A 66249-nucleotide genomic window follows, 5' to 3' on the forward strand; every position below is an offset into this window, starting at 1 on the left:
AATTCAAACCATAATAGCACATATTTTACTATGCTTTCATTGAACTAGTTCGCAGTTCTACTTGCCTCATAATTTAACAAGCTGATCAGTCACTATCAACTTTTAACTGCCTAATATATGTCTTTTATCGTGTGTATCTTCTGTGTTTTTGTTTATATATAGATTACTGATCGACTGGATGTAGTTGCTTGTTTCCCTGTAATAAATTTATAACTTACTCTGATACATCATGCAACTCCAATTCAGCATTTTTGCTTTGCTATTCAGTGACTCAACCTATTTGCATGACTAAGTTGAGATGATGGTGAATAAATGAAAGTATCGGAGGTATTAGTGTTTTTTTTGTTGCTAGACAAGAGTACTTCTAACATATCAATAAATGTTTTTTTGAATTTTATGTCTTGAAAAAACAAATAAATCAAAATTTGAAAATTCTTCGTTTTCTATTCGTATTTCTTTTTGTTTCAAGCTCTAAATTGTCAGTATTGCATGCAAGATTGTACTGGACTATTTTTAGGTAAAATGTACATCCTGTACACACTTTCATGTTTCAAGTTAAAAAAGAACAAAAGATTTATTGACAAAATGAATTGAGTTTTTCAGTGTTTAGTGTGTGTTGTTTTCTTAAGTATTCGTTTAATTGGAAACAATCCTAATGAGAATTTAATGAGTGAACGACGTTTCTGTTAGTTTTTTTAAAAAAAGAACCAAATTACAGGGTGGTTTTTAATAATCAATCAGCAAAATACTCTTTCTTTCAATTCATTTTAAAAGCATAGTTCTTTAGTCAATATCAATGTGCAAATGAAGAACTCGTAAACTATATGATAAATTTGATGATATATAGCGGATAACTTTAAGAACTTTATTCAAGTCAACTTGATGACCTGTGTTCACCAAGCAAGCAAGAATAGAACTCTTAATCATTCTCATTTGTCCTTTTCTTAACCAGGACGGATGGTGTTTTGTTATTCGATGACGGACTTGCCGAATTGTACGCCCTATATAACTGGCTCCACGGGAGCAGCTGAATTGGTAAATACATGGTAGATTTGTGGAAAAACCAATGAAATTAAAGGTTTTGGCGTGAAATTCACTTATCAATATAGTTAAATAGCATTTTAACAATATAGCTTATCTTAGTACGTGATGAAGGCCCTTACTCTAACCCATAACCCTAAATCTAAATTTTAAACCTAATTTCTAATATGGTTTTGTAACCATTTTTGGCACTAGTACGTAGATAAAATATCTTAAGGTCACTTTGGCATCTGTCGAAGGTTGTCCATAGATTGTATTTTCATAGAGTTGTATTCGTACTCTGGTGAGAAGGCTTAAATCAGAACGAAACAACTGACAAGTGTTCGCTGGCTTTTTAATGGTTTTCCAAATGGTATTGTAGTGGTAAATAAATCCCCAAAATAAATAGCTCTGTAAGTTTTCGACATTAGATGCTCACCACATTAGTTTTAATGGACTCACCTAGCTGAAGGCGCTCGGTCATACATCCGCACCAGATCATGAGTGGGGACACCGTGCTCAACAACCCATGCAATCGCTAGCCAGTCTAGATCAGTCGATCCTCGATATACTGATAGCCTACCAAATATATCTTCGAACCTCCTCAGCTCTGTCTTTTGATTTCACTTGGTGGGTACGATTCATAGTAGAAGGTTTTACTGGTTAGAGGGTCGTCAAACTCCAAATACATGTGGCATCTTCAGTATAAAACTGTGGTGAAAATAATTTTATTTAGAAGTTGTTTACTAGCAAGCAAATACAAGTAGTATGAAAATTTCAATGATATTTTAGCCAACCCCTTAAATAATAATTATTAACATAGGGTTGAAAATATTGTTGGGCTCTCTTTTATCGATATCATGGACTAACCAATGTTAGATAACCAGTGAAAGCCTGGAAGTACTGGACGGCTGTTTCGTCCTAGTATGGGATTCCTAAGCAGTGCGCGTTCAAGGTCCCGCACTCAGGAGTCGAACTGGGGGCCTTTGATCTCACGTGAACACTTGAATCCCATGCTACTGAGCCGGCATTCGACGATGTTGATGTTTAACTTCATCCAATCCCTGATGACGCGCGAACATCTTCCATTGTCTTCAGTGTGCAATTGCCTCATATGTGGCACGGTTGAACTCCACTGGTCACGGCTTCTCACAATAACTCCGAGAATAACCCCTAGAAGCTAGTCACTAGTGAATATATGATTGGATTGGTTGAAGTTAGACATTAACATTGTCAGATGCCGGTTCATTAGCCTAGAGCTTAAGCGTTCATGCGCGAGACCGAATTTCGAATTCCGCGTGAGGGATCGTGAATGTGAGTTGTTGAGGAGTTCCATACTAGGATGAAACGAACGTCCAGTGCTACCAGGGTTTCATTTGTATTCGGTCAATGGACATTGAGTATCTTGCGTAGACAACTATTTATAAACGCTTCTACTTCTTTGAAGATGGTTGTGATAGTTCTCCACGTTTCAGCTCCACACATAAATATTGTCTCGACGTTCGTATTGAAGATTTTGATGTTTGTTGTTTTGAGTTCCATATGTTCTTCAATTGTAGGAATGCTGCCCTTGTTTTGCCAATCCTTTCCTTTACGTCTGCATCAGATCTTCCCTATTGATCGATGGTGCTGTTCAGATGCGTGAAAGATTCCACTTCTTGCAGAGAAGTAAAGTATCTTACCTCCACTCAATTTAGTTTGGAACCAAATCTTATACTTTTATTTTCACCTAATTTTACTTCTGTTAGGTAATGAAACCATTTCAATCATAATATTCTCTAAATGTCAAAATAAGAGAAGAAATAGAGGTTTCCGACAACAGAATTTTTTATCCCTACTAATCTCTAAGTGTTCTCAGACTATACTTTTGAGGATTATTTTTCCTTTCAGGAATAGTTTTTGAGACAGGCTGGAAATGTTGTAGGACCGTTTCTCACAATCAATTATAAAATAATGATACATTTTTGATATTTCAATGAATAGATATTTGAATTAATGACATATCGTAACTAAGTTTAAGTTACTTGTTTAGAGTAAATAAACAAATAAACCAAAATCCGAATTAAGTTAACACAAGTTTAAATAATAAAGACGAACAAGGTAGAATATTTAGCATAATCAACATCAAAATAGATCTGATTATATTAATGTCATGTGAATATTTTGACCAAGCTAATTCTGTGTGGGACATCACCAGCATGTATACACAAATACACACAATGATGTTTCACATAGATTCACCTTGACCGGTGTTGTTTACGAAATTGAGAGGACGAAAAGCGAATGTTTGGCGCTTTAACCGGCTTGGTGGGCACGGAGGACCCACCTAGAGGAGTTGGAAAACTCTGATTCCAAATCATGGACTCCAGGATCCTGAGGGAACAAATGGCGTATGAACCAATTATCGGTCACCGAGTACCATGGGACTGCATCTCCTTACATTGCTCCATTGCCTTGTGGATCAGACCTTTAGGTCGAAGGCTCCGGGCGTGAACCCCTATGAAAACCACCTGCTTTGATCTGGTAACCTAGGCAATATTACAGCCCACACACAAATCAAGTGACTTGTGTGGCGCATATGTATTCAGTGCACATTTGTACCAATATTTATATTTTCAAATAAATAATCAATAAATAAATTATCCACATGACATTAACGTAATCAGATCTGTTTTTATTTTTATTATACTAAGTATTGTACCTTGTTCCTCTCTACTATTTAAACTTGTGTCGATCTAATTCAGTTATTTATTTGTTTACTTATTCACTAAAGAACTAATTTAAGTTAAATTGCGATATGTCAGAAGATAAGATTTTCTACTCATTAGAATAACACCATTATATCATTGACATTCTATTTAAAACTAAATTCATTTGATATTATCAAGTCAAACCTTAGTATTGATAGTAACCTTTTCATACATCCTTCTTATATTACATCCTCCCATAAGTATATACAAATAGTAATAATCTTAGTATAAATAAATAAACAAAATCAATTATATCCCTTTTAAAATAGAAACTAACTGACATAGAACTTCTTGAAGCATCAGTCACTCTCTAATTTACTTACAGATAAGCTAAAATAAGATACTCCATAGATAAACACATTTCATACTTTATATATTTGAAGAGTTCATCTAATTGTCTTACTTAAATTAACTGATAATGTGAATAATTTTCATTTTAATAATCCTATTTTATAGTTTAGTCAACTTGAAATTTATTCTGAATGTATTATGACACATAAGATGTTAAATAAACAAGCATATGAAACTGGTTATAGACACTTACATTCAGTAAAATTGATTCTTTGAATAAAATAAATAATTACCGTTCGATTCCTGGATGCGGGGCCGTAGAAACACATTGTTGAAGAGTCTTATACTAAGACGAAATAATCGTTCAGTGCTTGCAGGTTTTCAGTGGTAATGTAATTAACATTAGTTTGTTACTTAAACTATGAAAATTACTAGTGTGTTTGTAATGAAAGAATACTCAGATACAGTAAACCATATTATATCTATCCACATACGAGGCACACACTACATGTTTATTTTCATATTTTTTTAATTATAAGTAAAATGATGATAAATAATAGATAAGTTTGTTACATAAAAAATAAATGAAGTTGTCAAACATGTAAATGTCAAATGTCAAATATGGTTCCATTAAAAATGATAAATGTATTAACAATAAGGACTATATGTAAGTGTGTTAAACCATAACTTATAGAGTAACTGTCTGCATTCACAAGCAAATTTACATTACAGACTAATGTTAAAATGAGCATTTTCGACAGAAGATATTGTGTCAGAATATAAAGCTTAATGATGTATCGAATTATAGAATAATGGAACAACTTATATCTGTATCCCTTAGAGCAATCAATCAGAGATAAGATGTCTTCAGATGCCGATAATATCAGTTCAAATGGATAAAAGTATGGTATGTGGGGGACGAGTTTAAGGGACTCTTAAAATGATCTCAACCAATGTAAACTCTATATTAGCCAATATGAGATGTTACTGTAAATGAATATGTTATGGAAATGAGCAATAATATTAGAAAGAGTACATAGATTTTATATGATCAATGAATTTTGCCAAATTCCTTATAGGTTTACTTGTCTTTAAATAGTAAAAAAAAATACAGTATATAAATCCGTTAAAATGGCAAGACAGCATCAGTCTTCTCAAATTCTTATACAAAGTCAAATAGTTTTTTTTGAGCCCTCACATTGTTCCTGGTTTGAGTGTAGGCTTAAGAATGAAGGTGATTAGTCTGTTATTTGAAGTTCACATAAAAAGAAGTGAGTATTAGATACGTGTAATGGCTGGTGTTATGCCAAGCCCATATGGACTATTCTAGCTTCTGAACGGACCAATTTATTCGTTCCCCTCAAGCTACAATTTGACCTTGTCCCTTATTCACTTGTTAACACAGATTGTTTTTATATGGTCGTGTGTGCGTGTATTGCTTACACTATTCATCACGTATCTGTAACTTATATTTGTCTGAATATAAATAGAGATTAACACTTGATTAAATTGAGTTGGCTCACTCTCTTTCTCCACTGCGCTTCATTCCGTTTCGCTTCATTCTCTCCTTTTCATTTTCTTCTCTTCGTTTCCCTGATTGTCGGCCCAGATCACTGAGTGTATGAAATGTACATATTCAAACTCCATTCTCGTATTTAACTTATTTGATTCCCTTAATTACTAACACGATTTAAGTCAATAATAATATACGAGGGTTGCCGAAATGTATATTTTAATAGAAATCAGCATACGATCGACCTGGAGTCAGATCTCGGGTCACTAAATACGTTTAACACTGTTATTTTTACTTTACGATGATTAAAATTAAACTTTTTGCAATAAATTTAAACATTGTGATCAATTTACAAAAATATTTTTGCTACATGTCTATTACAATACAAGAGAAAACTTGTTCATTTTTGAACTTGGCGTAAAACTTTAAAAGTCATTTTCTCGATTCTGATTGATTAATCCTTAAACTTTGTGTTTTACCTTTAAATGCTTAATTAATATATTTAAAACAGACTAGTTGTATTGCTCATGAAATTTACAAGATGTAATAGACTGTCTAAATTATGAGACAGAGAGTAAGACTTAATTTATGGTCTATTTGTTGTACTGTGCAATTATAGCAATGAAATGAATGAACTGATGATAAACATGGCAGAGTTATGATTGTTCACAAAAGAAAGACATACTACTAACTTAATGGCTCACTCAAATGAACACAACAATTAACTAGTAAAAGCAAGTTTATTTCTAGATTAGATGGTGGTTGGAGGTAGTCAACAAGAAACCCTGGACCCGGGTTTCGTGCTACTTGGCACTCGTCAGCAAGGTGTACCTGCAATCTTGAGGGAACTGGTGCTCCTGGCGGATTCGATCTCGTGTCACCCAGCTTCACTGTCAGCGACGTTACCACTGAGCTATCCGAGCCGTGACTAACCTGCTGTAGGACTGATATGTAATCACAATTGATTGATCACTGGGTGGTGATCAATCTCATGCTTATCTAGTCCCTATTAGTGCAGATCGAATGCTATCGATCATGTTGCAATGTGGCCACCAGCCTAGGTGACTCGACATTGCGTGCACTATTGTGAGATTAGTTTATTTCTATTCAGCAAAAGAACAAATTTTTATATGAGATATAATGTAAGAAAAATATAATAACCAGTGAGTATTGTATAACTGTTTCACACTAGTCTACAACTTCTTAACAATTCGTATCAATAACTCCAATAAGGATCAAACTTAAAACGGTCAGTTCAAACAGAAAGAATAATATCATTTAGAGTAGTGAGTCAGAGAATAGTTGATCGTGAATATGCAGTGGTCATCATCCTCTTTGATGACAAACTTAACAAGTAATTTCAATAAAAGCTCTTTTCTCCAAATAAAGTTAGTTCTTGTCATTAAATATTGATTTTAGAATCATATTAGTAAATTATAGAGTTCTATATTAATAAAAAAACAACACAATACACTCAATATCAAAGTAGCAGAAGTAGTAGTAATTATCTGTGATGAGAAAACATTTTGATGGTACAGAATATGATTTGTGGGGAATGAATAAATCTGAAGAATCAAGAATCTCTAAGATGTGTCGCTCAATTTCGTGGATTAGTTGAAGTTAGACATTAACACCGTTGAACGCCGGCTCAGTGGTATAGTGGTTAAGTGCTCGCGCGCGGAACCGGTAGGTCTTGGGTTCGAATCTCACAGGGGGCGAGGTCGTGGATGCGCACTGCCGAGGAGTCGCACAATAGGAAGAAACGGCCGTTCAGTGCTTCCAGATTTTCTATGGTGGTATAGCTTCAAATGACTAATGATCTTAACCATTGAAATTAGTATAATATCCACAAAACCCAGCTGATATTAATTTTAATTTATTTGATTTTTAGCAAGTTAGATGAATGTGTTAAAGTTCAGTTTATATGTTTACTGAATAGTTTAAGAGACTTTTAACAATTTATTTTAACACTATTTTCGATTAAGTGATAAATGAGTATAGTTGAAAACATGTATGACATTGAATAGTAAGTTTCTACTCTGTGAAATTTACGTGAATTTTAGCAGAGAGAAATGAGAGTAACATGTCAGGAGGATTTTCACCATTATTACAGAAGTGTCTGTTTGAAATGAAGTCTTTATGTACGATAAGTAATAATAGTAGTTGTAGTAGTAGTTATAGTGTAGTGAACAATAACACCAGTGGGGAAAACAGAAAATATTTGAATATACAATTACAGAATGTATTAGTAAAATCTGTGAACCGTGCGGTAAATGTTTCATTTCAGTTGTCTTAGACCTGATTGTTCATTTGTTTCCACACCAGTCACTCTCTGTTCTCTTTCTCTTCTATTCGATCTTATTAACCTTCTACCGCTGGGCATTTCACTTTCGCTTGGTGATATATACTACTTCTATCTATCTGCATCATTAGCACACACCATAATAGTATTCTAGTTGATATGCTAATTAGTAATTCCCAGAATCGTTTAATTTTTACTCCGGTAGTCACGAATAGACCAGTATTTGAATCAGAGAGAAATCAAGGGACGCGCTTGTGAAAGTATTGTGTTCTCAATTCAAATCAGGCTCAAAACCATGTATAAAGAAATTATCATGACATATAAATACCATATTCGTTACGAAGTTGGATAGGCCCTGTTTACTGTAACAACTGTATTCTATTGGTATAATAAACGAAAACCCATGTATGATCAATCAATTTTTTTTGTTCTATCCAATATTACACAATGCCTTTGTAAAACATGAAAACCATTCATTGAATTCATCATTTGCACATCTACTTTGAGTTGTCCTTTACATATCCCATCATTCTTCCGATTCTGTTGCTATTCCGATTTCTCACTGTTTTCTTTCCTGTTCTATTTATTTCAGTCTTTTGCTGGTAAACATTTCACTTCCTATTCCTGCTACATACTACATATATCTGTCTATAAAAGTAGCGCATATCACATTAATTTGTATTTTCCCATAAAATAAAATCTATAAGCGATCCCGTAGACTGATTTTACATTCGACTGTTTAGTTTAACTAATATTCACGTTTTTAACGCCTCATCTACCCAACTAGGCGAAGAGAATATAAAGAATAATTAGGAAATTGCATTTCAAAACGTTAAATGATAATACATACAACTTATCCATTTATTTACACGTGGGCGGGATGACACAAACAAGAAAATGTGGGCAATAATTCTAGTTAGCTCTTACGCATACCTACATCAGACTTACCATACGGTCTTCAAACCAATGTGTTATTTGTCTGGTTCATCAAATGAGACTAATTACAAATCGTGAAATATCAACAACTGATTGTTTATGATTACTGTCTTCAAGATTAATTAATCATAAACTAAAATCGGATAACAAACCACTGAACACATTAAAACAACGAGTAAAGTGTTCTATTTTGCATTTATGTTCTTAGCACTATCCGGCATCAAACATGAGATGTTTCAGTTATTATGTTTAACAGTTTACTAGTGACTTGTAAGTAGTAAAAATTTATTGATTAATGGTATATCGCGATACTGAGTCACTGAGTCTAGTAAGTACACTGCGATTTGATCGGTATGATTCGATTAGAGTCAAGGGATTAGACAACATATCACAAGTTACGAATCAGTTATTAGTTACGATACATATTTTTATTCATTCCTGGCCGTGATACCTGAGTTCCGACTCTGGATGATTCTGGTTAATACTTTCTTGAAAGTAAGTGGAATGTGGAATATCATCTAGCCTGAGACCTAGGTCCTGCTGACTTTCTCTAATAACTGACTAACCTGAGTGATTTCAAAGTTTCTTCAGGTTACTTTTTCATTCGGAATATATATATTACACTAACATTTTCTAAGTTCATGAATTTCGTCATTGTAAGTGTTTCGAATATATTTTGCATCCAACATATTTTGGTTAGTAGTCACATCTATTCTACTGAAGTGTATTGCTAAAAATATGGATAATAATGGTATTATTTACGGTAATAGGGTTATGGAAATTGTTGAGTTTCGATTGAGATCATGAACCGATCAATGTTAGACCACCACTGAAAGGCTAGAAGCACTGGACGACCGTGACCAATGGAGTTCAATTGTGACGCGTGTGAGACAGTTGCTTACTGAAGACAATGGAAGGTGGTCATGCAATTTCGTGGATTGATTAAAGTTAGAATTTAACACCATTTAATGCTAGCTCGGTAGCCTAGAGGTTAAGCGTTCGCACGAGATCGAAGACCCTTTATTCGAGTCCTGTGTACGGGGTCCCGAATGCACACTTCTGAGGAGTCCTGTACTGGTGTGAAATGGCCGTTCAGTACTTCTAGGTTCTTAATGGTGGTCCAACATTGATCGGTTCATAACCTCAATGAAATATTGTGATTATTATCAGTCACCAAATAACGTCATCTTAATCGAAGATAAACTTAAATCCATTTCGTTTACAGAATAGACAAGTTTAATCAAAATATTTCTATTTTTAGTATAAATACAAATATTTGGAAAACATATTTTGTTGGAAAAAAAATGCTTGAAATGACCTTACTTGACCTGAATGTACTTTTTGGTAATATTGATTAGTCATAAGTTAGTCATATTATAAATGCATTGTTATAAAACGGTTATTTTCTTCAAGATTTTTTTTGTTCCAGTAGAGAAATAGGCAATTGTCTTTCTCAGTAGAACAAGAAACAACTGTATTGGACGCTAGATAATGAAGGATAATATAATTTCTGAATTTCTAGTAACCAGACTAAGAGAGACTATCGATAAAAGTTTTCATGCCACATCGTGCTATTTCTTCCACCCGTTGTATACTGATGATGTAAGTTCACGATTGACCGTCCACCTTGATGTGCATTTAGAAATTTAATTTGGTATATGTTGATAGTCGGCTCCAATGAATCCAGTGGACATAGAACCAACACACACAGATCTTCCTATAGATGTCAACCCACCAACGAAGGAAGAAATCAGAATGGCCATCAGACAAATCAAGAACGGGGAAGCAGCAGGACCCGACAACATACCAGCAGAAGCACTGAAATCAGACGTCGAAGTAACCACAAGCATGCTTTACCTTCTATTCAAAAAGATTTAGGAGGAGGAACAAGTGCCGATGGACTGGGAGGAAGGACACCTCATCAAGATTCCAAAGAAAGGAGATCTGAGCAAATGTGAAAACTACAGAGGTATTACACGACTGTCAATACCAGGGAAAGTCTTTAACAGAGTGTTGTTGAACCGGATGAAGGATGCAGTAGACGCCCAACCTCGAGATCAACAAGCTGGATTCCATAAGGATCGATCGTGCACAGACCAAATTGCAACACTACGGATCATCGTCGAACAATCAGTTGAGTGGAACTCGTCACTATACATCAACTTCATTGATTATGAAAAGGCATTCGACAGTGTAGATAGGAGGACATTATGGGAACTTCTTCGGCACTACGGAGTTCCTGAGAAGATTATCAATATTATCCGGAACTCATACGACGGACTACAGTGCAAGGTCGTGCATGGAGGTTAGTGGTCTCGAGTGCTGTTAGAGGTATGAGGGCGGTTATCACTTCCCGGTTGCCCACACCGAGGAAGGGTTCTTCTGGAGGTACCTGAAAAGGAAATTGGATTAGAGGTGGTCTCAGTGACCTGAGAGCGTGACCGCAGTGCCCAAGGGATAACTGCTTGAGGCCGGTCGCGCACGGCCTTTTCGTGGGAGGTTTTTGACGTGTTAGCTCCGTTCTTCAAAAGGCCTTACCGCCGGAGACGGAAATCCGTGAGGTAAGGTGAGGTGTGCATTTTTAGGGTCGACCTTTTCTAACCCCATCCCTCCTTGTGGGAAGGCAGCATCGCTGTCATGCTGGTTGTCTGAAGGAAACACCTTACTGCTGTCACACCTCTGTACAGTCAGCAGTACGACTTCGCCTTCGGACCTTAGGTTTGTTGCTTTTAGTCTTACCACTCTTCAACCGACCTGTCTGACATGGTAGGACCTTGAGGAACGGTTGTTCCAGCCAGTATAGCTCGGTTGCTTCATCACGATAGGCAAGCCCAACCACCACGTCAAGGTAGCAACAACGGTCGAGCGTGCATGGAGGACAGCTGACAGATGCATTCTAAGTAAAGACCGGAGTCAGACAAGGCTGTTTACAATGGACAGCTCAGAATCAATTAGACGATTTGGACTTCGTAGATGACCTAGCCATCCTATCGCGTACACACGAACAGATGCAGATGAAGACAGCCAATGTAGCAGCAGTCTCTGCATCAGTAGGCCTCAGTATACACAAAGGGAAAACCAAGGTCCTCAAATTCATAGCGGAGAACAGTAATCCAATCACTCTTGATGGCGAAACTTTGGAAGATGTAGAATCCTTCACATACCTGGGAAGCATCATCGATGAACAAGGAGGTTCAGGTGCAGACGTAAATGCAAGGATTTGTAAAGCAAGGGTCGCATTCCTACAATTGAAGAACATATGGAACTCAAAACAACTTTCAACCAATATCAAAGTGAGAATCTTCAATACGAACGTCAAGGCAGTTCTACTGTATGGAGCTGAAACTTGGAGAACTACAACAACCACAATCAAGAAAGTACAAGTATTTATAAATAGCTGTCTACGCAAGATACTCAACATCCATTGGCCGGACACCATCAGCAATAGCCTTCTGTGGGAGAGAACAAACCAACTTCCAGCTGAAGAAGAAATTAGGAAAAGACGATGGAAATGGATAGGACATACATTACGCAAATCGTCAAACTGCATCACGAGGCAAGCCCTAACTTGGAATCCTGAAGGGAAGCGGAAAAGAGGAAGGCCAAAGAACACGTTACGTCGGATAATAGAAGCAGATATGAAAAGGATGAATTACAACTGGAAGGAGCTGGAAAGGATTGCCCAGGATAGGGTTGGATGGAGAATGCTGGTGAGCGGCCTATGCTCCTTCACGAGGAGTAACAGGCGTAAGTAGAGAAGTAAGAAGCAAGCAAGCAAGTGAGCAAGCAAGGCAAGCAAGGAGGAAGGCAAGCAAGGGCAAGTAAGCGGCAAGCGGGGCAAGGCAAGCAAGGCAAGCGAGCAAGCAAGGCAAGGGCAAGCAAGAGTGAGCAAGGCAGGCAAGCAAGGCAAGGCAAGCAAGCAAGCAAGCAAGGCAAGGCAAGTAAGTAAGTAAGTAAGTAAGTAAGTAAGTAAGTAAGTAAATAATATGTTGATAGTTTTATATACAAACGATAAGGAAAGCTCATCATAGCTTTCTGGAGCATTGTCTAACATATCTAGGTAAAGAAGTGACCAATTTCATAAAAGATTGAGAAGTGAAAGTGGAAACAAAGCATAAAGTTGGCGGAAGCTCAACACCCACTGTTGTGTACAGGGTGAACGAGAATTTCGAAATTAATGGGACTCCATTTATTAAAAGTCAGAAAATATAAAAAGATACCAGTACTCTCTAGATAAAATTATTGTTAATTCTAACAGTTGAATTCATGAATTGGTCTGAGCTAGACCACCACTGAAAGCCTGAAAGTACTGGATGGCCGCTTCGTCCTAGTATGGGACTCCCAAGCAGTGTGCATCCACAATCCTGTACGCAGGACTCGAACTCTAGACCCTCGGTCTCGTGCTTGAACACTTAACCTTCAAACCATTGGGTCGAATAAATGTCTCCAACCGACACAGACTGTACTCTGCTGGTTACGGACAGTTATCCACTTCAGACAATGGATGAAAGGTTGCGCAAGATCATGGATCGGTTGAAGTTAGAAATTAACACTATTGGATGTCGGCTCAGTGGTTTAGAGGTTAAGTGTTCTAGCGCGAGACCGAAGGTCTAGAGTTCGAGTCCTGCGTGCGGGATTGTGGATGCGCACTGCCTGGACGAAACGGCCATCCAGTATTTCCAGGCTTTCAATGGTGGTCTAGCTTACATCGACTCATGAATTCAACTGTTAAGATTACTACAATCTCCACAAACTCACATTATGATATTGCTAATTCTTTTCTAGTTAGTATCCACCATGACAGGCTATACTATATAATTTCTAGCTATGAGATGTCAGTTATATTGATCTCAAATAACATGAATAGGAGATGTTTCCTGTTTTAACCCGAAGAGTCTAATTTTGGTAAGCAATATTCTAAATGAGAGTATTGGTGGCAAGAATATAATTTATGGACGAACCAATCGAATACAAGATAGCAGATCTTGGATTTTGGTGCGAAATTCGTTCATCCATTTGGCTAAATAGCGTTTTGGCATTTTAGCTGATGCTATTTCGCGATGAAAACCCTAAATCTAATTCCTAACCCTAACCATCGACTGTAAATCATAACTCTAGTTCCTCGCACTGGTTATAACCCTCATTTAGTCCTAGTTAGTTGGTGGACATTCTCATGGTCACTTCAGCGTCACTCAAAGTCGTTCATAAATTACTGCTTACCTGTGCCTGTTACCCTTCATGAAGGAGTATAGCCACTCGCCAGCAGTCTCCATGCAACTCTGTAACGGACAATCCTTTCCAGGTGCTGTTCGCCATTTTCATGTCTGCTTCCGATTCCCTGAGCAGTGTGTTCTTTGGCTTTCCACTTTTCTATTTCCCTTCAGGATTCCGAGTTGGTGCTTGCCTCGTGATGCCGTTTGGTGATTTTTACAATGTGTGTCCTATCCACTTCCATCGTCTTTCCCTAATTCCCTCGTCAGCTGGAAGCTGATTTGTTCTCTCTCACAGTAGGCTGTTGCTAATGTTATCCGACCGATGAACATCGAGTATCTTCAGTACACCATTGTTTAGAAATACTTGCACATATTTCTTGATCATTGTAGTAGTTCTCAACATTTCAGCTCCGTGCAGTAGAACTATCTTAACTTTCGTATTACAAATTCTAACCTTGATATTGGCTTACAGACAACTGTTTTGAGTTCTATATGTTCTTCAGTTGTAGGCGTGCTGTCCTTACTTTGCCGATCCTAGCCTTTCCTCTGCATCAGCTCCTCCCTATTCATCGACGATGTTGTCCAGGTACGCGAATATTTCCACCTGTTCTAGAGTTTCTCCATCAAGTGTGATAGGGCTGGTTGATGTTCTCTGTGTTGTATTTGAGGATCTTGGTTTTTCCCTTGTGTATGTATGTGGAGGTTTTTGTAATCCAGTCAATCACCCGAAGAAAGGGAAAGGGTTATGTTATATTCGAGCGAAGATTAGATCACGAGTAACTTCTGAGACATATTAATTGACTAATATTATCTATACATTCTTATGGTATAACTATTCAATAATTAGATTATGTATATTTATATTCCTCTTATTATAAGCTTTATTTTGACCTATAATTTGTTATTGTACGATTTTCTGTTCTTAAGCTATGTTCAGTTTATTGACTACTGCCTCCCACGTTCACAGTCACTTTTTGGCTTTATTGCGTACAAATGTTATTTCCTATTTTATGGTGCGTTGCAGTCTGTTTGTTTGATATATAAACACAGTATGTTCGAAATATATGATTCGCATAGTGGAAGCTGGTATTGGTGTTCTGGACTCAAGTGGACGGGCTAGGCGGACATAGGACCAATGAGGACGCTAGGCTGTTCATACCGGTCGAACGTCATTGGTTTGGCATAGTGCTAAAATTGCATAAGTCGTATTTTGATTGGTGGATAAATCACGTGATAGAAAGCCGGATATAGAGTCATAACAGGTTAGAGGATAGGCATCCTTGTATGACTCCGGTCCTCACTTCGAATGAGTCTGTTAGCTGTCCTGTCCTCCATGCACCACTTTGCAGTGCAGTCGTATGAAATCCAGATAATGTTGACGATTTTCTCATGTACTCTATAGTGTCGAAGATGGTTCCATAAGGTTCTCCTATCCATATTATCGAATGCCTTCTTATAGTCAATGAAGGTGATGTAAAGTGACTAGTTCCATTCAATTGATTGTTCAACGATAATTCGTAATTTCGCGATATGGTCTGTGCACGATCGATCAACACGAAATCCGACCTGCTGATCTCGAAACTGGACGTCTACTGAGTCCTTCATCAGGTTCAGCAACACTCTGTTGAAAACGTTTCCTGGTATCGATGGTAGTGTGATGCCTGTTTAATTCTGATATTTTCTCAGATCTCCTTTTTCAGCATCATGATGAGGTATCCTTCGTTCCATTCTGTCGATGGCACGTGTTCGTCGTCCCAAATATTCCTCAATAAAACGTGGAGCATAATTGCAGTTACTTCTATATCTGACTTGAGTGTTTCAGCTTGTACGTTATCTGGTCCTACTGCTTTCCCATTGTTCATTTGTCTGATCGTTGGTGATCGTTGGTGAGAATATTTTTGTGTGCTGCTTCGGTGTCCAGTGGGTTTAGTGTTGCTGGTCTATTCAAGAGTTCCTCGAAGTGTTCTACCCATCTGTTCCTTTGTCCTTGAATTTCAGTGATTGGCTTGTCTTTTTTGTTGTTGGCCGGTTTCTCTGGTTTACCATATTTCTGAACATTGTATAAGTCGTGTTTTGATTGGCAAGTAAACCACCCGATAAATTAACCGGGCAAAATTCACAACAGTGGCAAGTATGCTGAATAATTATTATAACTAGTGAATAACAGAGGATATTTCTACTCGTCTAATTAGTCATAAGTGATGTATACAAGTATTTTAATTAAGAACATTTTGGTATTTTGTGTACCCAGCTGACGTACTATCTGTGATCTCGTTTCCCTTTATTGAGAAATCTGTCCACATTTTCATTAAATCAATATCATTAACAATGCTCGCGACAGAAGTCTGACCAACTAAGGAAAGAAGATATGACTTGACAAGTCATTTGGTGTACATACGTTAATTAGGACAGATGGATGAGTGAGCCATGTTAAGTAGACTATTCCCCCTTTTAATATTACCTCACCGATGTCAATGTCGCTGTCAGTCTTTCGTTCTGTGAATATACATGAACTGCAATTATGTTCACTTGACATTCAGCAACACATTTTCCGATATAATCGTATCTACTTCTACTGTCTAGTGGGATTGATTAAGTGTTAGGAAAGTACATGGTAGTTGAATTAGCTAACATAACATGGTAGTATCAAAAGCTATAAAGAGTTGAATCTTTGAATGATATAAGAATTGACACAGAAATTTATTTTAGTATTAACCTACTGGTAACAGTAGTATTGGGAATATGTCTAAGTTTCACTCGTAATTAAGATCAGTTTAGCATTTGTTATTCTTTGACTCTAAGGTTTTACTGACTGTGAGGATGTCCTAGTTACGTTACTATAGTTTCTTTAAAGGACGGATAGCATGGGGTTGAAATTAAGAGCATACAATATCAAGATTGTTTTCAGGGTTCTAATCTCATGAAGTAATTTAGTTGCAAATGTTCATTAAGATCATGGGCGCATTGATCAAGTGTTCACTCTCCATCAAATATTAGAATGTTAGTAGACTTTTCAGAGGCCAATAATCGTTGTGTTTTTGATATCAAATCCGTCTTCGCTTAGTTAAACAGAAATGTCCTCTTGAATTGTTTGCTGAAGGGTATGACTGAGAAGTTTACTGATATATTGAAGTTTCTATACACAAATCTTTCAGGGAGAATGAAAACATACAGACACCTCCCTCCATTGTTTGTCCCGGTGATGGGGTTAGATGGGGTTGGCTGGTATAACTATTCCTCTTCATCTGTGCTGTTGATGACACTCTAGAAACAGCTCTGATGGAAGTCGGTAATAGTGTTATAGGTCTGCTATCTGAAGAAAAACTTTTCCACCATGAGCATGATGATGATGTTGTTTTACTGTGAGATACAAGCAATACAAGCTAGGTGAATCGCACTTAATCGAAAAGCCTGTTACGCTCGTATGGATTTGAGATGATAGAGAATATTTATACCTCGCAATGAACAAGTTGGGGGATTGTTTGATTGTAATCCCTCATTGTTCTTCTAAATGACATCATGAACATACACTTCAGAGAGAAATGAGCTATTAGAATTTATATACAACTGACAAACAAATCGTTCTTTTGACCTGGAATTTGGTTGGTTGTTTTCCACAATTGTATGGTTATTCCCTCTCTTAACCTGAACTCTGACCTTGTAGTTAATAATCTTTTTTCCTATTGATCGATTACGATGTGACTATTAATCGATGCTTGATTGAAGTGCCAGGTTTCCTAAAATTCTCACGCTTTCTTTATGTTCCCATCGTTCGTTATTTCGACGTTTCTCCAATAGAACTCGTGTCCACAGTTACTCAAATACATTGATACGCGAGAGGCTATGTCACCTCTCTTAAGAGCTAGATGGTGTTCATGTAGACGTAGACAAAGAGTTATTACTTTATTTGTCCTATGTAGTGTTTGTCGCAGTCGTTGCACTTTGTCTTGTAGATGATGTTTGGTTTGTCTTTGTTTGTCGTTGTGTTCTTTTGTTTACATAATATTGTTTGCTACGATTTCGTCGGCTTATGGGCTACGCCTATTCCTAGCGATCTTATTAACTAGTTCGTGATCCCAACATATTTTATGTAAAGTGGAACTCTTCGTTTTCTGGCTTTCGCTACTGATTTTGCATTTGATGGACGTTTTAATAAGTAATTTTTAGATGAATTTATTTGGGTAACCATTTCTTAGGATTAAATCTACTAAGTATTTTATTTCATTTCTCTTTGTTATGAGGGTTCTGCAATATGTCTTTAATGTTTTGAATAATGTCTTTCTACAGCTTATTTTGTGGGCCATTACATTGTTGCTGTTGTAACTGAGTATTTAGTCCGTATGGTCTGGTTTACGTCATACCTAAGTCTCCAGTTTTCCGGCATTGGTTCTGTTGATTAGTATGTTCAAAGGGGTAGTTTTTTGTCTAGTTCTAGTTTGATGAGATTGAATAAGATTGTAACATTTAAAGATATTATCAGTTCGTGGTTGGCGACTCTAATATCTTCGGTTTTATCTAGGAATTAAGTTGGGCATTTTATCGAGTGATCACATCAGTCTTTCATGATATTTTAACGTCTCTTATATTTCTATTGAAAAATTGTATGTGGGGGTCTCTACGATTGAGATGACTGGTCACAAAGGGATATTTGGCTTCATGGAGAGAAGTGTGTTTGGGGGGTCTCGAAAATATCCTTCGTTACGGTCCCTTGGGGTTCAGAAACGTCAGGAAACGTTTTATCTAGTCAGGGTTTGATAAAAGCTTCACAGAAACATGGTTTTGATGGAATATTTACCTATACTGCTATTATGTTAAGTATGGTTCTGAAAGTTGCCGAAAGCACATACTCGTATGTAACTCTGTAGATATTCCCTTTTTTTCTGTACATAGGCTAACCTTAGAGTAAAGAGTTCGTTCGTCACTTTCCGCCCTTTATTTTATGTTCAATTCGCCATATAACTTAAATTTGGTGTTAGTAGAAGCGACTAGGAAATTGGATAGAGTATTCACTTAACAGACTGATCGCCATTGAAGTAGCTGAAGATTTCACTTACTTAAGTAGTTGTGTTAGTACTGGTTTTGATCTGGTAGATGAAACCACTCTATGAATAATGAGAGCAAGAGCGGCTTATGCCAATCTGAGATATCTTTGATATCCTCATAATATTAATCTGACTACTACGTATCATCAAAAGTAGTCCTGGTTTATGTTGTGAATTTGACCCTTGCGATATGAAGTTGTTCTGCAATTCCCTGTATCTGATTACTGTTGCCTATAAAGGATCGATCAGATCCACCGGGAACACCATGTTAGTAATACTGAAGTCCAACAATGTAGGTTCAGGAACAGTGATTATAAATCTCATTTATTATCACCAGATTGAAACATCATATTTGGTGGCTTAGTCTCATTTTACAAAGTATTTTGAGCTTTTTATATTTAATATTTATTTTTTCTCCACTTAGATATTCCTGTTAGTGAATGTTTTACCCTTTCTCATTTATATTTTTTGTGTTGTTGAAAGTGGAACAACTTAGATTGTTTTATGATCTACATTACTATTTGTCCCTGTCTGTTAGAAATCTTCAGACTAAGTCGAAGTAAAAAAAACTCCTATTGAAAAATACCGCACTCCAGTTGATTTTTAAAAAACTCTCGTCAAAAACATTTTACAGTTATCAACTTCTTTTACATGTCACTTGTTTTATCATTGCTGATGTTAAATTACATATTCGAATAACCACAACTAATAGACAACTTAGTATAGAATTTTGATTTCAGAAATGTTGGGTACATTGTTCTGAATCGTTTAATCGTGAAACTTTCAGCGTCTTTCTAGACAGCATTATAATCATATCCTTCAGAAAACAAATGACTACTTAAAATATCTTCACGAAGGATTAACAGACTGCTCTATTTTCATGGGGTCTGATTAGTTGTTGTCTATAAATGGGCTGTCATTGTTTGCACATATATTTGATTAACATCTCCCTCAACTTGTCCACTGGTTCAATCAACACCTCTAAAATTCGAACAACAAGTCTTTTCCGCCATCTTAATGACTGGATTTTCTTATAATCAAAAAAAGAATCAATGAAATGGGGTATAAATCACTGCTAGACTGACAAAGTATTACGAATAAACTTAAAGGGAAGGTTTTAAGAAAATATTAAGCAACTAATTCCAGGTTCAATAAATAAAAATACTTAAAGGTTTTATCATTATAAATGCTCCTGCAAACTAATTTAAATGTGACTTTTTTTTAAAAAAAAACTGACTTATTTATCTACAAACTTCTCGCTGCCTTCTGAAAATAAGATTATTTTAGGACGTTTATTTCACCCTTCAAGGTTTGGTAAATAAATCATGAGTAATTAACTGTATTATCAGAAGGGGTTTTGTGGAGACTAGAAATTTCACTGATTGAAATCATGAATCAATTGAAGCTAGAACACCATGGGAAACCTGGAAGCACTGGACGCCCGTTTCGTCCTATCGTGGCACCCCTCAGCAGTTCACATCCACGGTCCCGCCCCCGAGAGATTCGAACCCAGGACCTACCAGTCTCGCGCGTGAGCGCCTAACCATCAGACCACTGAGCCAGCGCCCAACGGTGTTAATGTCTAACTTCAGCCAATTGATAGGTCCTGGGTTCGACTCTCGCGGGGGGTGGGATGGTGGATGTGCACTGCTGAGGAGTCCCACAATAGGACGAAACGGGCGTCCACTGCTTCCGTGTTTTCCACTGTGGTCTAGCTTCAATTGACTCATGATTTCAACTATTGAAATTAACTGTATTATCAAAAAATATCAACTGTAAACAACCAATGAGAATAATTTATATTCTAACTAAAAGTATATTTATCTTGCAAATGATAATAATGATGATATTAATAATTGCTCTATTCACTGCCGTTAGTTTAGCACATGGAAGATAGAAAACATAACGTTGGATTGACAGATAATTCCTATTTAAGCGTGAAAAAACACGAAGTTCAGAGAAGGAATCTCTTTTCAACGAACTTATTATCTACCACTTCACCTCCTCTTGCGGAATAAGGTACTTGGCCGTTTTATTTCATTCTATTCTGGAATCTTTATTTGAACCTAAATGTCATATCTTAATATTGATGTTCACATTTGTAATCGAACCAAGTTCCTTTCGCTGGTACTAACATCATATTTATAGCATTATTAGGAATGATTTGAATCATCCCATTGTTATTATTCAAGACCGAATTTCAATCAGTCATTGTTAGCGTACATGCATCCTATATAAATTGCCTTCATAGTTAAAAAGATCAATGGCTACTTGGACTCGGTAACTCGGTTGATAACGAGTTGCGATTTGAAACTGAGGTTATATTTAAACAGTGTTTCATTCATAGAATCTGTTATGACTTATGCTTTTGCCAATTATAACGTGACAAAATCGCCGATCAGAATATCAACTTGTATCCGTGTCGCCGTGTCAAATCAGTGTTGCGCCAATTAGCACGGGTAGCCTTGAGTCAACTCTAAGTCGTTAATGATCCTCTGTATTGTAACTTCTCGCCTAGCCCACCCCAGCCCAACACGTTCAGTCCAGAACACAAACATCATCCTCATCTGTATGAATCGTATATTGCAGACATATGTATTTTATTTACAAGCTGACCAGACCTCATCAAACGATGAAATAAAAATTGACAATTACACAAGATCATTCCGAAAGTATCTGTGAGTGCATGAGACTGTGACTAATAGACTGGGAATAAGTTAAGAATGGTAGATTGCATAACAGTAGCCAATAAGTCAAATGAAACTTATGATCAAGGGAATATATATATATAGTCAAGCTACTCACGAATTGTCCAATAAGAATATATGTAACATTAGTCCATAAAAAACTCCTATCATTCAGCACTCATTTATCATTCGCTCGGATATAACAATAATGATGATAATAATATTTCTATTCAGCATGATAGATCTTCAACATTAAGTAATGCTCAGAATCAGTTGTGTAATTTTGCGACCAATTTCCATCTGATGATAAGAATGTGAAATTTAGACCCATAGCAATAACTTCACATTTTCGCTAAACAATGGAAAAATTATTGATAATCCCACTTCAACCTGCAATAAAACAATACACTGATCCGTATAAGTTTGCTTACAAATGCAAAAGAGGCACCTTGGATGCTGCTGTTGTTTAGCATCATAATATAATGTTCAGTTTGGAAAAGGGTGAAAACTATGTTCGTTGAACTTTTCTGGACTATACTTATGCCTTTTATTTCATCCCAAGACAACTTCTGCTTAACAAGTTAACCAGCACCAACACTGACAGCTGAATAATCAATTGGCTTTTTTTCCTCTCTGGAAGTGGACCGAAGACAATTAGCAAGGTATGTGGTGAATCTTTTGAAGTCATTATTAATATGATTGTAGATAAACTTCTAAAGTCTTGCAAACTCCTGTCAGGTGTTATCCTATCAGATCCTAACCATCCACTTCATTCATATCTTTCTCCTTGTTTATCTTCAGGTTGAACGAGACGTTAATACACTAGGATCCATGCACGCAAACAAAAGAATAAAAGTTCTATAATACCTTATCTAGCAAATACATCATGTGATGAACAGGTTGTTAAAGTTGATCTGGTCAGTAACTTGTATTCCTTAACATGTTTCTAACTGAAAAAGTTGTACGGATTCAGATCCTTTTAATTCCGGGTGGCTTATTTATCGAATTTATGCATATATGTATTCAGTTATCAGTTTCTTTCAATGTTTTTTTCTGTTTGTAAAAAAGTTTGGTGAAATATCTCGTGTTGAGAATTCGATATTGTACCAAAAATATAATATTGAATACAGCCTATACAAATAATAATAATAATAATAATAATAATAATAATAATAATAATATGCATCCAAATTGTAATTATTGCAGAAGAACACATTTTAGAAAAGCTTTTAACAGTTGGTTTCACACACCCATCTACAATAATGAGAGTTTTCTATGAATTAGCCGTTACAATTACTATTTGCATTCATCATAAATGAGTTGAATGAATTCCATTGTATATATATATATATATATATATATATATATATATATATATATTCGTCCTTCGTTTTTTTCCAAAGAATATACAAGGAGAAACATATACAGACAACTACAGTGCTTCCATTTGTTTCCTGGTAGTTAGTATTGAAGTAAGCCCCCTGTGACAGCATATAAGTACTTTTAGGTGTTTGAACAAATTTAAAATTTCATGTATCTGTAGTAATGAAATACTCTTGTATACTGCTTAGAACGTCGAAAATGATGATGAGGAAGTACTTTTTGCCACCTTAGGGTAAAAATAATAGTCTTAAACTTATCAAATGCACGATTCTGTCTCTGAAGCTTGTATATAAACAGACAAATGGACACTAAACCCTTATTTCTGAAAAAAAAAAACACTATCATGATGGCACTATAATTTATAAACGAACTAACCAGATGATGCCTATTGTACTTTTGCGGAAAATTCATTCATCCATACGGCTACAAGACACTTTTGAATTGCAGATGACGCCAGTTCGTGATACGAACTCTAACCACCTGCGCATAGCCTTAACCTTAAATACCTAATCTAACAAGGAATGATGAAGTAACTATTAAGGATCTACTTAGATCCCTATCAAGGTTCGAGAAGACAGCCGATATACACTTATGAGGACAAGTTTATTCATTGTTATTTTCTAAGTTTACAAGTAGAGTAACCGATAGAAGACTTTATAGATTTCCTAAATATGTAAGAGCTGTTTACATTTAATATTATTGTTTTCTTTTTCATAAGGTATTTACACAAGTTGTTTTTTGATTGCCTGGTGGCTTGCTGAAAAATTTTCGCGGTTGTTTTAACCACTTCCCTATACTATATATATTCTTGCCATGAACTACGAAGTTTGAAAAACCTGAATAACACCCCTATAATGATTAATCACTCTCTTTCTAGTGACTAAATTTGTGAGGTGATTCCGGAATTCTAGTGAGAGATTGTAACCAGTGGATTTCAACCATGTCGGATGTAATGGAGTTTCCAACCAAGTATGTTGGAAGATGCTAACACCGTATTATGAATTGACTGGAGTTAAACAGATGAAACATCAGATTCTGACTCACTGGTGATGGCTTCTGTGGATTCTCATACTATCCAGTGTGTTATATCCTAGCTAAGATTAAATAATGGATAACTTCTTAAAACTGTTTATGGACTAATATCGTACATATATTCTTATTGTATAACTGTTAAGAAACTAAACTGTATATATTTATATTCCTCTTATTATAAGCTTTTATTTATCTATTGGTTATTGTTATATGATTTATTATCAATCCGTTGGTCAGCCTCTCATAATCACACTCACTGTTGGCTTGATCTTGTACAAATGTAATTTCTTATTTTATGGTGTGATGTGGTCTGATTTTGCTAGTATATAAACCAAGTATGTTTGAAATATATGATTTGTATCGCGGAGACTGTGATTGGCGTTCTGGACTAAACAGAGAGGGCTAAGCGGAAAAAGGACCAGTTGGGACTCTAGACTGATATATACGTCATTTGTTGGTCGTATAAGTCAGTGTATTTGAATTGGCAATCATATTTCATGATAATCGTATAGCTAGGGACATAACATAATGCTTGGTGGTTTTCAGTGATTGCTTAACCACATGATTTTTATCTATGAAAATAAGAGAATATCTCTATAAACTTCCATAATAACATTTTACATGTATTGTGTGTAAAAACTAACCAATTCACGGGAAACTTATATGATACTGTTCATTATTTATATTCATTCATGACAGATGCTATCTACTTTTATTACTAAAATAGGTTCGATAACTGACACCAAGTATTATTAGAGATGTACTTGGCGTATAATGTCTCTGAATCATCTAACACAATAAAATTTAATTTTTGTGTTGGGGTGATTAAGAAAATTGCTTGCAAAAGATAAGCAAGCATCAGGAATCACTAAGATGCGTTTCATCCAATCAGCGTTCACTTGAAGTCTTAGCCAAAAATATCAAGGAAGCGAAACGTCACATGCGGAGGCTCTGATTAGCTGGCTGCTACACTGCTACTATGTTTAGTGGCATTCCAGAATCTTCTAGCAACCCAAGGACATTTAAAATATTATAAAAACCCTGTATTTTCTGTATTAAAATGAACCGTGGAGTAAACTACTTCTCGCATACTTTGAGTCTTCTCTCCCGTGTTCAGGTTGCTGTATAGTTCTAGCTTGAGGGTTACAGAATAGCTTCGGGGACGAATATAGCGTTCAATCCGCAAGATTTATCATTTTGAATATCAATGAAATAGTTGTCAAACGTGTAGAATATACCAGCAAAATAGAAAAGTTGAAATTTCCACATTCTAGTTAATATTTACTTTGGTGTGCAATCAAATAAAAATCCTGTTTCAAGGTCATCAAACAAGATGGCCGGTTTCAATCACACAAATACACTTCTTTTTGCCCAATCTATTTAGATAGATGACTTCGTTAGTTTAACACAAATTATAAACAAACTCCGATGATTATCAATAAACAGACACATTATTTGGTATGAATGTCATTTTCCAATATGCATATATATATATGAACCCATTTCGGATACCATGTTTTACGTAGACATACAAATGCTACGTGTATTTATAGTTCAAAAACCTACATGGTCGGTTTCACACATTCAAAAAGATTTTATGATACGTATATAAAGATGATCGTTGAAGCGTAATTGTGCATACATATTTCACACATATACACATACACATACTTACATTAGATAATATGTTGAAGAGTATTGACCATTTATAAATTATTTTGGGGTTAATCTATGTAGACATATACCAGCTAACACACGTGGGCACATAAAAATAGGGTCTATTTTTATTTAATATTCACATATTCATGTAAATATCCCTGACAAACAGTCAACAAAATCCCGAATATATATATATATATATATATATATATATATATATATATATATAGATGCGTATGTTTAAGGCAAGCTATTCGAAGATAAAATCTATGCCATTCATAAAATCAGTTAAAACTAGTTTCATATAGAGTTCAACAAAGATCCAAACTTTCACTTGTATATATATGTTGTGAAAAATATTTTTTTAAAAAAACAAAGATTGAACAAACAAAACGGATTTAACTATTGAATTATTTCTATAAATGAAAACACTTAGAAACAAAAAATAATAATTAATTTGAATAAAATGTCATCTCCATTAAATAAATACTGTTACGTATTATTATTATTATTATTACTATTACTATTACCATTACATCATACTTAAATAATAAACACCATGATATATATTCAATGTTTTATACAAACAATAAATTTAAAATATTTTATTTTTATTTATTTATTATTTTATAGTCAATGTGAAAATACTACTGAATTAAAACATAATGAATCTGATAATGATTTAACAGAAACCGCATCAGAAAATCTTCAATTAATTCGAATGAAAAAAGGAATAGAAAATTCCAATGATAATCATGTTAACATTGAACAGATTAAACAACATAATATTGAAACTGTAAAAAGTCATTTTAATCGTTTAAACAAAGCAAATTATAATGATCATGATGATAATAATAATAATAATAATAATAATAAAGTCAATAATCATGATGAATTGGATCTATTGAAATCTTTATCCAATTACAATGATAAATCAAATGAACAAAGTACAACGTTTACATTTATTGAAATGATTGTACAACGTACAGTGAATAAATATATGAATGTAATACGTACAAGATCTGATTGGTTAAAAAGATTATTACAATTAGTTAAAGAAGAACGAGATATACGTTCAAGATATAATTGTTTTACAGATGCATGCATTTATAAAATTCAATTATTTACAACACAACTTAAAGCTCATCTTCTTAGAAATACAGTTCATTTAGAACCAATACAACATAAAGATCATAGAAATATGGATTTACATATGAAACGAATGAAAAGAACAATACCAGAATCATCAGTATTTTCAACATCATTTGGTATTAATGATTCAACTATTGAAATTTTAAATGATGGTTCAGAAATACAAGATTTATTATTTTTACATGATGATATTACAGAGGATGATGCTTTACGATTACCGGATGAAGCGAATAAATTAAATTTGATAAGACATCGTGAAAATGATGATTCTATGACAAATTGGACAAATAATAATGATAGTAAACATAAATCAATAAAATTTGATAATCCTGATAAAATTGATGTGGCTAGATTTAGTCAAGAATTGACTGGAGATGTTTTATCTAAGCATATAAAAAGTCAAACAGTAACAGCATCTATTTTCACTGACATCACAGAAGGCAATTCAATGAATATTGCTACAAATGTTAATGGTAATGATAATGATAATAATAATGATGATACTGATAATAATAATGGTAATAGTAATAATAATAATAACGTCAGTAGTAGTGTGACAACATCGTTTATACCTATTCAACAGTTACATGTATCAATAGATAAACAATCAAATTTGTTAATAGACAGTGAACCAAATCTATATTCAGATAATTCAGTGGATAATAAAGATAATAATGTTATTGAAGTTAATCACAAAAGTCATGATGAAGAATCACCTATAAGTATGACTGAACAAGTTTCAAATCTTTTGGTAGATGAATTAAATGATCAGAAAAATACTTTGAATGATAATGAGAAAGAGAGAAAACAAGTAGAAGATGTAGTCAATAGTACAATATTCATAGAAGATGAAAATAATATTGGTGCATCATCCTTTTCTACATCTTACACTGAGCAGCCAACAACAATATCATCATCACCAACTGAGACAATTGCATTCACGACTAATTCGCCTATTTCATTGGATAATCTATTATCTACACCGAATTCAATAGATTTTACAACTGACGAATTATTAGACCAGATGAATACAACATCATCATTATCACCATTAACCACATCGACAATAACAACAACAACAACAAAAACCGATAACGATCATTCCGAAATATATCAACATTCAATCAAACCATCATTAAATATTAGAGCTATTTCATTAACTGTTGAAGAAACACTGGCTATACCATTTGGTTTGAATAAATTCGATGGACGACCATATGAGAACTGTACTGGACAATATGAAAATTATTGTTATAATGCAATAAAGTGTGTTTATATTAGTGTATTGGAAACAGCTGCTTGTTAGTAAGTTCAATAATAGTTTATTCATAAGAAATTATTCTTAAGGTCTATAACATACAGGATGTATAAATTTATATTAAATTTTATCATTTAAAGTTTGTATAGAATAGATAGATAGAAGCTAGCAGTGGAATCCAAGACGCACGTTTCGTCTTAATTAAAACTCATAAGCTGGATGTGCCTGTAATATATGCACTTGCATTTTAATGGCTATTATAAAGCAGTTCGAACTGGATACCCATATCCTAACTAAAACTAATCGAATTTCAATCAGAATATCAACAAGTATTATAAAATTAAACCATTTGGAGTTGGTATTTAAATTCTAGATCTGTTAATTTAGCCAACGTACTTGCTGTTGTTATTGAACGCTTGTGGATAATAATAATAATAATAATAAGTAACAACAGGCAAAATTTCAACCACTATCGAAGTGTGATGTATATCAGTGATGTCACCAAATGATGATGATGAACCATCTCGAATTGACTGAAATTAGAAATGTAAGCAAAAATCGGACAATAAGTCATTACACTTAGTTTAATACTTTCACTGAGTCATGAGGGTCTTGGGTTTGACTACTGATAGGATAGTGGATGTACATTGTTAAGAAGTTTCGATTTGGGACAAATCTCGTGCTCAATGTTTAATATCTCCCGATTATCATCTAGTTAACGTCAACTCGTCATGCGAACTAAAAATTGACTAGCATCCTTGAACACCAGTATCAGTTTGAATAGGGAATGATCGTCGTCTACTTCCGTACACGTTTGCCAGATTACTTAATAATTTTGAATGTTGTTTATATATACGACTAGGACACCTATTTCTAAATTGCCACTGCTGACGTTCGAAGCATGTGTAGAAGTTCTGTAGTATTAAAAGTGAACTGAACAATCAATTTATTCCTTCAATTTACTGAAATAACGGTCACGGTTTCCTGTAGTTTTTAAACGCCTTTACTGTTGGCAGCAACATTTTCCATGAAAAGGGTCAATCTTTGATAATGATGAATTTTGTTCTGCAAATCGCATCTACTGATTTCGTCAATATCAGCGCTCGTCAGTACGGTATACAAGGTTCTATGTTAATGTACAATGGGAAACCCCACCGCTAAAGCGTCTGTTTTGATATGAATGGTTGAATAATTCTAAACTGTAAAATAAACACTAATTAGTGTTATGACAGCTGTGTTAATCAATAAAATTACTAGTATGCTTAATGCTGACAAACTGATAATCTTGACTCATGGAGTACAGTAGAACTTACACTGGCAATATTTATAATCATGTCAAGTTTGGAAGTCTTTTTAATTATCAAGCATACAACTGATGAGTGACTTTGTTAACCTCTCAAGGATGATGGACTTTAATAAGAACAGTGATGATTTTGTCATTCCAAGCAGTGACCTTAGTTGGTTCCATCTTCATAGTAATAAATCTAACGATTTGGACTGAATATCACAATATTTAAGTTAGATTATGCGACACATAATATCGGCTGATGTAGGAGTAAGTTAGAAGAAAGCTAGGAGTGGGCGAATCAAGACATGGCGTCTCTCTATGAAACCACCGACAGTTTGACTCATTCATGTTGGTAGGTGTAGACTACTTGGTTAAAGTTTGGGGGGTTACCATAACCAATACTTAGTGATGTGACACAGTCGCATAGATGTACTCACTCTTTGTCTTCCTTTAAATCATGAGTTCCAAAATTAGCTACACCTTTCTACTCGTTGTGTTCTTATTTCTTTCTTGATTCATATTGTTTATGTCTGATACTTTTTATTACCACATATCTCACTGTACTGACATAGTGTGTTAGCTTGAACCGATGCATATATATGCCAAGTACTACATTTCATATATATCTGACTGACTAATATGAGTAATCTGTTTTTCAGTTTATCAACCCCTTTCTGCTATCTTGGTTATCTCAACAAATTGATTTCCATATAGATGGTGACGAGTTTTATTACTGGTGAAAATGTATGTTTTTGCTCGTAACTTAGGATACATGTTCTTTATTAACTCATCACATAAACGTATTTGATAAACATCGCACGAGAATTAATTACAAAAATTTGATGTATGACCCTTATAGTTTTCTAGTATGTTCTAAGTTTTTGTTAATTTGTGTGAAATGTTTTCTCGACTATGTTTATAAGCAGTAGAAATTCATATGATTCCGATGATATGACCTTGAAAAGTTGATATTGTCAAGTGACCGACTTGACATTTGCTATCTGTCATGTAGGAAAGCATGCTTGTGTATGTGTGCATGCGTGGTAATCTATGAAAATTGGTATTTTATTAGAGTGAGGTTGATGTTTGCATCTTATGAAGTAGTATATTTACAAAGTTTGGTAACTTATGTAAAATAAATATTCCTTTTGGTGAATCATTAGGGATATGTTCATGACCTGCGAAAAAAATGATTTAAAAACATATAGATGTGCAGTGCCACATAGAATGTCATAGAAGAATTCTTGGATAGCTATTTATTAACAAAATTCGATGTATCAGTTCAGTGGTAATTATTCTGTATTCCCATAGACCGCCATCGGAAAATAAGAATCACTGAACAGCTGCTTCTCCCTAATATGATGCTCCTCAGCAGTGCGCATCCATGAGGAATGTAATACTAGGAAGAAACAGCTGCTCAATGCTTCTTGGTTTCCGATGGCGGACGGGAGAAGCTCACTTTTTGATCTAAACTATGAAAAGACCATAGTATCCCCAAACTCCCTTATATTTCCTATTTACTTCGATGAATTTCGATCATCCAATAACTGTCTTAGAGTCTCATAAACTGTTCGTACATATGATGTCAATTAGTGGTGAAAACTAATCCGAACAGTATTCACAAACTCTTTATCTTATTAATGATAATGGTTTCACTAGTTTCGGAAGCTAGTGAGAATTCACAACTGATGGTATTCGGCTACGTTGAAAGTAAAACAGTTACCTACGAATGCTATTGAACGATAGCCGCAACATATAATGAAATGGGCTAATGATGGTAATGTGAAACTTTGGATTTCAGCTTACTGATATCATTCTCACTAAAATACCTGAATGTACGGGGTTCGATCCTTGGAAGGGTCATGGATACGTACTTCTGTGGAACATCATACTAGTATCAAACAGCTGTTCAATACAGCAAAAGTATGCTTTGTTGATGAACCAATCAGATTTAAGGTAGTGTCTGATAGATTTTTGTGCATAATTTACAAGTCGGTGACAGATAGTTTGTATATTATTAATTGTCAAGACGTTTAAAGTTAATAACATAGGAAGGCTAAAATATAGGAGCTATAATTTATAATTTTTTAAAGGTAACTTCAAGTTTATTGATATTTGAAATCAAAGAACTAACTAGATAAGTATTCATCCATATCACTACAAAACTTCACCCCTACTATTTTGCCAATACCCCTTATCTTAAACCGTAATCTTGATCTTAATTGAGGATTTCATGTAATAAGCTATTCGTTTATATCACCTTTATTCCGATTGTCTGCAACTTAGTTTTATTTTATCATCATTTCAATAGTCACCAGAGGTCGTCCATGAAGTAAACCGATATCATCAATGCTTCTTAGTTTACATTACTTCTTCGGTTGACACTAATCTGCAACGAAATAATGTTAAATGCAAATTAGGCTTCACAGGCCTTTCAAACTAAAAAAATACGACTGTAAAATTATAAAATTCTACTAAATGAAACAATACTTTTCTTTTAAAAATTGGTTACGTAATCCAACCTTATTTGTAAAGACATTGATTGTGTGCAAGCTATAGAAGTTGCCATGAAACGATTTTTTCAAGTGTATACCTACCACAATGCTAATATAACAAAATGATGACGCAACTCCTCCATCGAATGCTAGTTTCTATATTTGGCTATGAATGGGAATTTCTGTATCTGATAACTAAGAATGTCACCAGGCTGCCTAAAGAGAATTAGTTGAGTGGGGAAAGCTCAATTCGCATCTGCAGTCTAGTAATTAAAATCATGTTGTTTTGGCTAGATAAATCAGGATGTATATATATATATATATATATATATATATATATATATATATATATATATATACGTCTGTGACCCTTGATGGAGCATAGGCCGCTGACCAGTATTCTCCAACCCATTATGTCCCGAGCCTTCCTTTCTAGTTCTATCCAATTTTCGTTCATTCTTTTCATGTCTGTTTCCATTTTCTGGCGTAATTTGTTCTTTGGTTTTCCTCTCCTCCTTTGGCCTTGAGGATTCCATGTGAGGGCTTGCCTTGCGACGCAGTTGGATGCTTTTATCAACGTGTGTCCTATCCACTTCCAGCGCTTCTTCCTGGTTTCTTCCTCCGCTGCGATCTGGTTTGTTCTCTCTCATAGTAGGTTGTTAATGATAGTGTCTGACCAATGGATTCGACGTATTTTGCGTAGACAACTGTTAATAAACACTTTTATCTTCTGGGTAATTGCTTCCGTAGTTCTCCAAGTTTCCGCTCCATACAGTATAACTGTCTTGACATTTGTATTGAAAATTCTGACTTTGGTGTGGGTTGAATATATATTAAAAATGCTATATATATATCCTGATTTATCTAGCCAAAACAACATGATTTTAATTAGAAGCATTTTTAATCATAAAAGAATGTTCGTCAGGAATTCATGTGGTTTATTTTCGGCTTATTATTAATATTTTCGTTGGATGGTTGAACTTAATAAAGAAACTGTAAGGTAAAGAATTCATTTATATATATATATATATATATATATATATATATATAAATGAATTCTTTACCTTACAGTTTCTTTATATATATGTACTTACATGTAATTGGAGATGTGTGAATCAAGACGAGAGATTTTTCTCATTTAAAGGATGTGGATTTTTAATTTGCGCCGGATCAATTACTACATAATTTGTAGATTTAGATAGAAATTCATATTTCATTTCATTACTATCCTTCATTTAGCTTGGTTCCCCATGTGGGACATAGGCTGTCAATCAAGGATCCCCAGCCAACTTTATTCTGGGCCCTCTTTTCCAGTTAACACCAAGCACGATCCATGGTCTTAATGTTTGCCTTGACATTCCATGGTTATGAGTTCGTTGGTCTGTCACCTTCCCTTTTGCCTTGAGGATTCAGAGTTTGACTTTGTCTCGTAGTTCAGTTTTGTGGTGCCTACAAGGTGCATTCTGTCCATCCCGGTACCTTTCCTACATTTCCTCCTCAACTAGCAGTTGTTTTGTTCTATTTTTGGTGGTATCTGGCCAGTGGGTCTGGAGTATCATGATTAAAAAAGTACTTATCAATACCTGTCCACTCTCAATGATGGATGTGGTAGAACTTCAGGTTTCACCTCCCTAACACAGAACTGTCTAAACGTTGGTGTTGAATATTGAGTGACAGATCATTTGAATTCATGATATTCCTTAATGGTACGATTTCATCACATCGTTTTTGTGTCATTTTCGTGGAGTTTCGTTCTCTGAGCTCGATGGTCAATGAGCAATCAATAAACATATCGAAATCGGCCCAATTTATCAACCAATTATAAAAATAATGGACAAATGTAGGATCAAGAATCAAGTTAAAAGGGAGCGACAATTAAAATATATATATACAACGACAAGCTAAAGGTTAGCAACAACCAATTAAGCTGTTAGTCATATATGGAGACTTTTGAATACCTTAATCTTACATGAAGTTTGTGCTGATAATGTTGTTTAGAAGAACAATGCAAACTTCATAATTAAAAATATCCGGCTCAGAGAGTGTAACTCCATTAAAGTTATTTACCTGAGTTGCTACTCTTATCCATCATCTTAAAATGATTTGCTTTAATTTAATAATTCTGAATTATAAGAATTAAAATATACAATGTTAAATAAATGAATTTGATTAAAATTAACACCAGTACTCAACATTTTTACTATAAAACTGCTCTTTCGAACTATGTAAAAAGTTCAAATGTAAATACGTTATAGTAATTCAATGACGGCTATTTAACAATATAAACCAAAGGTAGACGACAAATTAAAATCAGGAAAGGTCAAGGTGATGAAAATCTGAATTGTTAATTGATTGGTTGAATAGTTGTAGGTATAAACATTATTAATAAGTCACTTCATTTGAATTAAACTGATCTAATAGATGGTTTGACATTTTAATACATTGAGAATAAGCAAATAGTTTGTGAGCTATGAAGAAAAAAAACATTTGTCTCCGATAGTTAGGTAGTTTACACTGGTTTCATCCAAAAAGCCAACTTAAGTGAACCGTAGTACCATGAACTCTAGTTAGTTTTCGAATTATCTACAAACTAAACATTCCGTAAATTGTTATCAGTTGAGGGATTATTTTAAACTAACGAAAACTGGACATTTACAAGGTTGTGTTGAATTCGATTCATTGAACATCTTCCATAAAATATTACTAATTTCATTCACGTTATTACATTATTATTATCATCATTCTTAATCAGTTCTTATTCTCATTTATAATGGCATTCGTTTATCTACTCAGGGAAAAAGTTTCGTCATGTTTTAATATGTAGTCGAATGTTTGACTTTATTATCCTATGCTTTTCCTTATTTCCTTAGAAACAAAGGAACTGAGACACAATAGAAATGATATCTGCTTGTTAACTTTTGGAAGTAGCTCAAGGGTTTAATTGGGGTTGATTTTTCGGGTGTAGTTTATAGGTAGATTACGTCATCGGTCCTACAGGTATAGAGCGAATTGATCAGTTATTGGACTAGACAATACAATACTGCTTCCACAATAATGACACTATCATACGAACCCCGATACGATTTTAGCATTTATTCTTTTTGAAGGTGCAACATTTACGAACATCCGCTATTATTAATTGTACTCTATGAATACCACACATTAAGAACATGCAATAATAACGAGTAAATCATTATTTTACCGGATAACTATTTTATATTAATATGCAAACCGTTGCACAACTTCTTATAGTGATATCAATGAAAAGACAATTCTCGTCACTAAAGTATTTCTCTCATTTTTAAAATGAGGATTATGGATCTGATTCTAATAAAGGCATCTCTTCTAACTGTTTGTGTCCAAATATCAGTGTTAATACCGTGAGTGAACTCCTGTAGGACTGAGAATTTTACAGTTGATTAATAACGGACTCACTAGTGGCCAATGTCATACTTATCTTGATTTTAGCGCTGACTGAACTCTGCTGATCAGGTTTATTATTATTATATTTATTTTAACACATAGATATTGGTACAAGGAGGCACCAAATATATGTGCGCCACACAAATCCCATTCGATATGTGTGAGGGCTGTGGTACTGCCCAGGTGCCCAAACTGAAGTAGGTGGTTTTCTTAGGAGGCCACACCCGGATCCTTCGACTTGAAGGTCTGATTCACAAGGCAGTGGAGCAACGTCAGGAGATGCAGTCCCATGGTAGCCGGTGACCAACGGTTGGTTCATGCGCCATTTGTTCCTTCAGGATACTGGAGCCCATGTGCACCATTGGTTTGGGATCAGGGTTTTCCAATTCCCCTAGGTGGACTCTCCATGTTCACCAACCCGGTTAAAGCGCCGGACATCCTCTTTTCGTCCTCTCAATTTTGTGAACAACACCCCCGCCACGAGAAGGCAATAAGTGGGACTTTCCTGACAGAGGCTATATACGCGTGACCATGTGAGAGCACTTCGAGTGGGAGAGCTGACTCTCCCCACTCTCGACCGTACCAGGGCATTTGGGGGCGCTGATCAGGTTTGCAATGTTATCATTAATATTGGTGACTCGTTCTAACATATATGATAAATATCAGTATAGGGTTGCGGAAATTATTGGGTTTCAATTGAGTTCATGAACCGATCAATGTTAGATCACCATTGAAAACCTGGAAGCACTGGACGACTTAGTGGTCTGGAGGTTAAGCCTTTGCGCGAGACTGAAGGTCTTGGGTTCAAGTCTCGCGTGCGGAAACGTGGATTCACACTGCGGAAGAGTTCCACACTAAAACGAAACGCCTGTCCAGTGCTCCCAGGTTTTCAATGATAGTCTAACATTGATCGGTTCATAGACTCAATTGAATATCTGATAAGCTTGTCAGATAACATTCGAAGCTGTGTTTAAGTACTCATACTTTTTAGTATTATATCAGATAGCTTGTTTTTCCCAGTTCACTATGTCACTTTCTTTTGGCAATAAGATTTTATTATCATGATTTTTGTCAAATTAATAGATACGTACGTTTGTTTTTGGTTTGTTTAAAGTTGTAGGACTGGTTACACAGGTGTTCGTTGTGATATGTTCAACTTACCACAAACATTGGATATACTGAAATCTTTTCGTGAAGAAAGTATTGATATCAATTCACTTCATCAGCCAACAGCATATATCTTGCATAATGTGATTGAAGCAACAGCGTAAGTTCATATTAGAATATAATATATGTGACAAATAAACTTACTTAATAATGTTAGGAATATAATGAAACTGTCAAGTTTACTTAAACCTTGGGATTAACAATACTGTAACATCAAGAAAACTTCGTTTAAACTGTTTGTACAATACAGTAATTTTCATTAGTTTTGTAAACGTTCTCTCAGATGTGTTCTTGGAAATTATTTCCACATAATCCATGAACATTGAGTGAAGCTCTGAAGGCATGTTTTCAACGGAATACTGTCTCTGGAGAAGATTCCTTTCCAATTCTCAGATATTCATTTTTAAAGTACCTTGATTGGTTTAACATTTTCGTATAAATATTCATGTATATTAGAGTAAAGCCTGATGGCGATCTAATTGAAAACAATTGTTCACTTACATGTGTTGTTCTAATTTTCACAATGGGAATCTTTAATATTCTAAAATCGTGTGCGGACCCTGTTGCATTTAAGGCACTCAATGAATTCCTGAAGTTTAATGCACGTCTCACAGAAGCGAAAACGACCTTAGGATTTGCTATAAATTGTATACAATATAATAGATATCCTAAAATATATTGGAAGTCTTTGCGTCATAACAGAATCTATCCTAATGCAAAAACACTTGAAAGACATGCGTCGAATCAAATTGATACTTTAAAAATGAATATCTGAGAATTGGAAAGGAATCTTCTCCAGAGACAGTATTCCGTTGAAAACATGCCTTCAGAGCTTCACTCAATGTTCATGGATTATGTGGAAATAATTTCCAAGAACACATCTGAGAAAACGTTGACAAAGCTAATGAAAACTTTGGAAAACCAAAAACCAGAAAAGGAATTTCCTTTCGACCCGAAACGGTAAATACAGTAATTATTAATGAAGGCAACTCGAGAAAAACCATTAAGTCCATGATATAAATGTGGTTTGAATGCAAGTAAAAAATTGTACGAAAACAAGAAAATATCACGAACTTCCATTAGTGAGTCATTAAAGAACCAGATAGAACTGGATAGCTTTTCTATTTAGTACACAAATACTTGTACAACTGCTCACTAAAATAGATATACTCCATACAAATAAGGAAATAAAACTGTGAAGAGATAGAGGAAGGAGTGGAAGTGTCATAACTTGCGTGCCCTGTTAATGTATAACGTAATGACACCGTCAATTAGAGAGCAGTGAATTAACGATCGGACCAACGACGCACAAAACCCGTGCGAGCAGTCTAGAGTTCCTACTGGTCCTGCTTACTGCCTAGCCCATCCAGTTAAGTCCAGAACACAAATCTCAGCCTTTGAAATGTGAATCATTTATTACAAACATACGGGGTTTATATACCAATCAAACAGACCACATAGCACCATAAAAACATTGCAGAAAAGGGGTGAATTGCGAGTGGAAGCTTTACTCCAAGGTTAGTCTATGTACAGAAAAAAAGAGCGTATTTATGGAGTTACACATGACCATGGGTTTTTGGAAATTTCCAGAATCATACTTAATATGGTAGCAGTATAGGCACATATTCAAGCAAAACCATGGAAAGTGATTCTGCAAAGCTTTTATTAAATCCTGATTTGATAAAACGTTTTCTGGCCCTCTAAAACCTTTGATAAGGGATATTCCGAGACTTCTTCAACGAAGAATATTACAGTACGATCGCAACTGGTTTCTATTTTGATTCATGTTTGATAACGTTTTAAACAAGTGAGTTGCAGTGTCTCTCGGACTTTAACCAAGGATTCACAACAGACCGACAAATGCCAGTCCTGTACAGCTTCCATACTACAGGATCGTGAACTGACTTCTCCGCTTTTTTCAACCAGACCCAGGATTGACTGATAAGGTAATATGTGAAAGTTGCTGGGACGACTTTGGTAGCACGCCCAATGACATCAGTGATATTTACCTTAATGTTTATCCAGCTGAAATGTGTGGGATGAAGCTTATCTTCGAACTGAAAAATCACTTCACAAACATATCCAATTATTATCGAGATTTTTAGCTTGATTATTATTGGTTTTCATCGAAACTCGAAATTTAACCTTCAGAATATCGTCCAACAAAACAATCAAAACTCTCGAATTAAACTATTCGCCTGGTATAGTATAGGATGAGTGCTTATATCTTTCTCCTTCACAACATCATGGACATATTGTAATTAAATTCTAACTTTACTTAAAAAGTACCAAGTTTAAAATAAGTCACAATGTATGATCTAATTGCAGTGAACAAGAACACGAGTGGTGACAGCCAAACGTCAATGACACGAAATTACAGAGCATCTCAATAAAATCTGAGAACCATATAGTAAATCGTTAATTTGCAAAATATCAATCCATCATATCAAACTTGACTGTTCCTGTTGCAAACATCAATCCATTGTCTCATATTTCATTATTCATGCGTTTTCATACCAATTGCGTTCCGTTCCCGTTCTTTCCTCATCGACCTTCTACTGAAATACATTCTATGCCTGACCACCGTTATATACTACTTGTGTAGATATAAGTAACCCACATCACATAATGATTTAGAAAACAATCTATTCAGCGTAATAAGATTTCATAAAAGTTTACTACAGTTACATAAAGATGTAAGTTACAAGAAATACTACAGAACATAATAATAACGTGGATTTTAATTCCAGTTTTACTGAATAAATCAGCTGTAATAATGAGAGTAGATATTTTGATTAAATTGGATTCAAATTCCAATTAGTACGTGTTAGACAATTTAGGAATTTACCATGGTAATAAAATAAGTGAAAAAAAGAAGAAGAAAAGTATTAGAAATACTAAAGTATTTTTACTATTAACATGGAAATTAAAATACTATTCGAGTTCAAATGATATATGAACAAGTGTAGTAATTTGTTGATTACATAAACACGCACAAATACCTGATAGTGATTTCAAAATTCGGTAAACTGAACAAATATTTCCTCCTAAACTAGAAAAAGAATGATTTATATAAGAGTACCGATAAATAATATTTAGCATTACGGATCCTCATTAATGTGATAATCGTTAATTATATATTCAACGTAAGGTCTTGGATAAATGAGTATTGAGATAAGTTGATATATCATGTCAACGCAGTGAGATATTAATGTTAAGATAGATACCTTACTTACTTATACTTTGTACTCTTCGATGAGGAGCATAGGCCACCTACTAACATTTTCAATTCAGCTCTATCCTGAGCAATCCCTTCCAGTTGCTACTCATCCTTTTCGTGTCTGCTTCCAATTTCCGACGTCATGTGTTCTTTGGTTTTCCTCTTGTCCTTTTCTCTTCAGGATTACAAGTTAGTGGATGGTTCGTGATGCAGTCTGATAATTTCCTTAGTTTATGTCCAATCCACTTTCTTTCCATAGTTCTCTCTTCAGATGGAAGTCGGTCTGTTCCCTCCCACAGTAGGTTGTTGCTGATGGTATCCGGTCGACGGACAATGAGTATCTTGTGTAGACAATTGTTTAGAAATGTTTATAGTGCTTTGATGATGGTTGTGGTAGTTCTCCAAGTTTTAGTTCCGTAAGATGAATACCAAAGTAGTATAAAAGGAATCAAATGTAGTCATAGTAGTAGGGAAGGTTAGACAGAGAATATGATTAGAGATAGGAAAATTAATTTACAGAGTAAAATAAACATTTTAAGACAAAGAATGAATGAATCTACGTTACTGTGATCGATTTTCAGCCAGGTCATCCAACATATTCAACCGTTGGTTAAGATAATCAAGTGAACCTCAAGCAGGAGGCAGTCTACATTTACTTACACGGATGAGTTCGACGGTCAATAACTACGTGAACTGATGTTACGTCATGGCTTAACCATCCGTAGTTTTTTCGAGTCTACTTCGATGCGCGATGATTGTTAGTGCTGGAAAAGGTTTGTATTTCTATAACCACATCTATAGTAAGAGTTTATTAAAACATTGGAAATTTCGGGGGTCAATGTAGGCTTGTGTAACGAACTTAAGGTTAACAACAAATGGAAAAAGATGAGAACAGTAAATGAAGCTATGATCCTCCACTTGGCTAGTATAAAGTAGATGAAGAAGAAATGGAAAACATGATGGTGGTAATGACAAAAATTGAAAAATAGAGACAAGATATGAACAACCAATTAATAAAGATGAAAAATTCTGGGTATTAGGTAGGGTGAAAAATTGAACGTGCTGCTTTTGTAAAGACCTCAGCTATGATCTGTGAAACTGATAAACCTTCTCCAGTACATAAGTTTTTGATTTGTGCTCCCTTTAAGGTTGATTGTCCTAGTGTGTAGCTAGTCTTAAAAAATATTTATGTTTGCCCGCGTGATCAGCATTGATATGATGTTCCAGTGCTGAGCTGATGATATTTTTGTACTCATCTATCAAGGTAAAGTTAACATTCAATGATTGTAAAGACTGATCCCATATCTTGTTTGAGCTGCACACATGATTCTTTCAGCCTATTCCTACACTCATAAACACTGAGCATCGAAATAGGTAGTGACTGGACATACACAATACTTGTTTCAGTCATCTTAGTCTATGAAGACTCAACATGTTTAGCTAGCACCGTACGCCTGAACTTAACATAGCACACCTGGTTGTTCCAACGTAAGTGAGCAATGTTTTAAAGACTTACGTGATCGAATGCTGTTTAGAATAATACTGCTTTGATTGGATGATTCTCCCCATTTGTAAGTAGTATAGCTGAATTAACAATCTTTCTTTTTCTTCATACAGACGATATACGGTGAATGCTGTATTAGAAGAGCGTTTGTTGTCAACATGGGAAGACGATGGACCATTCTAGTGTGTGTTGACATAACGTCTGTACACACGCACATATGTATTTATGTAATGAATAACGATAATTATTATTATAACAAAACGGTAGCACAATTAATTGTAGATAACTTTTCGTTTATTCATGTCCCTTATTTACTATTTTATTTCGCATTTAAATTTTATAAAAAAACTTTACACTTGCCGAATACTTTGCAAAGAAAAACAAGCAAACAAAAGAACCAATCATAAGCCTAATTTTCATGAAACAAAAATCATTTTATTATAAGTCAATATTCACTCCGGAAGTAAAGGAATTTATTGTTTAGGGATGGGGAAAAGTTTCTGAATTTTAATTTAAAATGGAACATGAAAATATTGAACAAGCCCATTCGTGACTAGCTTCAAGATGTAATTCCTGGAGTTCTAGTGAGAAGCCGTGACCACTAGAGTTCAACTGTGTCGGGTGCGAGATGGTTATCCACCTCAGGCAGTGGATGAAGGGTAGCAAAAGATCATGGATTGATTGAACTCAGATACTAACACCTTCGAATGCCGGTTCAGTGGTCTAGAGATTAAGCGTTTGTACGAGACTGAAGTTTCCGGGTTCGAGTTCCGTGTGCAGGGTCGTGTATGAGCACTGTTGAGGAATACTGTACTAGAACAAAATGGCCGTTCAGTGCTCCCACATTTCAGTGATGGTCTAACCTGGATTGACTCGTGAATCCAACTGCAAGAATTCAATAAATGGTTCGCGATTGCCTGACTAGGATTAAATTAGATAAGATGTTGGATATGTTCAGTGACATTTAGACCATGAAAAGTGAATCGTTGATATTTAGAGTGGTCTTAGAGTGATAGTCAAATGTTTGTCGGTCTAAGTTTCCATACCATATCAACACGACGAGATGGAACGAACAAGATGAATAGCAAAGGAGTCAAAATAATGTAGTAGTACCTTTAGCAGTGCTTGAAGTCACATCTGTTTACAAGGATGATAGTGAATTAGTGTTTACTCAATATAAATTCAAGACGAGAACGTTACAAAAGTGAAAAACGCGTTACTAATGTGTAGTAGTGGAAATAAATGTGATTGACCACTGCGTGTGGGCAATCAAGTGTTCAGCCTACTAACTATTAAATTTATGTGATTTCCTTTCCGCTCATCGATTTCTACTCCAGACTCACTGACAGTAACTGGCTGTAGTCTAGCGTTTACTCTTGTTCTCTTTTTGATCGTGATCGATCAACACGGGATCTGACCTGTTGATCTTGAAGCTGGACGTCTAGTGAGTCCTTCATCCGGTTTAGCAACACTGTTGAAAACGTCTCCTGGTATCGATAGTAGTGTGACGCCTGTGTAGTACTTACATTTGCTGAGAGATCCTTTCTCTGTTATCTTGATTAGGTACCTTTCTTTCCAGATGTCTGTTATGGATGTTTGAACAAATGAGATGTCGTATATGTACATAAATTTAGCTAAGTGAAATGTTAGACATAGTTTAATAAACGTAAGAGACATGAGTCATAACCATATGCTAGCTAATAAATCCCTATTAGGTAATTTGATTTTTCATTTTCGATAACTGAGAATATCTAACTTGTATGCGCGGTCCACTGAATCACGAAGTCACTAATATTTGCATATTGAGTATAGCACATGACCTAATACAAAAACATATTCACTTAGTAGTACCACTTGAATCAAGTTTTAGCTAACCAACAGTTCCAAAGTCTGCATTAGTCATTAGGTATTCAACCTCATAGAGACGATCCATATATTATTTTGTTTTGAGATAGTGAAGATTTGTAGCTCAGGTGGATGCTTTTGATAGAGTTTTGTTCTCTGAACGTGACTAAACCATTCAGCTCAGAGAACAAAACTCCATCAAAATTATTTTGTTCTACATCGATACGTCTGAACCATAAAATCAGAACGTTTAGCGCGAATGGCCCGTGACAGACACTTATCGATTGACTATTGGATGTTGAAAAATCAATTTTGTACGAGATACGCAATTTGAGAAAATGAAAATCGATCGGAGGAAGTATCTATTTGATGTTCCTAGATATTCATCAACAACTGTGACTTTAAGTGGGTGTATTTGATAAAGTTTGTAATGAATAAGGACTCAATTTCGTGGATTAGTTGAAGTTAGACATTAACACCATTGGATGCCGGCTCTGTGGTATAGTAGTTAAGTGCTCGCGAGATCAGCAGGTCCTGGGTTCGAATCCCGCGGGGCGGGACCGTGGATGCGCACTACTACAGTAGGACGAAACGGCCGTTCAGTGCTTCCGGGTTTTCCATGGTGGTCTAGCTTCAATTGACTCATGATCTCAACAATTGAGAATAAGGACTCAATAACATTGTAGTGACTAATTAGTGAATTTAATCGAATCATAAAAAGGTCGGCTAAACTTTAATTTATGGACGAACCAATCAGGTATAAGATAAAGTCTCGGATTTTGGCGCGAAATTCACTTATCAATTTGATAAAATAGAGTTTTGGCATTATAGCCGATGTCAGTTCGTGATGAAAACCTTAAATATAATTCTTAACCTTAACCATCAACTGTAAATCACAATTCGAAATCGTCGCAAGGTTTATAACCCTTATTTGATTCTATTTATTAGGTGGACACCATCAAGGTCAGTTCAGAGTCGCTCAAAGGCCGTCCACAAATTATAGTCTCACCAAAAGGTCGATCACATCATGAATTTGACTACAAAGAAGAGTTACATGGTTTCAAGCTTTTAGATCCCATTCATGATAATAAGTATCACATTCTGTAGGTTACTGACAGAGTTTCCCATTAAAAAAAACTCAATTAGAGTTTGTAAGATATCATATGACTCTGAGGTGACCTAAAAATTTTCATGCCTAAGAATAAAATATTTATAACCTCTAGGAGAAATCGAAGTAGCATTTTAGGATAGTATATATACTAAGTTTTTTTCAAAAAAAAAATATTTCGAATCGTTATTGCATAATTAATTGGATGAAACTATATGTACGAAAAATACAAAAAAATCTACTATAAAGATAATTAAACATAGTTGTTAATGAAAGCTCAACTTAGAATTTCCTGAAGAGTAATTATTACAAAATATTTTAAAGAATGAACAAACATGGAGATGAGTTCTCTCTGAAATTTCATACTCATTAATACTACTTAAAAGTAGTTTGAAAAATGTAAACAAAATATTGGGAGGTTAAATGTAGAGTTGGACAAAAAGACTAAAATTATTGTAACATTGTTAAATTAATGAAAAGCAATAATACGAATTTCTATCGAGCATTTATTTTCGGAGGATAACTAGAATACACAATAGATGATATGATAACAGTTAATGTGCCAAAAATGAAACTATTACTCAAATGCATCCCAAGGAATACAACAGAGAATGCACATGATAAAATAATTGACACGCAACAGGCGAATGCCTACAAGAAAGAAACAAGAGAAATGACACATGAAGGTAGATAATAATGAAATAGAATTATTGATTAACGTAACTAATCATAAAGACAAAAAATATAAATATTAACCATATCGTAGATAAAAAACTGTAGTGAGGTTTACAAGCTTGTATATCGTAACGGCTAGATCGAGATACATCAAATAGATATTCAAGTTTTTGGTCATAAGCTAGTATAGTTATGAGTCTGCACCAGTGAAGAGTTCCACACTAGTTCAAAGCAAATGTTATATGGTCCCTAGTTCTAATGGTGGTCTCCACGTGATGGTAATTTGTGACTGAAACTAATTCATATGATTAACACTAAATTAATATGTGTAAATCAACTACTCAGAACTTGTATTTTTTGTCAAATCGGAAGAGAATAGTTATTGGTTAAAACTTAAGGAAGTAGAGTGTCAGGAAACGAAGAAGAAAGAACAGGAAAAATAAATATCACTAAAGTAATAGAATGGTTAGATTTAAAAAATAACATGAACTGTTACATTCAATAAGATTTGGGACCAGGTATCCGGAATTACGAATATTTACAACTGCTTACATATTGTTCACATGAAAGATCACTAGACTGGTTTAATATAACTGGGAAGTTCAGTGTTATATTTTAATAAATATGAGTTAATTAGAAATCTTATTATGGTGGAATGGAATTGAATGATAGAATGTCGAAATGACTTCGGCAGTAGTATAAGTAATTTGCCTATCGAACTGAATCTCAAACGCCCAACAAAGTAACGCTTAGAAGACAAAGCCGCTGGTTAACTGACTATATAACATTAATGAGGATTGAAACTTTTGTTAATGTATAAGGTATGCTCAAACCATGATAATTAATGTGACTATAAGTAACCTGTTAGATAGCAAATGAACAAGGTGCATCCACCATCTGCGTACAGGGATTGAACCAAAGACCTACAATCTCACATGCGAGCGCCTAACCTCCAGACCATTGAGCCGGCGTTCAACGTCATTAACGTCCAACTTCAAGCAATCCATCGTTTTGCTCAACCCTTTATCCATTGCCTGAGGGGATCAACCGTCTCATACTCGACAGAGTTGAACTCTATTGATTACGGCTTTTCACTAGAACTACAGGAGTTACATATTCAAGCTAGTCGCTAGTGAGTACATGATTGTTATTAGTATGAGGATTTGTGTAGACTGAAGTACTTTCACGGTTAAAATCACGAACTGATCTTAGCTAGACTACCACTCAGAACCTAGAAGCGCTAGATGACCGTTTCTTCCTACTGTAGGACTGTTCAGCAGTTCGCATCTACAACTACGTGCGCAGGAGTCGAACCTAGGGTCTTTGGTTTCGGTCTGAGTTGTGTTAGTTCCGTACTTCTAAGGCCTTAAGCCCGGAGACGGAAATCAGTAGGATGGGGTATGTGCGATCTTTCGACCTAATCCTTTCTAAACTCATCCTGTTTTTGGAAGGCAGCATCGCAGGAGATGCCGGTTGTCTGGAAAAAACACCTTACTACCATCACAAACCTATACGGTTGGTAGTATAACTTTGCTGTCGGACAATGGTTTTGGCACCCTTATTTTTATTACTCTTCACTCAAATCGTCTGGGATGGTGTGGATTAAGGAAATGAATGTTTCGGGCAATATAGACTGGTTAGGTCGTTATGATAAGCAAACCCAAACGCCACATGAAGATAGCGGCTACGTTCGGGAATCAAATAACAACTAAGTAAATCAAAGTCACAAACTAATTAAAGAGGTTTTAATTTTTGTTGTTTAATACCCACACTAAATCTGAGAAATATATAGTTATAAGACTAGCAACTAATTAAAAAGTCACCCCTACAAGTATTTATTTCACTGTTGTTTTTATGAATAACCTTTGCTTTGACCAGTAAAAAAACATGTTTTCAAGTTGTCATTGGATTGGTTACAGTAGTGTGATATTTTACAGCTTGCTACATCGTTAGTATAAACAAACACAAAAGTCTTATTCCAGTTTTTTTAAGGTATACAAGAAACGGGTTATGGGAATATATATATATATATATATATATATATATATATATATATATATATATATATATATATATATATGATTATAGTTCAAATTTCGGGAAATATAGCGTTGCACAACACTTTCTCTCATGATACTGTTTATGCTTCCTGCTAGTCCATCTTCGTGATAAGAAAGAATGTCAACTATGCAGTATGAGCTCCTTTTTGACTGTCAATCAGTCACAACGTAGAACCTGTACATGTGTACATCGGTTCAAGTTGTCATACCCCATTAGCACGTCGATATAAAGTTATCAGGTCAAATCCCAGAATAGAAGAGGTAGTAACAGCATCAGTTGTAATAAGAAATATTAGGCACAGAAGATACGACTCGGAAAGAAAATATAAATTAGCGGAACAAAAAAGGAATTTAGAATCCCAGGATTTGGGAGAAAACAAAGGATGGTTTCACCAGCGCCACCGCAAACGATTTGAGCTATGTCATTCAAAGTCTCTAACCACTGGTTACGATAATCACACGAACCTCAACCAAGTAGTCTGTATCAATTAACATGGATAAGTCCAATTGTCAGTGACTTCATGGACTGATGCCATGTTTTGGTTTGACCGCCCCATATTTTCTTCCAACCTGCTCCTGAACCAGAAAACATCGCCTGTCAAGGTAGACGGTGGTTGGGCATACGTAACACATGTCCCAACCACCTCAGTTGATGAAAATTTACTGCTTCACCAATCCTTGCCTGTTACTCTATTCCTAACCTAGCCAATGTTTACCTCGTGGTCCCGAAATACACGAGAGTTTGTCGTTAGTTCCGTTTCTAAGATGACTAAAATCATATCCAAAGTAAAACCCGTTATATGTTTACATAGATTTACGCCAATAAAGTTCATCGTTGTAGTTGTTAAATCCACAAAATTTACTTCACAAGGTTGCTTTGACGTTGTCATAATCGAACAAAAATTTCGTTTCGAATAAACTAACCAGATTGGAATGTGTCAGTCCAGTTAAATATCAGTCAAAGAAACATAACAGTTACCATGTTTACATTCAAACTCTTTTCATGATCATCGAGTCAGATTAAACCCTGTCTAAAGTTAAAGTTCAAAATTATAAATAAATGTCTAGATTCAAGTAAAAACTATACTTGTTTACTGCTCATTTTTTTCGTTTACTTAATAATATCAAGTTTAACAGGGTAAAACTTTGTGTTATATAAACAAGCAACTAATTATCGTTTCAATGTGAAAAGAAAATACGAAATTTACTTACTTTAAGAATATTGTTAGCATATTTAACTACTAAAGCTACTAATAAACCACCGAATGCATGTAGAAATACAACTATCCAAACAAACCAATCAAAGCCATGAAAATAGCCATTTTGTGTAATATCAGTCCAATCGGTCAATAGTTGTACAGGTATACCAATGATAATTGATGCAAAAGCTAACTCAATATTACGATGCCATATAGATTTGTTGGTATTTTTCAGAAGCTTAATTATGAAAGAAGATAATTTAAAAATCAACAAAGACGATACAAAAAGTATATGATGAGTACATATGTATGAGCGCTAATACCATTAAGATGCATAAAGATATGGTTGAGAGGATTGATGTTAGGCGGTTGCAAGCATTCTTTGTTTGATTAGATGTATCTACAATTTTGAGAAAAATGACGCGTCCAGTGAAGTTGATTGCAGATACACCTTGTTGACAAGTAAAAACTAGTATAAAACCTAGATTAAGGAATTTGTTGCCGATTCTCTTCAACCATTAATCTGGACTAAAACATATTGCATGAGATGTCAAGCTACCAGAGATTTTAACGATTTAAATATGCTCTTTATGATAGCTGTAATCACCCCGTAAGAAGATGTATTTCCATGCATCTCGTATATGATACCCTTGAAATCGTTGACTAAATAGTGGGTATGAATGTAAATGACAATTCATGATTTCCCTTGATGTTGAGTCACTTTTCAATAATATCCGACTTACACAGATTACTTGTTTTGCATACAAAAACACATAGATGATAATATGAATGGGTGTGTTTACTACAAGGATACGCAGAACCTTTATTCTCAACCGATAGGTAATAAATACTGATTTTAAGAAGTAAAAGAATGAAATTATGCACAAAACTTTGTCGATTAGGTAAAACAAGTTATCTGTTGTTAGTAGATTTTGCATCAGTTCACTGCATATGAACATGTAGTTGTCTATATAATAGTATTTTTGACGTTTAGCTTAACTGGTGTCAGTGTTACACTTATCGATGAAATTACGGGATTTCGCTTGGCTGGATCACTGTTTATTATTGCTTTTTCTTTAAGGCTGTGAAGGTTACCTAAGGTAAGAAATCTCTTCATATTATGTAACTCATTTCAGTCAGTCAGCCAGCTACAACGTAGGACTAGACACATATATGCATCGGTCCAAGTTGTCACACCTGATAAACACAACAACATGAACACCAAATTCATAAAACCAGTTACTTCAATGGTAATAATATATAAAAGGAGATTGCATACGAGGATATAATACAGGAAGAAAGAATTACTTCATAGAAAGAAAGGTATGAAGTAATTTTAATCTTACGGCTTAAGGGAACACAAAGAGTGTATACGCCTACGCCATGGTGATCGAGTCTGAGCCATGTTACCCAGAGTCTTCAACCATTGGTTACGATAGTCACATGGACCCCAAACAAACAGTCTGCATTTACCAACATGGTTCATACCAGAAGTTAATGACTTTATGGATTGATTCTACGTTTTGGTTTGGCCACTCCTAACTTTCTTCCAACCGTCTCCAACACTAGTCAGCATTGCACGTCGTGGTAGTCGGGCGTGCGTAATACGCGATCTAACCATATCAGTTGATGTGGATTCAAAACTTTATCAACTGATTTATCATCATTCTTTAATGTCTTGCGTCTACCTCACTATTACTTACCCGATGATCCCAAAAGATGCATGCAAAAATGTCATCAGACACCATTTACCAAATAATGATTTACTCACTCACTTTGAGCACACTATTTGTATGTGCGGGATAATGATGCTTACGTATCTGTCCATATAAAAGTGGGGCGGGGTTCGAACAGGTGAATTACTGGCTGAAAACCGATTATCTTAACCTCTGAGCCACTATCCTCAGTCATATTGGAAGGAATTATCAATAATGAGTGTATGTACTGTACTTTCTACTCAAAAAATGTATTTAAGTTTCAATAACGCTTTCATGTACGGATTATCTATCCCACATTTCTGCTGTTCGCAGAAATATCACCCCGAAATGTTGGACGCCAGTAAGTAGGTTCTGCTTATTATTGAAACAGAAAATTGAATCAAGTTATATTTAAAACTTACTCTCGATACATTAGAATTTGCGGACAATAATTAGTCGTATTGAGATTTTGCCACAAGAACAAATGTGGTTGAAAGTAAAACCAACATTGCCCCCTCTCATACCATTCAGTTACTAAGGTTGTATTTCTCTGTAGGACACACTTTTGCAACTTTTTGACATGAATTAGTTGTAATCTTACAAGGTTCATATGCAAAAACTTTGGAATATACTTGAATGTGATTAAGAGTTCTATTCTCGCTCAGCTGGTGGTTAACACAGGATACGTCAAGTTGACTTAAATAAAGTTTTTGAAGCTATCCGTTTTATCACATCAAATTTACGACGTGGTTCACGGGTTCGTCTTTTGCATACTGCTGAACCCACATTCAAAAACCTGACCTTTGTACTCGAAAGAATTTCGTACAATCCCTTTCTCTATCTTGATCATCGACATAAATCATAGGATAGTAAATTATAGTAGAACATTGATCCATTCCTCTTTTTCTAAATTTGTTTTAAACTTATTTCATCTTTGTATTATTACACAATCTTAATATTTATCTCTTTATTTTTGCATAACTATTATTAATTTGACTTTTTCTTAAAATATTTGTTAAATTCCCTATGAAATATTATGTAATTTGACAACTATTGAACTAAAACATGGATATATGAACGGAGAATACTCTTTTCAATAAATTTAATGAGTTCTAGTTATGTATCTAAATCATTATCCAAAAAGTGGCCAGGTTTAAGGTAAATACATTGTTTAAAATTACAGCATTTGAATTTAGGATTGTTTGCAAAATAAGACGTAAATTGTTAATTTGGCATGTTATCAGTATAGGGATTTGTGGAACTTGTAGTATTTTCATAGTTGAAATCACGAGTTGATTCAAGCTAGACCACCATTGAAAACCTGAAAGCACTGGATGGCTGTTTCGTCCGAGTATGAGACTCCTCAGCATTGAGATGACTAATACGCAATGTTTTCAATTTTCACAAATAATTAACTTATCCTCTCGATCTTGTAAGCAGCCATCACGATTAACTGCATTATATCATGTTACAAACAACTGATTTTTTTAACAATCAAAACATTTAATTAATAACAGGGTCTACAAGGTTATAATGGTTAATGGATACAGACTTAAGACCGTAATTTAACTCGAAATCTATGGATATATCCATTATCTATTAACATTTATTAGTTGCATAGAGAATAATAATGTAACTAATTAACCCAGCATAGACCTATGTAGTCCACCTCGAGCCAGACCCTACATTGACAATGACCAAAGAGTTAATCATAATATCTAACTGCCCAAACCATAATGTGACTTAAGCCGGTGACCCACTAGTCAAAATAAATTATTGAACAGCTAAACCATTGTTGAACATTAGTTCCATATAATTTCATCCTATGTGGTCAACCACATCGAAGTAGATTAATTGGAGTGCAAGTACATGACATGATTTATATGATATATCGGATCATTGAGTGAATGTGATAGATTGCAAATAACATGTGATTTGTTAGCTTATCAAAAGATAAAAGGATTGCATTTATATACGAAATTATGACATAATGGAAGTTCATTAAGTTACAGAAACCAGATATCTGTTATATAGGGAAAAATCACTCTACATTAAATTACGACAATAAAGTTGGAAAATGGTTGGTTTATTCTCTTCTCACAAGCTTTAATGCAATAACTATAACCCAATATATAACATAGCGATTTATAAATATTTAATATTTTAATCACTCTCTAATTTACAAAATAACTGAAATGATATAAATAGTCTCTAGATAGAATAACTTACCATTTCAAAAAATACACATGCCAAACCAGACAATATGGATGCCCATACAGCACAAAATAATCCTAATGGAGGATTATATGCTATAGGTGGGTGATTAGTTTTATTAGAATTAACGGGACTTTCAACTGTTGCAACTCCAATAAACAATAAAACCAAAGCAAACCATTGCATTTTACTAACCGGTTTCCGAAGAATAAGCATACTGAATAATGCTGTAGTAAACAATTTCAACTGATAAGCCACCTAAACTAATAAATATTCTATTACGAAATATTATTAATCTTACCTGAAATGTGACTGCATCTAAATTACTCAAAGCTGTTATAAGAAGACGATTTTGAATGACATATATTATAGCGGGTATAAAAGTCATTAAAACATCTAGTGGATTGTGTTGTATGAGTTTTAAACAGTTTTTTAAATTCCCAGTAATGCTTAGAACTGATACACATGTCAAGAATTTCAAACATTCGCTCATTATTACCAAAGATGAAGAGTTGAACATTTCGGTTGGTCGTGATCTTGCATGACGCATACACAGAATATAAAGTAGATTTTGAAATGCCAGAATGAATAAGCTTAAATATTTCATTGTAACCATCCGCAACATTGCACTTTTCAGAGTATGCTCCTAAAAACCTAAAATACATATAAATAAACAGGTAAACAACCATCGTACATGAATTGAAGTTTCCACAAAAGAGGTTACATATCTAAGGTACGGAAATCCTGTATTTTTATTTATTTATTTTAACACATAGATATTGGTACAAGGAGGCACCAAATATATGTGCGCCACACAAATCCCATTCGATATGTGTGAGGGCTGTGGTACTGCCCAGGTGCCCAAACTGAAGTAGGTGGTTTTCTTAGGAGGCCACACCCGGATCCTTCGACTTGAAGGTCTGATTCACAAGGCAGTGGAGCAACGTCAGGAGATGCAGTCCCATGGTAGCCGGTGACCAACAATTGGTTCATACGCCATTTGTTCCTTCAGGATACTGGAGCCCATGTGCACCATTGGTTTGGGATCAGGGTTTTCCAATTCCCCTAGGTAGACTCTCCATGTTCACCAACCCGGTTAAAGCGCCGGACATCCTCTTTTCGTCCTCTCAATTTTGTGAACAACACCCCCGCCACGAGAAGGCAATAAGTAGGACTTTCCTGACAGAGGCTATATACGCGTGACCATGTGAGAGCACTTCGAGTGGGAGAGCTGACTCTCCCCACTCTCGACCGTACCAGGGAATTTGGGGGGCAAATGAAAGAAAATTTGGGCCTTTGGTAAATTCGTCAATTTACTACTTATTTATTTAAACATAAATATTGATACAAAGGGGCATCAAATACATATGCGCCACACAATTACAACGAGAATGTAAGGTGCGTATGAGAAAAAGGGGGACAATAACAAATAGGAAGTAGTGTATGATAGTGAGATAATAATAATGGAAGAGGTAGTTCAAGTAGCAAAGGTACAACCAGAAAGAGTTTTTCCAGTTAAAGAAGTTACGTCCATTTTTATGGCCTCTATTCTGAGCCATATCTGATAACGTTTCTAGCCACTGTGTTGCACAATCTCTAGGACCCCAACCAGAGAGTCGTGAAGGACCAACAGAACCCAATCATGTACAGCTTTCTTTCATACCACGACACATGTCATAACTGATCACCTCTCCGCCTTTTCCAACCAGTTCCAGCGTCAGCAAATAATACACGACGTGGAAATCTCTTGGACGAAATTTGTAGAACATGTCCAAGCCACCAAAGCCGACGTTTTAAGGTGGTGACATCAATTGGATTATCGTCGCTGTGCCCGAACACACGATGCCGAACCTCTACATTACTAACATGGTGTTGCCACTGGATGTCAGCAGCCTTTCGGAGACAACGATGATTGAGCACGGAGAGTCGTCTAACATTCTCAACTCGGGGAGGCCAGGTCTCACAGCCATAGAGCAAACCCACTCTCACTGACGCGTTGTAGATCCGACCTTTTACAGCCAGAATAACATCATGAAGGGGCCAGAGATGGCACAGATCGGTATAAGCTGCTTTGGCTTTGGCTATATGTGAATTGATCTTACCACTCACACCACCACCAGCACTTATGCACTACCCAGATACACGGACTTCTCGACTACCCAAGGTGAGTGCAGGATCAAGGTCCTCCCAGTTAGGTAAAAGTGATTTGCGCTTCGTAGGTGTAAAGCACATACCATACCTACGGTTACTAATTGCCAACTCATTAAGTGAAGATTTCATGGCATGGATATCATCGCACAGTAAGACAATATCATCCGCATACTCAAGGTCGAAAAGTCTTTCTCCAGGCAACAGATCCACACCATTACCTACATCCATCAGAGCTGTTTCCAGAACGTCGTCGATAGCAAGGTTGAAGAGGAATGGTGAGATTGGGCAACTCTGCCTAACCCCATTGCTTGAACGGAACAATGGAGAGAGATGGCTGTATGTCCTCACTCTACCTGAGGTGTTTGTATATAAGGCTTTTAAGATGTTAGTAAACTCCTCAGGCACACTCTTCTTCAATAGACAATCCCAGAGAGCAGTCTTGTCCAACGAATGGAGGGCAGTCATGATGTCAAGAAACACTACGATTGTCGGCCTGTGATAAGTATGACGGTGTTCTAACATTTTGGCGAAGGGTGAAGATACAGTCACAACATCTTCGGGTTTTGAACAATCTACGATGTATGACGGAAGCCAATAGTTCGGACGCAATCGGAAGTAGACTTATCCCCCGATAATTGTTACATAAACGATGTGAACTCTTTTTAATGATAGGAACAATTACCGACCCATTACACGATGTTAGGACAGACCTTTGTGAACAACTCGGTCAGTTCCTTAACCAGAAAGTCATCACCATCCTTAAAAAGGGCCGGAAGCCAGTCATCTGGGCCCGGTGATTTGTAGCGCATCAAGAGTAGGAGTTTGTGCAGAGATATCAAATCAAAACGGCATAAGAAGCAACTAGAATAGGCCGAAAGAAGTGATAATTGTTGTCTTTTTGTATATCTTTTGGCGCTACCAGTATTCGGTGATAAGCTCTGACTAAATTGTCCTGCTTCGATTTGGGCATCCAGGCGAAAGTCCAGCCTTCACACAAGTCTAATGACGAAGTGTAGCGTATATATATTTCGTAATTCGTTGTACCAATGTTTGTGTTTAAATAAATAATATATATAATAATCTGGCTAAATTAACTTTGGAAAATAACTTTCCGTGGAGGTGAAGAGCAAAACCAAGAATCTTCGGGAACAGGAACTTATCTGGTACTGTAAAGTCTCTTCGATTTCAATGTGCTGGTGACCATGGTCACAACAAGGACGCCAATCCCTATATTTTTAATTGCCATATGCGATATAAGTAATACAAATTAAACTACATAAGGTATTTTTCAAGATTATAAGAATCATTAAATCTTACATGTCATGCGGAATATATATCCATGAGGATCTCAGCCTGATTGGTCGCATTAAGAAACGATCAGAAGAAGTAGAAACAAATGAACGCCACCGGAACGGTGGACAACCTTATAGCGTTCATGCTTGACTAACTTGCTTATTGCGAGAGAGGATTGGACAGCAGCCCTAGATAACGGTCTGTCTGTCGATGTGATATTCATAGATTTTAGCAAAGCATTCGACAAGGTTTCACACGTAGGTCTTATGCACAAGCTCACAAGCTTCGGAATAATAGGTACTGTACATGAGTGGATAGGAAACTTATGTGACCGCAGACAGAGAGTGAGGGTCAACGGAACGCTATCCAATTGGAAGCCGGTCAAAAGTGGTGTACCACAAGGCACCATCTTAGGCCCTCTGCTCTTCCTTCTCTACGTTAATGAGTTACCGCTGTTGCTTAGGTCGTCGACATTATTGTTTGCGGATGATGTAAAAATCTGGAGAACAATAAAAAGTGCGGCTGATCATCTGGATCTTCAAGCTGACCTAGATGATTTAGTTAGATGGGCTCGAGAGTGTGGCTTAGAAATCAATGCTAGGAAGAGTGTGTTAATGCACATCGGTCACGGTAATAGTTACCGTTACACTATTGAGGGTAAACCTCTTCCATGTGCTCAAGAACATAAAGACTTGGGAGTAGTATTAAGTCATGATTTAAAAACAACTACGCATTGCAAAGCAGTCGCTGTCAAAGGTTTTCGTGCATTATGGTCACTTCACCGAGCGTTCAAATCTTTTGACGAGGAAACGTTCCGAATTTTATATCCCATATATGTTAGACCACATTTAGAGTACTGTATCCAAGCAGCTAGCCCGTGTCTGGTAAAGGATACTAACTCCTTTGAGCGTGTCCAGCGTGTGAGAACGAAATTAGTGAAGGGTCTTTCTAGACTCCCTTACGATGAGGGTTTAAAACGCCTAAATCTTTTCCCCTTGTCGTATCGTAGGACACGAGGTGACCTTATACTGGCATTTCGTATCTTTAATTATGATTTGGGTGTTAATATGTCTTATCTTTTTCATACACATAGTTCCCTTTATTATCTTAAATAGAGCAAGAACAAAGATTGGTGCAGAATAATATGAATTCATTTTATTTCGTTAGGTTCTCATCAGCTGCTTACAACCTAAATTATTTGAAAATTCAAATTATTACAGATATTGACATATTTATACATAAGAGTGTGATTAAGGATCAATACATGTGTATGATGATGTAGCAAGCAAAGATTCAGATAGAGTTAATGAGCTCATAAAATGTTTGATTCGAATAAATAAATAAAGTTAGAGAGGGGAAGTTCTGGAACATTGAAATAGTGATTAGAACAATAAATAAGAACTTTCGTCTAAATTTGAACGAATAGTTTCACAATATTTGGGCGCCGAGTTAATTTGAGACATTAAAAAGAAGAATATATTTGTAAAATCTCAGCGAATGATTAGAACTCATGAAAATAGATTAATGGTAATAAAGAAAATATGAATTGAAATCAATCAGTTATATATGATGTAATTTATATTTCAGAAAGAGTTGGAATAATGACGTAATAAATAAATAAATAGGAGCAAATTAATAGAAAGAGTGGGGGTTATTGTTACCAGGGTAAGGAAAGATTTATTACTGTCTCTTTTTGTATACATAGATCTGGTTTTAAACGTTTGATTGCTAACGCTTCAGCGAATTTCAAAAGGTTCGAGTTTGATTGTTTGTTAATCACCTTGAAGGACTTCAGTATATCAGCTTTATGTCCTGTATCAAGGAGATGTCTTGCGATAGCACTGTTGAATGAGTTCAATCCATTTAATCTTAAACTTTTAGGAATATGTTCTTTGAATCGGACGTAGGCTCTCCTTTCTGTTCTACCAATGTAACTGCTTTGGCAGGTACATGTAAATTTGTATACACAGTTGGTGGTAACATGAAAGGGATACCTGTCAACCTTTGATTGTGTCAAAGAACATGTTGTTTTGGACAGGACAATCAATTTCGCTGCAGGATAGGTTCTTGTCAGTGCAGTTTTTAGTCTCATATTGATTGATCCTGTGACATCGTCACCTTTGAATTGAAGTTTAATAAAAATAGGCTTTTTATTTGCTGTAATTTCTTTCGGTTTTTTATCTTCACATTTGCCGTATTTCTCAATAAATTTCAGTGGGTATCCGTTATTCTTTAAACATTTTTTAACATTCATAACTTCCTCTTCTAGTGTATCGGAAGTACATATTCTTTCTGTTCTGTAAAACAGTGTTTTGACCAGTGCCTTTTTGTAACTGATTGGACAAAAGCTATTGAAATTAAGATAACTACCATTCCATGTGTCTTTCTTATAAACTGAACGTTGAACTGTACCATCTTTTCTTCTTTTCATCGCAATATCGAGAAAATGGAACTTGTTTTCTTTTTCATGTTCCATAGTGAAATGGATATTCGGATGTGCTTCGTTGAAAAACTCTAGCAGATTTATTGCTTGCTCCCTCCAGCACTAATAATCTCCGAGGTCATAGCAAGAAGGTTCATAAACCACGACCTAATAAACTTAAAGTGGGGTCCCGTTTTTCTCACCGAGTAGTCAATGATTGGAACGCCTTACCCGAACAAGTGGTATCAGCCCCATCAGTGAATACTTTCAAGGAAAAGCTGGACCTTCACTGGAAAGCAATGTGCCAGGATTAATACAGGTTCACCAACCTACTATCCCTATTACTGAAGACTGAAGGCTTATGGGTTTTCACATTGTGAATGTTCAGAGCTAAACTATCCTCAAACCACTCTGAGTGGTATGGGAAAATTCTTCACAGAACTGTTGTGCTATACAAATGCTCGCAGCCTACTAGATAAAATGGTGGGGCTTGAAAACGTGGTAACACAGAAAACATGGATGTCATTGCCATCTCAGAAATAGTTAACGTCAGAAGTGTATGATAGTGATATTCGATTGCTTGGTTTCTTACTTAATAGGGCTGACAGACTAAACTGTAGGGGTGGTGGGGTTGTCCCGTACACGAAAAGCACCTTAACCCATGGAGTACAGGATTTTACATCGAGCCATCTATTGAAACCTGTTATCCGATAAAAAGTGGTGCTCGCCCTTTCTAGTGATTCACTCAAGAAAATGATAGACATACAGAAGCTTACTAGAAAAAGACTAACAGGCCGTGGGCCTTCAGTGCACAATATACAAAACTGAATCGGAACATTAATATACATCCTACGATTTTAACAGAGGACTCAAGCTCCCAACTTTGGAGCAAGCTTGATCAAATATGGGTAAATTTTAAGAAACGTTTCATTGAAAATTACACCCACGTTTGGTCCTCGAGACCTGATTCTGAGATGGTGGAGAAAATTCGTAGCTCGAGTGGATGATATTGATGGAGTTTTCTTCTCTTCACGACCAAAACATCCAACTCAGAGAACAAAACAATAAAAAAGACCTGATTCTCATTGGCAACCCATGAAGGGAGCGTGATGATATGAAAAACATGTTTCAAGTGAAAATACTGCACTTTTCAACCGGATCAAGTATTGTTAGAACAAAATTGTGGTGAAAAGTGAATATGTACCAAAATAATATTTATCAGTAAACTGACCTAGGGAACTGACGTCAACCTTGAAGTTTTAAATTGTCACCTTCAGACGACAAACTCAAACATGGGCTTAGCAAAAGCAAAAAGTAACCACCAAATGGTTCAAATGGTTGTGGATAGAATAGAACAAGCTTTCGCTTAACGGGCTTCCGTGTCTAGTAGCACTGGATCACCAATACCCCCAAGCAGGAACCTAGGTATATTAACGATAAAAGAGGAGAAAGAAATTGGTAAATCATAGTATGATACTATCCTTAGTCCTTAAGAATTTGTCAAGTTTTCTCTTAAACGAATTCTGAGAAGTCGCTTGGACTAGCTTATCTAGCAGCGAATTCCAGCATCCGACTACTCTTAAGGAGTAGAAGTTGTATCTACAGTCCGTTCTCCTATGTTGTATCTCCAATTTCTGGGTGTTACCCCTGAGGTTAGTGTTGGAACTAAGATTAAGTAGGTGTTTAAGAGGATGTCCAGAAGTGTTAAAGATACTGCAAGCCATTAGAAGGTCACCTCTAAGATGCCTATACTCTAATGGGTAAGGGTTAAGTGATTGGAGGCACTCTTCATTAGGTTTACATTTGAGTCCTCGAACTGATTTCGTGGCTTGCCGTTGGATACGCTCCAGAGAATTTTTATCCTTTTGGAGTGAAGGAGGAAATACTATGTTTCCGTACTGTAAATGGGGACGAATATAACTACTGAAGATTATATGGGAAGTTCTTCCGTCAAACTGTCCAAGAATGCGCTTCAATGTTACCAGTGCAAGATTTGCTCGGAAGGCAATTTCGTCACAGTTAGCGTAAGACTTTGAATTGTAGGGCACCGGGACTCCTAAATCTTTTCTACTTGGGGTACTACTAGAGAGGAGTTCCCTGAGTTGTAAATGTGGTCTGCGACATATCGCAGATGGAATACTTCATATGGCCTATCCGGGTGCATGTGGATTCCAGTTGGCAACCGACGTCTGTTGGCACTAAATGCCTCCAGGGTTGCAGCCGCCATATGGGAGGATGGTGAAGTAATCTTCATTAGCCGGGGTCTGAAATCACTGTCCCTCTTGGCTAGTCTCGTCACAAGTTGAGTCAGTATGTTTTTGAGTCTCAAGGACTGTTCGATGAATTTCCATTCCCTAATATCAGAGCTTACTTGATTAGGGTCCGCGTTTTCCGATACACCTTGCACAATTATATTTCTTCCGCGGAAAAACTCGCGAGATTCTGTAGGGATGTTCCAGATGAGATTGAGATCAGAATATGGTATGTCGGGCAGTATTCTTACGTTCCCATCGGATTTCAGTAAGTAACTAGCTAGCAAGATATCCTCTACGTCGGTAGCATTCTTAAGTGTTACACAAAGTAGCCTCGGGTTATTTTGATGCTTAGATTCCTTTCCCCGAGTGAGCCGTGTGACCGTCAAAGGCTCTATTCTAGGAAGTTGAAGTTTCTTGTTTAATTCACCCCAGAGCATCCTGTCATTTTTGTCCTGCAAACTGAGGGGAAGGTCAGGGTCGTCTTTGAGGTTTATAATTATGAGAGAGTCATCACGATCAGTTATTGTTTTCCCAGGTTTTCCGGACCGTTCAGGTTCAGCACCATGTTGTTTGGAGGTCGAAGCACGTTTCTGAATCCTAGGCTCTTTGATGACCGGACGGACATTCTTGGGGTAGACTGTGCGACCAAATCACCAGCTGATTTCCGTACAACACTTATGATGTTTAGCTTAGATGGTGACGCCTGGTTCTTTTTAGCTCTGTTAACGTGGGTCCAATCACCAACAGAGGTTTTATGAACCATTGTTGCATTCAGGTACGTTGAGCTGGGAGACCCGAGTTTACTGAGAGAGTCTATTACCATCGACGTAATGATGGTGCTGAGTTTCAACACGTCATCATTAGTGTTAATGCATGCTCCATCGACGGAATACCTGTCGACATCCCTGTTTTCGTTGCTCGCCCTTGTTTGTCTACCCGTTTTATGACTGTCATTTTCCAAGTTTGCTGAAAACTTATTCCGCAGACCTGTCAATAGGATAATGATGTTACTCAGCAAAACTACAGCATCGGTGGTGCACGTAACAAATTCTCACTTATGATCCGGTTGAGATAAACTGAACTAGCCTTTGCGTGAAAAACTGAAAAAAAGACCGAATTGTGGGCTGAGGCAAAACCACAGTTAACTATTAAATTGGGTGAAACTAAAAAAAGTAATCTACCGAACGTATAGCTCAAGATAGATTCTTTTGATCAGAAATAGTACTTTTGTTGCGTAAGAACACAGCAAAAGTTAGGACTAAACTTCCCGTTCCAAAAACTATACATCTGAATCTCGCTTTTTGACGTAACGACAGCTTCTGCATATTTTACTGGAATCTACTCAATTAAAATATATTCTGTTAGGATAGTAAAACAACCTATTGAATATCCGTTTATTTGCTAAGAATATAACTGTACATGTATTCATCCGAGTGCATTAAAATCTAACAAAATTAATGATTTGCTCTAGAGGACGATATTCATTACACTCTAATTGTCATGCTTGAACACATTCACTAGGTAGAAAAATCTGATTTTCTGACGTTTCGTGACATAGTGTGAGCCAATTCTTCAGAGAATAAACAAATGACCATTCACCAGGTTTTTATTTCCTTTCTCTCTTCCTTTTCCTTCTAAATAAATATTATTCACAAGATTCCGAAGTTTGTAATAAGGACAATAACTTGTTTTACACTTAAATTTACTTCTCAGTCTCGTTTTTTCTTCACTAGGTATACACTTGTAGCGACTCATTTTTATCACGAGAACACGACTGGTTTAATGAAAACAATTATTATTATAACCAATTTTACCAGTGACTGTTTAATGTGCTCTTTGTTTAACTGTGCTAAAAACATCCATTAAACACACTTTGATTGTGAACTCGCGCGAATTCGGTTACGCTCTGTAACCGAGATTGTATCCTGGCACGATCTCGGTTTTCTTTCGATATCATGAGATCGCCAGCAAATATATCTCAACTTGGTCCATTAACTGTCTTCCGATATTTGGCTTCCGGGGGATTATATGGATATCCTGGCACGCATTCTTTTGTAGTGGTATTCATATTCAGTGGCCCGTGGATCTGACTCCTATTTAGATCGTATAAATGATTGTTATCGCCTTTTCTCATATATCATCGTCGACTTAAATCACGTTAGTCAATAACAAAATTAAATAAGTCGAATAACGAGAATTGATTTGCGAATGCATATATTTTGTATATGAAGCGAATGAAACAGAGTAAAGCAAAATGACACGCAGGGAAGATGGCTGGGAAGGCAACTCCATTTTAGTCAAGCGTTACTCAATATTTATAGTCAGATAAAATAAAGCTATAGACATGTGATTAATGGGATAAGAAGGGCACACACATATACGCTCATATAAAAACAGTCAAGACTAATAAGCGAATAATTGACAAGGTCAAAATGTGGCTCAAGTAGAATGAATAGAATAAGATATATGGGCTTAAAATAGTGACTGACACTACACATAGTCAACTGGGACTCGACGACACGCTACACACCACTCATACATATTGGTATTTGGTCATCCTTTGCACTTAATTGAGACTTTCATAGCAACACCTCAGTCTTTGACTGCACAAACACTTATTATAACGTCATATCTTACTGCAATAATAAGTTATTTTTCTTACTTGTTTTGCTTTAGTTTACTTATGTTACTCATTTGCAGATACATAGTCGCTTATTTTTGTTCTGTGTTCACAAACACGCTTAATAAACTATTTACGTATTTCGCGTCTCCTTTATTTCTATTCCCTTATTTTCTCCCTTCCCCTCTTTGAAGTCAACTCAAACAGGAACTGATTTATTATTATTCCATTATGGCAGATCTAATGCTAACATTATTGAAAGTTGTGTTATTGCATTTTTGAAGAAACCCGAAATGGTTTCTTCGCAAAACCTATGTACCCATAAGATTTTTGTGAATAATGATAGTAATAATTTACATGAGTATTGTTTGGTGTATATTTAAATAACTGTAAAAAGAAGTAAAACATCTGAATTTCTCATATAATATCTAAAGTCCACCGTTGTCTATACTTTTTAGTACTTTCATGACATATCTTGGCTCATTTCTCTGGGATTTCCGATTGAGAAACTATAATATTTTGAATTATTTGAATTGTAGTATGAACTAAGAGTCCCAGAAATAACGCAATTGCATTAAGAAGTGAGGCACAAGCACAAACGAATGTATTGTATTTGGAATTCGAAATCGAGCATTCAACAAGTACAAAGGTATTATTAGTTCGTTCAAACACCACATCCGCCACAGCTTAAATAGAAGTATAAGTGTTTGTAATCGGTTGTAAATCTTCTTGTTAGGTTCATCCTGAGTCTGTCCGACATTGTATAAGATAAAAACTTTGTAGTGTCTAGAAAGTGCTCATTAGTATTGGAATTAACAAACGAAATCGGAACAGACTCACCTGGAATTGTATACAACCAGCATGTCGGTTTTGTAATGAAATCATTAATATCTAGAATTCGAACCATAGATTTTTCAACACTATCCTCCCCCACGAAATTATGTTGGATCTTTATATCCACAAGTTATGAATAATGTGGCTTCATTTAAAACATACTTCTCACATTGTTTAGAGTAAACATTAGAACTGTTTTTGTGATAAGGGTAAACAGCAGTTGATATGAAATCATCCGACATGTAATTAAACTCGAGGTCACTTAGTACTCGTACTTCTCATTGAGCAGGTTTTCCACAAGGATCAAATGCATTATGAGGATAGGAAATATATGATATGACATCAGGATTTGATTCTTCTGAAATATTCTTATGAAATTCATTAGGACTGTCATTGCAGCGCGTAGGATCGTTAGAAAAATCAGCATCTATTCAAACCACATCAGGTTTTCGATCATGATTAGGTTCATTTAACATATTTTCCTCAGAATTGCAAGTAATTTCACTAGAAATATGTGAATCATTAGGAAAAGTCATACCTGATACAATAGCATGAGAATTCTGATAAATCGGTTGATTAGGAACTGTTGTCTCACAAGAATTCTGGATTTCATTTAACTCTGAACTGCCATATGACTCTGCACTGTCTTTTGAAATCGTTGATAAAGATAAATGATCATCATGAATACTCGACTCAGTAGAATCAGAATTACAAGACTTAATATTAGTTGCAGTAAGATGAACATTAGCATTACAAACTGACTGAACTTGTCCAATATCACGACATTTGAAGCACTTAGAATTACGAAATTGACATGAATTAGAAGAGTGGAACTTACCACAGGACAAACACTAACTAAACTTGTGCCCATCTTCGTAAAATGCATTGTAACTCCTCAATGCATTGTCTGCATAATCTTGAGTATGAACTGGGTTGGAATGACGTAATGTAGTGGAATTTTTTAAATCCTCATGAATCATTTTACGAAATCTTCCTCCTTTACGACATTCGAAATTTGTATGCTGAACATAGTCTAGCAGCAGTTCCTTGAGAGCTGTATAAGGAAGCGAAATGGGCTTTTCCGGCATAGCCATAGTTCTTAATAAGCTGTATGCTTCTTTTCCAATGAATGTGAGGACGTATGCCACAATATTAACATCCTCATCATCATCCTTGGTCATAGCCCAGATTTCGAACCTTTCAAAGTAATCTCCAAAAGCTTCCGAAGTTGAATGAATATCTAACTTTTCCGTTACAGGCACCATCGCGACGCCAATATAATGTTTTGAATTCTTTGATTTGTATTATGAACTAAGAGTCCCAGAAATAACGCAATTGCATTAAGAAGTGAGGCACAAGCACAAACGAATGTATTGTATTTGGAATTCGAAATCGAGCATTCAACAAGTACAAAGGTATTATTAGTTCGTTCAAACACCACAGAAACACAGATTCTTGTCATACTTACAAAAAAGAATCAACTTTTATATTCTCCATGAAAATATTATCCTTAAAAATTTATAGTTTACATCGTCACGCTGCTTTTAATTATGATATTCATTGCATCCTCATGAATCGTTACTACTTAAACTGTTATCCTACTATCAAGTCTTACAACAATGATGATTTATTTTATATTCTATGGGTTGTATTGATAATACTGTTTATCCCTATACTTTTCACGAGCATAGTTATTGAAACATTTACACACTTTTTGACGTTAACTTAATATTCTCCATCATATTGCAAGGCTGTTAACATATAGCGAATATTCTGAAGACATTAGTGGAACTCTTACGTATGGTTACAATATTTACATATAGATAGTGTGTTTATAAATAATGATAATAACATTGAGCATTTTCTGAAATCGTTTACTAGGAACTTGTCGCTTTCAGTATATCTTTGTTTATCAGTAACAAGAAGACTAATATAGACTGCGGTGATGATCCATATCTAAATTCGTGCTTGGCAGTTTATTAGATATGGTGGTTTCCGGTCAACGGATATTGAGTAACTTGCGTAGAGAACTGGTGATAAATACTTGCACATATTTCGTGATGGTTGTGATAGTTCCCCACTTTTCAGCTCTATTCAACAGAACTGTATTGATGTGTAGAATTGTGGTCTACTATGATACTAGTCAGTCAGCTACAACGTAGGACCAGGCACATATATGCATCGGTCCAAGTTGCCATACCTCATTAGCACAGCAAGATGAACACCGGATTCATAGGAGTGGTTAGGTCAAAGGAGGTAATATATAAGAGAAAGATTGCATATTAGGATACAGTACAGGAAGAAAGAATTAGTTCGTAGAATGAAAGATATGAAGCGGTTTTAATCTCTTAGTTTAAGGGAAGACAGGGAGTGTATGCACCTACGCCATGGTGATCGATTCTGAGCCATGTCACACAGAGTCTCTAACCATTGGTTACGAAAGTCACGCGGACCCCAACCAAGTAGTCTGCATCTACCAACATGGCTCAGACCACAAGTTAGTGACTTCAAGCACTAATGCCACGTTTTGGTTTGGCCGCC

General features: G+C 35.7%; 2 protein-coding genes across 4 annotated transcripts; one reads left to right on the top strand and one right to left on the bottom strand.

The window, feature by feature from the left end:
• Positions 1-26083: 26083 nt before the first annotated feature.
• Positions 26084-41920, top strand: MS3_00006152 (uncharacterized protein). The gene is made up of 3 exons (XM_051214265.1): positions 26084-28285; positions 36559-36711; positions 41449-41920. The coding sequence occupies exons 1-3, from the start codon at positions 26388-26390 to the stop codon at positions 41516-41518; spliced, it is 2121 nt and encodes a 706-aa protein (XP_051067416.1). The 5' UTR covers positions 26084-26387; the 3' UTR covers positions 41519-41920.
• Positions 41921-44467: 2547 nt separating this feature from the next.
• GMS1 (UDP-galactose transporter Gms1) lies at positions 44468-59335 on the bottom strand (the record flags this gene model as incomplete). Of its 3 annotated transcripts, none has more annotated exons than XM_051214266.1 (5): positions 44468-44939; positions 48236-48460; positions 52149-52391; positions 52435-52787; positions 59231-59335. In XM_051214266.1, the coding sequence occupies 4 exons, from the start codon at positions 52756-52758 to the stop codon at positions 44784-44786; spliced, it is 948 nt and encodes a 315-aa protein (XP_051067417.1). The 3 variants fall into 3 exon arrangements, with proteins under 3 accessions (XP_051067417.1, XP_051067418.1, XP_012798294.2); XM_051214267.1 differs by having other exon boundaries at positions 52149-52396; XM_012942840.2 differs by lacking the exon at positions 59231-59335 and adding an exon at positions 54282-54512 and having other exon boundaries at positions 44784-44939; positions 52435-52779.
• Between the last annotated feature and the right edge of the window lie 6914 nt (positions 59336-66249).

Source organism: Schistosoma haematobium, chromosome 2, assembly GCF_000699445.3.
Source record: "Schistosoma haematobium chromosome 2, whole genome shotgun sequence".
NCBI classification, from domain to species: Eukaryota; Metazoa; Platyhelminthes; class Trematoda; order Strigeidida; family Schistosomatidae; genus Schistosoma; species Schistosoma haematobium.

Coding starts and splice junctions, on each gene's coding strand:
- MS3_00006152 (XM_051214265.1), top strand. CDS start 26,388: ATGATATATATTCAATGTTTTATACAAACAATAAATTTAAAATATTTT. Junction 28,286..36,558: donor TTGGAAACAGCTGCTTGTTA/GTAAGTTCAATA, acceptor GTTTGTTTAAAG/TTGTAGGACTGGTTACACAG. Junction 36,712..41,448: donor AATGTGATTGAAGCAACAGC/GTAAGTTCATAT, acceptor TTCTTCATACAG/ACGATATACGGTGAATGCTG.